We start from the raw sequence: 64,559 nt of genomic DNA on the forward strand, positions 1-64,559 counted from the left end.
CAAAAGCTACAACCGATGTACGGCTGGGGCTGTAACCAGCAACACCCAAGCTAAAACCAGCGAGCAAAAATGATGCAAATGCGACGATTGTCGGGCGCGAATGCTACGAACGCAGATAGTGGATGTTGTGACAGCGAGCGCTTATGTTGCGACTGGCCGCGAGCCGTGCTGGAACTGACGGTCGCGTTTACTAGAACCCTCTACCACAGGTGATGAGACCGACGAGACGTTTTGCTTAATCGGCGAGAGCAACCCATGTTGGGACTGATTGTGAGCCATGCTGGAACTAGCGGTCGCGTTTGCTGGAACCGACTATCACGGGTGTTGGGACCGGTGTCAGGACCCCGATTCCAAATCACATCGATCTAGCCGGTAACACCTCATATCACTTTACGGCCTCACGCACGGTATTCCCTCGGGTGTCGCCTTACCATGGCTCGGGACCGTTTGCGCCTTTTGTCTCACGTATATGATAGTGTCGCTAGCATCCATATGACAGAGAACCCGGGCCGACATGGCTAGTCGTGAACCCAAAGTGGCACTAACCCATGGGGACAGGCATACATGAATCAACTTCGAGCATGTCGGTCAGCAGTGTGCGAATCCGGGCTATAGCACTGGGCTAACAGGACTCCGGTAACCCGGGCTGTAGCAAGCTAGGCAGGACTCCGGATGTCACCGCGTGACATTTCCCCAAAGGGACAGACACAAGAACGAAGTGAAACACATGCCGGCCAGTCAAGTGTCCTGAGCAGTAGTGCTGGGCTAACAGGACTCCGGTGAACCGGGCTGTAGCGGACTACTATGGCTCATGGAAGCACTAGACTACATTTCCCCATAAGAGACGCTGCCAAGGATAAACAACTAGATTGTCGGATCCCACACATACCAAGCATTTCAATCATACACACAATAGGCTCGATATGTGTAAATACAACATGGCATCACAACATAACTCTACAACTCAAGTATTTATTGATTAGGCTCCGAGGAGCGAGATATTACAAACATGGGACTCATGACCCAACAATCATAGCATACAAATCAAAGCACATGCGGAAGCTTAACATGTCTGAGTACAGACATCTACAAATGAAAAAGGCTAAGAAGCCTGACTATCTACCAGATCCTGCCGAGGGCACAAAATCGTAGCTGAGGTACCAAGCTAAACGTCGAAGTCCACACGGAACTACTAGCGAGACTAACGTCTCTCTGCAAAACATAAAATAGGCAAACGTGAGTACAAATGTACCCAGCAAGACTTACATCAGAACTATCTACATATGCATTGGTATCAATAAAGGGGGTGGTGGAGTTTAACTGCAGCAAGCCAGCTTTGACTCAGTGGCTAACCTGAACTACGACTGCAAGCAAATCTTTGAGGTGGTGCACACGAGTCCACATATTCACCATTCAATACACCACTATGGATCCGCTCCCGTCTCCCTACGATAAGGCCATCCATAGCACTCACGCTTATCTTGCGAGTTTTATAGTATCCACTTCAAGTTATCTATGAACTATTATAGGCAACCCAGAAGTCCTTTACCGCGGACACGGCTATTCAAATAGATCATTTATAACCCTGCAGGGGTGTACTTCTTCACACACGCTCTCGCCACTTACCACCATGTACACGTCGTGTATCTCGGCAACCTTCAAGCTGAAGCCTGGCGAGGGAGTCGGCCACGACCTGACTTACCACACAAGTCTCTAGTCCAGGTTTATCGCCTATTCGGGTTCCATCCACGAGGAGATCCGGCCGGAGTTTCGCTCACAGCCCCAAACGATGTGTGCAGGGTTCCCGAGACACCAAACGGGTGCCCGGTACACCGTGCCACGGTGTATCTACCGCATCATAGCCCACCCCTAGGGTCAGCGCTATGCACGGCCGCCAACACATATCCTACAAACACTAGAAACTAGTTGCAACTCCTGGACAGAGGACAAGGGCAGTTAATAAGTCGAGAGGGTCCATTGGTTTCGGGCCCAATGCATGGTAGTAGCTGTTCATGGATCACAAACACAGAACCCAGTTCCTAAGAACGGGTTCAATGAGACAACCCACCATGTACTCCTACATGGCCTCTCATCGCTACCTTTACCAAATCATGTTCACACACTTAGCTCACACACAGTAGGACATGTTCAACACTGTTCCAATTCATCCCCGATGAATCAGACCTGGCTCAACTCTAAGCAGTAGCAGGCATGACAAACAAGCATGAATGAGTAGGCACATCAGGGCTCAAAAAACTCCTACTCATGCTAGTGGGTTTCATCTATTTACTGTGGCAATGACAGGTCATGTAGAGGATAAGGGTTCAACTACCGCAGCAAGTAACAGTTGAATCGTTGTTGTCCTAATGCAGTAAAAGAGAGCAGGAGCGAGAGAGTGGGATTGTATCGGAATGAACAAGGGGGTTTTTCTTGCCTGGCACTTCTGAAGATATCATTGGGTCTTCATCAGTGTCAACGATCACAGCGTCGGTACAAAGTCTATCGAGAGGGGACAACCACCGGCAACAGAGAAGGAACATAATCAATGCAATGCACAGCATGATGTATGATAATGACATGGCAATATGTTGTTGATTGAGCTAATGCAACTAGCAACACAATTAAATGAAGTTGGTTTGAACCCAAAGTTCAAATTCATACTCCACATGTGGTTATTTAAATACCATTCATTGATTTGTCCTAAAATGAAGGAAATATGCCCTAGAGGCAATAATAAAGTTATTATTTATTTCCTTATATCATTATAAATGTTTATTATTCATGCTAGAATTGTATTAACCGGAAACATAATACATGTGTGAATACATAGACAAACAGAGTGTCACTAGTATGCCTCTACTTGACTAGCTCATTGATCAAAGATGGTTATGTTTCCTAACCATAGACATGAGTTGTCATTTGATTAACGGGATCACATCATTAGGAGAATGATGTGATTGACTTGACCCATTCCGTTAGCATAGCACTTGATCGTTTAGTTTGTTGCTATTGCTTTCTTCATGACTTATACATGTTCCTATGACTATGAGATTATGCAACTCCCGTTTACCGGAGGAACACTTTGTGTGCCACCAAACGTCACAACGTAACTGGGTGGTTATAAAGGTGCTCTACAGGTGTCTCCGAAGGTACTTGTTGGGTTGGCGTATTTCGAGATTAGGATTTGTCACTCCGATTGTCGAAGAGGTATCTCTGGGCCCTCTCGGTAATGCACATCACTTAAGCCTTGCAAGCATTGCAACTAATGAGTTAGTTGTAGGATGATGTATTACGGAACGAGTAAAGAGACTTGCCGGTAACGAGATTGAACTAGGTATTGAGATACCGACGATCGAATCTCGAGCAAGTAACATACCGATGACAAAGGGAACAACGTATGTTGTTATGCGGTCTAACCGATAAAGATCTTCGTAGAATATGTGGGAGCCAATATGAGCATCCAGGTTCCGCTATTGGTTATTGACCGGAGACGTGTCTCGGTCATGTCTACATTGTTCTCGAACCCGTAGGGTCCGCACGCTTAAGGTTTCGATGACAGTTTCATTATGAGTTTATATATTTTGATGTACCGAAGGTTGTTCGGAGTCCCGGATGTGATCACGGACTTGACGAGGAGTCTCGAAATGGTCGAGACATAAATATCGATATATTGGACGACTATATTTGGACACCGGAAAGGTTCCGGGTGAGATTGGGACAATACCGGATCACCGGGAGGTTATCGGAACCCCCCGGGAGGTATATGGGCCTTATTGAAGGAAATATGCCCTAGAGGCAATAATAAAGTTATTATTTATTTCCTTATATCATGATAAATGTTTATTATTCATGCTAGAATTGTATTAACCGGAAACATAATACATGTGTGAATACATGGACAAACAAAGTGTCACTAGTATGCCTGTACTTGACTAGCTCGTTAATCAAAGATGGTTATGTTTCCTAACCATAGACAAAGGAGTTGTTATTTGATTAACGAGATCACATCATTTGTTGAATGATCTGATTGACATGACCCATTCCATTAGCTTAGCACCCGATCGTTTAGTATGTTGCTATTGCTTTCTTCATGACTTATACATGTTCCTATGACTATGAGATTATGCAACTCCCGTTTGCCGGAGGAACACTTTGGGTGCTACCAAACGTCACAACGTAACTGGGTGATTATAAAGGAGCATTACAGGTGTCTCCAAAGGTACATGTTGGGTTGGCGTATTTCGAGATTAGGATTTGTCACTCCGATTATCGGAGAGGTATCTCTGGGCCCTCTCGGTAATGCACATCACATAAGCCTTGCAAGCATTACAACTAATATGTTAGTTGTGAGATGATGTATTACGGAACGAGTAAAGAGACTTGCCGGTAACGAGATTGAACTAGGTATTGGATACCGACGATCGAATCTCGGGCAAGTAACATACCGATGACAAAGGGAACAACGTATGTTGTTATGCGGTCTGACCAATAAAGATCTTCGTAGAATATGTAGGATCCAATATGGGCATCCAGGTCCTGCTATTGGTTATTGACCGGAGACGTGTCTCGGTCATGTCTACATTGTTCTCGAACCGTAGGGTCCGCACGCTTAAAGTTACGATGACAGTTATTATGAGTTTATGCATTTTGATGTACCGAAGTTAGTTCGGAGTCCTGGATGTGATCACGGACATGACGAGGAGTCTCGAAATGGTCGAGACATAAAGATTGATATATTGGACGACTATATTCGGACACCGGAAGCGTTCCGGGGAAGTTTCGGATAAAACCGGAGCACCGGGGGGGGGTTACCGGAACCCCCCGGGGGTTTAATGGGCCTCATGGGCCTAAAGTGGAGAAGAGGAAGGGGCTGCCTGGGCAGGCCGCGCGCCCCCTCTCCCCCTAGTCCGAATTGGACAAGGAGGGAGGGGCAGCGCCCCCCCTTTTCCTTCTCTTCTTCCCTCTCTCCTACTTGGACAAGGAAAGGGAGGGGAGTCCTACTCCTGGTAGGAGTAGGACTCCTCCTGCGCGCCTCCTCTAGGCCGGCCGCACCCCCCCCCTTGGATCCTTTATATACGAAGGCAAGGGGGCACCCTAGGAGACATAAGTTGATCTTCGTGATCGTTCCTTAACCGTGTGCGGTGCCCCCTTCCACCATATTCCACCTCGGTCATATCGTTGTAGTGCTTAGGCGAAGCCCTACGTCGGTAGAACATCATCATCATCACCACGCCGTTGTGCTGACGGAACTCATCCCCGAAGCTTTGCTGGATCGGAGCCCGGGGAGCGTCATCGAGCTGTACGTGTGCTAAGAACTCGGAGGCGCCGGAGTAACGGTGCTTGGATCTGTCGGATCGGGAAGACGTACGACTACTTCCTCTACGTTGTGTCAACGCTTCCGTTGTTGATCTACAAGGGTACGTAGATCATACTCTCCCCTCTCGTTGCTATGCATCACCATGATCTTGCGTGTGCGTAGGAAAATTTTGAAATTACTACGTTCCCCAACAGTGGCATCCGAGCCTAGGTTTTATGGTTTGATGTTATTTGCACGAGTAGAACACAAGTGAGTTGTGGGCGATATAAGTCATACTGCTTACCAGCATGTCATACTTTGGTTCGGCGGTATTGTTGGACGAAGCGGCCCGGACCAACATTACGCGTACGCTTACTCGAGACCGGTTCTCCCGACGTGCTTTGCACAGAGGTGGCTTGCGGGTGACAGTTTCTCCAACTTTAGTTGAACCAAGTGTGGCTACGCCCGGTCCTTGCGAAGGTTAAAACAGCACCAACTTGACAAACTATCATTGTGGTTTTGATGCGTAGGTAAGATTGGTTCTTGCTTAAGCCCGTAGCAGCCACGTAAAACTTGCAACAACAAAGTAGAGGACGTCTAACTTGTTTTTGCAGGGCATGTTGTGATGTGATATGGTCAAGACATGATGCTAAATTTTATTGTATGAGATGATCATGTTTTGTAACCGAGTTATCGGCAACTGGCAGGAGCCATATGGTTGTCGCTTTATTGTATGCAATGCAATCGCTATGTAATGCTTTACTTTATCACTAAGCGGTAGCGATAGTCATGGAAGCATAAGATTGGCGAGACGACAACGATGCTACGATGGAGATCAAGGTGTCACGCCGGTGACGATGGTGATCACGATGGTGCTTCGAAGATGGAGATCACAAGCACAAGATGATGATGGCCATATCATATCACTTATATTGATTGCATGTGATGTTTATCTTTTATGCATATTATCTTGCTTTGATTGACGGTAGCATTATAAGATGATCTCTCACTAATTATCAAGAAGTGTTCTCCCTGAGTATGCACCGTTGCGAAAGTTCTTCGTGCTGAGACACCACGTGATGATCGGGTGTGATAGGCTCTACGTTCAAATACAACGGGTGCAAAACAGTTGCACACGCGGAATACTCAGGTTATACTTGACGAGCCAAGCATATACAGATATGGCCTCGGAACACGGAGACCGAAAGGTCGAGCGTGAATCATATAGTAGATATGATCAACATAGTGATGTTCACCGATGAAACTACTCCATCTCACGTGATGATCGGACATGGTTTAGTTGATTTGGATCACTTAATCACTTAGAGGATTAGAGGGATGTCTATCTAAGTGGGAGTTCTTTAAGTAAATTAATTGAACCTAAATTTATCATGAAACTTAGTACCTGATAGTATCTTGCTTGTTTATGTTTGATTGTAGATAGATGGCTCGTGCTGTTGTTCCGTTGAATTTTAATACGTTCCTTGAGAAAGCAAAGTTGAAAGATGATGGTAGCAATTACACGGACTGGGTCCGTAACTTGAGGATTATCCTCATTGCTGCACAGAAGAATTACGTCCTGGAAGCACCGCTGGGTGCCAGGCCTGCTGCTGGAGCAACACCAGATGTTATGAACGTCTGACAGAGCAAAGTTGATGACTACTCGATAGTTCAGTGTGCCATGCTTTACGGCTTAGAATCGGGACTTCAACGACGTTTTGAACGTCATGGAGCATATGAGATGTTCCAGGAGTTGAAGTTAATATTTCAAGCAAATGCCCGGATTGAGAGATATGAAGTCTCCAATAAGTTCTATAGCTGCAAGATGGAGGAGAACAGTTCTGTCAGTGAGCATATACTGTAAATGTCTGGGTATAATAATCACTTGATTCAATTGGGAGTTAATCTTCCAGATGATTGCGTCATTGACAGAATTCTCCAATCACTGCCACCAAGCTACAAGAGCTTCGTGATGAACTATAATATGCAAGGGATGAATAAGACTATTCCCGAGCTCTTCGCAATGCTGAAAGCTGCGGAGGTAGAAATCAAGAAGGAGCATCAAGTGTTGATGGTCAACAAGACCACTAGTTTCAAGAAAAAGGGCAAAGGGAAGAAGAAGGGAAACTTCAAGAAGACCAGCAAGCAAGTTGCTGCTCAAGAGAAAAAACCCAAGTCTGGACCTAAGCCTGAAACTGAGTGCTTCTACTGCAAGCAGAGTAGTCACTGGAAGCGGAACTGCCCCAAGTATTTGGCGGATAAGAAGGATGGCAAGGTGAACAAAGGTATATGCGATATACATGTTATTGATGTGTACCTTACTAATGCTCGCAGTAGCACCTGGGTATTTGATACTGGTTCTGTTGCTAATATTTGCAACTCGAAATAGGGACTACGGATTAAGCGAAGATTGGCTAAGGACGAGGTGACGATGCGCGTGGGAAACAGTTCCAAAGTCGATGTGATCGCGGTCGGCACACTACCTCTACATCTACCTTCGGGATTAGTATTAGACCTAAATAATTGTTATTTGGTGCCAGCGTTGAGCATGAACATTATATCTGGATCTTGTTTAATGCAGACGGTTATTCATTTAAATCAGAGAATAATGGTTGTTCTATTTATATGAGTAATATCTTTTATGGTCATGCACCCTTGAAGAGTGGTCTATTCTTATTGAATCTCGATAGTAGTGATACACATATTCATAATGTTGAAGCCAAAAGATGCAGAGTTGATAATGATGGTGTAACTTATTTGTGGCACTGCCGTTTAGGTCATATCGGTGAAAAGCGCATGAAGAAACTCCATACTGATGGACTTTTGGAACCACTTGATTATGAATCACTTGGTACTTGCGAACCGTGCCTCATGGGCAAGATGACTAAAACACCGTTCTCCGGTACTATGGAGAGAGCAACAGATTTATTGGAAATCATACATACAGATGTATGTGGTCCGATGAATATTGAGGCTCGTGGCGGATATCGTTATTTTCTCACCTTCATAGATGACTTAAGCAGATATGGGTATATCTACTTAATGAAACATAAGTCTGAAACATTTGAAAAGTTCAAAGAATTTCAGAGTGAAGTTGAAAATCATCGTAACAAGAAAATAAAGTTTCTACGATCTGATCGTGGAGGAGAATATTTGAGTTACGAGTTTGGTTTACATTTGAAGCAATGCGGAATAGTTTCGCAACTCACGCCACCTGGAACACCACAGCGTAATGGTGTGTCCGAACGTCGTAATCGTACTTTACTGGATATGGTGCGATCTATGATGTCTCTTACTGATTTACCGCTATCATTTTGGGGATACGCTCTAGAGACGGCCGCATTCACGTTAAATAGGGCACCATCAAAATCCGTTGAGACGACGCCTTATGAACTGTGGTTTGGCAAGAAACCAAAGTTGTCGTTTCTGAAAGATTGGGGCTGCAATGCTTATGTGAAAAAGCTTCAACCTGATAAGCTCGAACCCAAATCGGAGAAATGTGTCTTCATAGGATATCCAAAGGAAACTATTGGATACACCTTCTATCACAGATCCGAAGGAAAGACTTTTGTTGCTAAATTCGGAAACTTTCTAGAGAAGGAGTTTCTCTCGAAAGAAGTGACTGGGAGGAAAGTAGAACTTGACGAGGTAACTGTACCTGCTCCCTTATTGGAAAGTAGTGCATCACAGAAAACTGTTTCAGTGACACCTACACCAGTCAGTGAGGAAGCTAATGATGTTGATCATGAAACTTCAGAACAAGATACTACTGAACCTCGTAGATCAACCAGAGTGAGATCCGCGCCAGAGTGGTACGGTAATCCTATTCTGGAAGTCATGCTACTAGATCATGATGAACCTACAAACTATGAAGAAGCGATGGTGAGCCCAGATTCCGCAAAATGGCTTGAAGCCATGAAATCTGAGATGGGATCCATGTATGAGAACAAAGTATGAACTTTGGTTGACTTGCCCGGTGATAGGCAAGCAATTGAGAATAAATGGATCTTCAAGAAGAAGACTGACGCTGACGGTAATATTACTGTCTACAAAGCTCGACTTGTCACAAAAGGTTTTCGGCAAGTTCAAGGGATTGACTACGATGAGACCTTCTCACTCGTAGCGATGCTTAAGTTTGTCCGAATCATGTTAGCAATTGCCGCATTTTATGATTATGAAATTTGGCAGATGGATGTCAAAACTGCATTCCTGAATGGATTTCTGGAAGAAGAGTTGTATATGATGCAACCAGAAGGTTTTGTCAATCCAAAGGGAGCTAACAAAGTGTGCAAGCTCTAGCGATCCATTTATGGACTGGTGCAAGCCTCTCGGAGTTGGAATAAACGCTTTGATAGTGTGATCAAAGCATTTGGTTTTATACAGACTTTTGGAGAAGCCTGTATTTACAAGAAAGTGAGTGGGAGCTCTGTAGCATTTCTGATATTATATGTGGATGACATATTACTAATTGGAAATGATATAGAATTTCTGGATAGCATAAAGGGATACTTGAATAAGAGTTTTTCAATGAAAGAGCTCGGTGAAGCTGCTTACATATTAGGCATTAAGATCTATAGAGATAGAGCAAGACGCTTAATTGGACTTTCACAAAGCACATACCTTGACAAAGTTTTGAAAAAGTTCAAAATGGATCAAGCAAAGAAAGGGTTCTTGCCTGTGTTACAAGGTGTGAAATTGAGTAAGACTCAAAGCCCGATCACTGCAGAAGATAGAGAGAAAATGAAATATGTTCCCTATGCTTCAGCCATAGGCTCTATCATGTATGCAATGCTGTGTACCAGACCTGATGTGTGCCTTGCTATAAGTCTAGCAGGGAGGTACCAAAGTAATCCAGGAGTGGATCACTGGACAGTGGTCAAGAACATCCTGAAATACCTGAAAAGGACTAAGGATATGTTTCTCATATATGGCGGTGACAAAGAGCTCATCGTAAAAGGTTACGTTGATGCAAGCTCTGACACTGATCCGGACGATTCTAAATTGCAAACCGGATACGTGTTTACATTAAACGGTGGAGCTGTCAGTTGGTGCAGTTCTAAACAAAGCGTCGTAGCGGGATCTACATGTGAAGCGGAGTACATAGCTGCTTCGGAAGCAGCAAATGAAGGAGTCTGGATGAAGGAGTTCATATCCGATCTAGGTGTCTTACCTAGTGCATCGGGTCCAATGAAAATCTTTTGTGACAATACTGGTGCAATTGCCTTGGCAAAGGAATCCAGATTTCACAAGAGAACCAAGCACATCAAGAGATGCTTCAATTCCATCCGGGATCTAGTCCAGGTGGGAGACATAGAGATTTGCAAGATACATACGGATCTGAATGTAGCAGACCCGTTGACTAAGCCTCTTCCACGAGCAAAACATGATCAGCACCAAGACTCCATGGGTGTTAGAATCATTACTGTGTAATCTAGATTATTGACTCTAGTGCAAGTGGGAGACTAAAGGAAATATGCCCTAGAGGCAATAATAAAGTTATTATTTATTTCCTTATATCATGATAAATGTTTATTATTCATGCTAGAATTGTATTAACCGGAAACATAATACATGTGTGAATACATAGACAAACAGAGTGTCACTAGTATGCCTCTACTTGACTAGCTCGTTAATCAAAGATGGTTATGTTTCCTAACCATGAACAAAGAGTTGTTATTTGATTAATGAGATCACATCATTAGTTGAATGATTTGATTGACATGACCCATTCCATTAGCTTAGCACCCGGTCGTTTAGTATGTTGCTATTGCTTTCTTCATGACTTATACATGTTCCTATGACTATGAGATTATGCAACTCCCGTTTGCTGGAGGAACACTTTGTGTGCTACCAAACGTCACAACGTAACTGGGTGATTATAAAGGAGCTCTACAGGTGTCTCCAAAGGTACATGTTGGGTTGGCGTATTTCGAGATTAGGATTTGTCACTCCGATTGTCGGAGAGGTATCTCTGGGCCCTCTCGGTAATGCACATTACATAAGCCTTGCAAGCATTACAACTAATGTGTTAGTTGTGAGATGATGTATTACGGAACGAGTAAAGAGACTTGCTGGTAACGAGATTGAACTAGGTATTGGATACCGACGATCAAATCTCGGGCAAGTAACATACCGATGACAAAGGGAACAACGTATGTTGTTATGCGGTCTGACCGATAAAGATCTTCGTAGAATATGTAGGAGCCAATATGGGCATCCAGGTCCCGCTATTGGTTATTGACCGGAGACGTGTCTCGGTCATGTCTACATTGTTCTCGAACCGTAGGGTCCGCACGCTTAAAGTTACGATGACAGTTATTATGAGTTTATGCATTTTGATGTACCGAAGTTAGTTCGGAGTCCCGGATGTGATCACGGACATGACGAGGAGTCTCGAAGTGGTCGAGACATAAAGATTGATATATTGGACGACTATATTCGGACACCGGAAGTGTTCCAGGGAAGTTTCGGATAAAACCGGAGCACCGGGGGGTTACCGGAACCCCCCGGGGGTTTAATGGGCCTCATGGGCCTAAAGTGGAGAAGAGGAAGGGGCTGCCTGGGCAGGCCGCGCGCCCCCTCTCCCCCTAGTCCGAATTGGACAAGGAGGGAGGGGCGGTGCCCCCCTTTTCCTTCTCTTCTTCCCTCTCTCCTACTTGGACAAGGAAAGGGAGGGGAGTCCTACTCCCGGTAGGAGTAGGACTCCTCCTGCGCGCCTCCTCTAGGCCGGCCGCACCCCCCCCCTTGGATCCTTTATATACGGAGGCAAGGGGGCACCCTAGGAGACATAAGTTGATCTTCGTGATCGTTCCTTAGCCGTGTGCGGTGCCCCCTTCCACCATATTCCACCTCGGTCATATCGTTGCGTCAGCATTGCGTCATTGTGACGTCAGCTGGTCAACTGGGCGCCTCTAGGTGAAACCTGACCTGTGGGTCCCGCGTGTCAGTGTCATCACTAACTTAACAGAGTTAGTTAGTGTTAGATTAAGCACTAATCTAAGTTAATTAGCACTAAACTAAACCTAACTAAAAATTAACAGGGCGGGCCCATGCTTCAGTGACCCTGGGGGGTCAAACATGGGTCAAACACGGGTCAACTCGCCGGAGTTGACCCGCGGCTCGTCGCCGGCGGAGCCAGAGACGGCGGAGGGCGTCGAGTTTTCTCCTCTGGCGACCAAACGAGTGGCGGAGGGGCTCTGCGTGGAGCTGGTGCTCATCCGTATCCAACGGAGCAAGCAGCAATGGCTGGGGTGGTCTACAACGCTAACGGCGTCGAGCTTTGCGGTGTCCGAAGCTCGGGCAACGGAGGAGATGGCGCTACAGGCGGCAGTGGGTCAAGCCAAGGGCACCAGTGGGTTGCCCTCGCTCGCCCGCATCCAGAGGAGCAGATGGGTGGTTGTGGGGGCACCGGAGCTCGTCCGAACAGAGCTCACGGCGGTGGCCGGAGTTCGCTGAAGATGGACAGAGCGCTACGGTGCACGGGAGAAGGAGTGGTTAGGTGCTCTGGGTTCCTGGGAACGCGCTGAGGACGACAGCGTGCTCGGACGCGACGTGTGTGAGCTCTAGCCACGGCGACCTCATGGACGGCGGCGATGAGCTCTCGAGCTCAACAGAGCCCGCGGTTAGAGGAAGAAATCGGCATCGGGGAGAGGGAGGTTCAGTGCGGAGGCTCACAGCGAGTCCAACGAGCGTGAGGGCGAGGTCGGGGACGCCTAGTAGCTCCTGAAACGACGATGCTGGCAACGTTGTGGTGCGTCCTTTGTTCCAAGGCTCGGTGGAGAGGATGAGGAAGACGACTCGGAGCTCTTGGACACACTAGATGGGCGAGGGAGGGTCGGTGGCCGCGGCGAACGGTGTCGGTGGCGACGAGCAGCTCCGCTCGATGGTGCTCGGGGGAGAGGGGCAGACGAGGGAGAGACGCGGGAGGGAGTGAGAGGGCGCCAAGGGGTCGCGTGGCATCCTTAGGGCGATGGGGAGACAGGCAGGGAGGCAGGAGGTGGCCGGCGCGTGCCGGCGCGCGGCGAGCACACGCCCTCCTGCCTACTAGCAGGAGGTTGAAGACCGTGGCCAGCGCTGGCTGGGCTGGGCCAGCCAACTGGGCCGCCAGGTGGCCTGGCCAGGTGGGCTGCTGCTACAAGTAAGAAGCCCAGGTGAGGTTTCTGTCTTTTCATAAATTCTGTTCTATTTTCTATTCTTGTTATTTTTTTTTGATTTAGTTTATAACCCAAATCATTTTATTAAATCCTGAAAATAATTGTGGGCATTAAGTTAATTGTTATAGAGGCCCTTAACTATTTTCAGAATTGTTGGAGCATTTAAAAATATTACTAGTATTTAACTGCCCCAATTCAAATACAATATGGGTTATTCAAAAATCCAGAATGGCCTAAAAAATATTGGCATCATTTTTGGCAGAGGTTTTCACCTTTATCAAAAATCATGAACATTTTCAAAGGCATTTTTGGTTCATTGAAAATATTGTTTATTTGAACCTAGTTGAATTCATTTAGTGCTAGGGTTTCAACATCCCCATTTCAACTTTAGTTGAAAAGTTAACATGATGCATGGATGCTTTAAGGCAACTAATGGCAAGCAAATTCTAGGGCTGTGACAACTCACCCCTACTAAACAAGAATCTCGTCCCGAGATTCAAGACGTGAGGTAAGAAGACAGAGGGGACACAAAGCTAACACAATCTTCACGATCTAGGTTGCACTTCGTAAGAACGTTGATTTGTCACCATCTTTGTCCCGACGTCTTGCTTCGGAAACTTCAACCAACATGACAACGAGAGAGAAAAAAGGAAAACTCTAGAAGAATTGATCTTCTCGAGGATCGAACAATTCAGGATCAACTCGGAATGAGATGTAGAAACATCTCTTGAGCTGAGAGACAAAACACACATCATGGGTGATGGAAAGAAGCGGATGACAAGGGTTCAAATTGGTAGACAATAATTCCACACCTAAGAGGGTGGTGAACGGTTGTCAACGTAGTGAGGATTTGAATTGCCATGATTCTATGACGGGGCATCTTAGGGAAGGTGACTCGTAGAGCTATTCCCTTAAGTGGCAAAAAGAATTACTTTTGATACAAAGATCATTGAAACTCTTTATACCAGCCTAAGGCAATCACAATCGATCTTTTGAAGAAGTTCGAGAGAATGACATACTCGGACTAGAATGGATGATGTGGACTACCTTGTTGAAGACAACACAATGGATGATTTTTGCTTATCATCTGGAATGGATGCGACCCATGGTAGGACCACTTCTGAAGATGATCCTGAACAACAATTGCTGAGAAGGGCAGTCCATGGGAGATTGACACAATGGCGGTGCAAGCTGGGAACAAAATGCAACTGTTGGGAATGTGCCAACCATCATATCTGCCTGAGATTCATATCTGATTGGTGATAGGATACTTCAGACTCAGCATGTCTGAAAAGAAAGTTTGCAACACAATCGATGAGATGATGTTGCGAGATTCTCGGGAAATGAACTACGATAGTAAGCTCCAAAACATGAGCTGGTTCTGCTACACACATGTGAACATGCTGTCCAAGACAAGCATGACCACGTAGTAGTCTGATAATAAAACACTACCGAGTTCTAGTAGGGAACCATCATTGAGGATATCGAAGTCCTTCTATAAGCCTGGGTTAGCTCTTAGTAAGGAGCTTCTTCTCCTTGAACAATTCAATCAGTGGATTGGTGTGCTAGGGAATACATATGGGATGAAGATGATCAGTCTATCAGACCATAGAATACTTCGCACATGCATGACTGACTTGGGATGATTCTAGAGGAAGCAAAAACAAGCTTTCTCGAATTCACGGCGACAACTTGCATCGATTGCACGTGAACTTAGAGTAAGTCACTACTTCCATCCAAACATATACTTCATGAACGGGGCATGAAGAAAATGCTTACACAAGTTTCCCACACTAGCTGGATGTTTAACACAAATCATGGAGGAGACAAAATGCTGCTGATGGGCTCAACATCGACTCATCGGAATTTCCATATCACTGGACTTCCACCATTATGTGAGCACGGCGATAGCATTGGTCAGACCAAAAGATGTAATGGTGTATGTGTCGGATTCGTGGGTTCCGGCAGACCCTTAAGGTTCGAACACTGGGGTGCGCGCAGAGATCACACCTTCCACCTCACCGCCTCGCAAGGATCTAAAACTACTAAAAGAACTGCACAAGAGACACAAGATTTATACTGGTTCGGGCCACCGTTGTGGTGTAATACCCTACTCCAGTGTGTGGTTGGTGGATTGCCTCTAGGGGCTGATGAGGATGAACAGTACAAGGACGAACAGCCTCGCGAGGGTCTGTTCTTGGCTGGGATGATGAACTGCTAGGAGGAGTTCAGTCACCTTTCTCTCTCTCTCGCTCGCTCTGCTTCCTACCAGTCTAGAACTGATCGAACCCCTTGCTATGTGGGTGGCTAGTCCTATTTATAGAGGCCCTGGTCCTCTTCCCAAATATTGAGCGGGAAGGGAGCCAACAATGGCGGGCTAATTTGAAGGGGGACAGCGAGTACACTTATCCTGACAAAAGCAGTCTTCGCCTGCCAAAGGCTCTGGTGATGACGCCGTGCTGGGCTCCATGGTGACCTCCATCTCGTAGTCCTCCTGGTCTTGGTCTCGTTGCACCAAAATGGCAACCTTTGCCTGATGCCTCGGTACTCCGCGGCTGCGCTTGCCCCCTTTGCACCAAAGAGGAAAGAAGGACGCTGCGCGCGCTGGCGCCCGCCTGACGCCCTGAGCCGTCATGGCTTACGTCATGAGCACCCCGCGAGGTACCCCGCCTTGATATCTCCGCCTCCTCGCGAGCCAGCCTGATGAGGCTGCGCCTGAGGATGCGCCGTGTCGTCCACCTTGCGAGGCCTGGCCCCTCGTGAGGGTCTTGAGTCTTGTGTTGATGAAGGTGGGCCGCGCTGAGCCCCCATTTGAGCCACGCCGCAGGCCACAGGCAGGCAAGTCTGGGGACCCCCATTCCCAGAACGCCGACAGTATGCTCGAGGGATCAACCGCGAGTAAGACAACATTATGAACATCGTTGGTTCTGATTTGACTTGACAATAGCCCATACTCAAGTCAAGGTTTTGACAAGTCAATAGATCCAACAACTGATCACGAGGACCAATCGATGGAGATGTCATCTTTCTTCAACACACACACTCACAAGGATATCCCTTAGTGATGAACTAAGTCGGACAAGCTTTTATCTTCCAACTCTCCAAGTTGCTGTCTAGCTCAACCAACTAGCTCAGGGATATCCAACACAGATTCTTGGAGAAGGGGTGATTTATAAGAAAACCAACTTGATCATGAGCCCAACATAGCGGCCAGGGGACGACCTGGTGATACTTCCATGAAGATATATGGGAAATCACGAACCACCGATATGTCACTAAGCTCGAGAACCATCTTGCTTTTCAGGCAAGACGATATGATCAAATAAGCAAGGATTGACACTATCCTAACTCATTGATCAAAAATTGCATCAGAAATAAGGACTAGGTAGCACGATCAACCTTAGGGTGATGATTCAATAATCAGCACACTAAGAATGATATTAATGTCCATTAACTACCAAGCAAAGGGTTGCTAGGAGTATTGATTTCACACATCACAATTCACTTGTCGGTATTCCGGTTGCGACAACACGACACCGAGGAATGAATAATGATGGCGAGAAGTATCACTACGTCAAGAATTCATAAGGTAAGGTGCAATTCTCATGACATTCCTGACATAAAGTGGATAATACTACAGGGTAGAACAGACCAATAGCTTGATTGCATTTGATCTGCGAAATACAACTGCTTTGACCCAATCCTAGAAATGGATGAGGTACTGGAGTTTGTTTCTCCTAGTCATTCTGAACTATAATGGTTTGACGGACCACAAGAATGATAGGCACCGATGAACGAATGCTCACATACTCTTGACTATCAATTGATAGATGAAGGTCGGAATATAACTGAAGGGGGACAACTCAAAGGAACATATAACTTTCTGAGTTGTGGATGCATAGATTAGTATGTCGAACGAGCTCAACATATTTCTTCCGAATAACCCATGCAGAAAGGTAGAACTGGCGGAATCACAATTATGAATGGAGAACTCCTCATGAGTACTCTAATGGTGATCTTTTGGTTCAAAGAACTTCTGCCTTAATGGTTCATGGTATTTGGAAGAAGGAAATACCACGGACCTCGAGGACTATCGCAAGGTTACTAATATCTTAAGGGTACTAGCAAATACTAACAACATGAAGTAGGGTGAATCTCGGGTTCAAAACCCAGTAGTAGAATACCTACTAACTAAATAACATCACGGGATGCTTTCAAGAAGGTGGCCAGAATTTTCACAATGGGATATAAAGCATTGCTAGATTAGTGGGTGGTTCGCTAGAATGCCTAGGGTCATAATAATAGGTCCAACATATACATCGAGGCAATGGAGTACCTCAACACATCGATTAGTGTGCCTAATCTGGCCCAAAGGATCAACGGAATGGGAAGAAGGGATTTGCAAATGCATCAGACTAATTAGAAACCTGGGATGACTCGGACAGCATAACGGCTCTAATGTTGGGGAACGCAGTAATTTCAAAAAAAATCCTACGCACACGCAAGATCATGGTGATGCACAGCAACGAGAGGGGAGAGTGTTATCTACGTACCCTCGTAGACCGGAAGCGGAAGCGTTATAACAACGCGGTTGATGTAGTCGTACGTCTTCACGGCCCGACCGATCAAGCACCGAAACTACGGCACCTCCGAGTTTTCGCACACGTTCAGCTCGATGACGATCCCCGGACTCCGATCCAGCAAAGTGTCGGGGATGAGTTCCGTCAGCACGACGGTGTGGTGACGATCTTGATGTTCTACCATCGCAGGGCTTCGTCTAAGCGCCGCTACAATATTATCGAGGATTATGGTGGAGGGGGGCACCGCACACGGCTAAGAGATCAATGATCAATTGTTGTGTCTCTGGGGTGCCCCCTGCCCCCGTATATAAAGGAGTGGAGGAGGGGGCCGGCCAAGGAGGGTGGCGCGCCCAAGGGGGGAGTCCAACTCCCACTGGGAGTAGGACTCCCCTTTTTCCTATTAGGAGTAGGAGAAGCAAGGAAGAGGAAGGAGGGAGGAAGGAAAGGGGGGCCGGACCGCCTCCCAATTCAGATTGGGCTTGGGGGGGGCCTCCCTTGCTCCTTTCCCCTCCTTTCCACTAAGGCCCAATAAGGCCCATATACCTCCCGGGGGGTTCCGATAACCTCCCGGTGATCCGGTATTGTCCCAATCTCACCCGGAACCTTTCCGGTGTCCAAATATAGTCGTCCAATATATCAATATTTATGTCTCGACCATTTCGAGACTCCTCGTCAAGTCCGTGATCACATCCGGGACTCCGAACAACCTTCGGTACATCAAAATATATAAACTCATAATGAAACTGTCATCGAAACCTTAAGCGTGCGGACCCTACGGGTTCGAGAACAATGTAGACATGACCGAGACACGTCTCCGGTCAATAACCAATAGCGGAACCTGGATGCTCATATTGGCTCCCACATATGCTACGAAGATCTTTATCGGTCAGACTGCATAACAACATACGTTGTTCCCTTTGTCATCGGTATGTTACTTGCCCGAGATTCGATCGTCGGTATCTCAATACCTAGTTCAACTTGTTACCGGCAAGTCTCTTTACTCGTTCCGTAATACATCATCCTGCAACTAACTCATTAGTTGCAATGCTTGCAAGTCTTAAGTGATGTGCATTGCCGAGAGGGCCCAGAGATACCTCTCCGACAATCGGAGTGACAAATCCTAATCTCGAAATACGGCAACCCAACAAGTACCTTCGGAGACACCTGTAGAGCACCTTTATAATCACCCAGTTACGTTGTGACGTTTGGTGGCACACAAAGTGTTCCTGCGGTAAACGGGAGTTGCATAATCTCATAGTCATAGGAACATGTATAAGTCATGAAGAAAGCAATAGCAACAAACTAAACGATCAAGTGCTATGCTAACGGAATGGGTCAAGTCAATCACATCATTCTCCTAATGATGTGATCCCGTTAATCAAATGACAACTCATGTCTATGGTTAGGAAACATAACCATCTTTGATCAACGAGCTAGTCAAGTAGAGGCATACTAGTGACACTCTGTTTGTCTATGTATTCACACATGTATTATGTTTCCGGTTAATACAATTCTAGCATGAATAATAAACATTTATCATGATATAAGGAAATAAATAATAACTTTATTATTGCCTCTAGGGCATATTTCCTTCAGTCTCCCACTTGCACTAGATTCAATAATCTAGTTCACATTGCCATGTGATTTAACATCAATGGTTCACATCACCATGTGATTAACACCCATAGTTCACATCGACATGTGACCAACAGCCAAAGGGTTTACTAGAGTCAATAATCTAGTTCACATCGCTATGTGATTAACACCCAAAGAGTACTGAGGTGTGATCATGTTTTGCTTGTGAGAGAAGTTTAGTCAACGGGTCTGCCACATTCAGATCCGTAAGTATTTTGCTAATTTCTATGTCAACAATGCTCTGCATGGAGCTACTCTAGCTAATTGCTCCCACTTTCAATATGTATCCAGATTGAGACTTAGAGTCATCTGGATCAGTGTCAAAACTTGCATCGACGTAACCCTTTACGACGAACCTTTTGTCACCTCCATAATCGAGAAACATATCCTTATTCCACTAAGGATAATTTTGACCAATGTCCAGTGATCTACTCCTAGATCACTATTGTACTCCCTTGCCAAACTCAGGGCAGGGTATACAATAGGTCTGGTACACAGCATGGCATACTTTATAGAACCTATGGCTGAGGCATAGGGAATGACTTCCATTCTCTCTCTCTATCTTCTGTTGTGGTCGGGTTTTGAGTCTTACTCAACTTCACACCTTTGTAACACAGGCAAGAACTCCTTCTTTGACTATTCCATTTTGAACTACTTCAAAATCTTGTCAAGGTATGTACTCATTGAAAAACTTATCAAGCGTCTTGATCTATCTCTATAGATCTTGATGCTCAATATGTAAGTAGCTTCACCGAGGTCTTTCTTTGAAAAACCTCCTTTCAAACATTCCTTTATGCTTTGTAGAATAATTCTACAATATCTCCGATCAACAATATGTTTTTCGCATATACTTATCAGAAATGCTGTAGTGCTCCCACTCACTTTCTTGTAAATACAGGCTTCACCGCAAGTCTGTATAAAACTATATGCTTTGATCAACTTATCAAAGCGTATATTCCAATTCCGAGATGCTTGCACCGGTCCATAGATGGATCGCTGGAGCTTGCATATTTTGTTAGTACCTTTAGGATTGACAAAACCTTCTGGTTGCATCATATACAACTCTTCTTTAATAAATCCATTAAGGAATGCAGTTTTGTTTATCCATTTGCCAGATTTCATAAAATGTGGCAATTGCTAACATGATTCGGACAGACTTAAGCATAGATACGAGTGAGAAACTCTCATCGTAGTCAACACCTTGAACTTGTCGAAAACCTTTTTGCGACAATTCTAGCTTTGTAGATAGTAACACTACTATCAGCGTCCGTCTTCCTCTTGAAGATCCATTTAATCTCAATGGCTCGCCGATCATTGGGCAAGTCAATCAAAGTCCATACTTTGTTCTCATACATGGATCTCATCTCAGATTTCATGGCCTCAAGCCATTTCGCGGAATCTGGGCTCATCATCGCTTCCTCATAGTTCATAGGCTCGTCATGGTCAAGTAACATGACCTCCAGAACAGGATTATCGTACCACTCTAGTGCGGATCTCACTCTGGTTTACCTACGAGGTTCGGTAGTAACTTGATCTGAAGTTACATGATCATCATCATTAGATTCCTCACTAATCGGTGTAGTAGTCACAGGAACAGATTTCTGTGATGAACTACTTTCCAATAAGGGAGCAGGTACAGTTACCTCATCAAGTTCTACTTTCCTCCCACTAACTTCTTTCGAGAGAAACTCCTTTTCTAGAAAGGATCAATTCAAAGCAACAAATATATTGCCTTCGGATCTGTGATAGAAGGTGTACCCAACATTTTATTTTGGGTATCCTATGAAGACGCACTTCTCTGATTTGGGTTAGAGCTTATCAGGTTGAAACTTTTTCACATAAGCATTGCAACCTCAAACTTTAAGAAACGACAGCTTAGGTTTCTCGCCAAACCACAGTTCATACGGTGTCGTCTCAACGGATTTAGATGGTGCCCTTTTTAACGTGAATGTGGCTGTCTCTAATGCATAACCCCAAAACGATGGTGGTAGATCGGTAAGAGACATCATAGATCGCACTATATCTAATAAAGTACGGTTATGACGTTCGGACACACCATTACACTGTGGTGTTCCCGGTGGCGTGAGTAGTGAAACTATTTCACATTGTTTTAACTGAAGGCCAAACTCGTAACTCAAATATTTTACTTCTGCGATCATATCGTAGAAACTTTTATTTTTGTTACGATGATTCTCCACTTCACTCTGAAATTCTTTGAACTTTTCAAATATTTCAGACTTGTGTTTCATCAAGTAGATATACTCATATCTGCTCAAATCATCTGTGAAGATCATAAAATAATGATACCTGCCGCGAGCTTCAATATTCATCGGACCATATACATCAGTATGCATGATTTCCAACAAATCTGTTGCTTGCTGCATTGTTTCGGAGAACGGAGTCTTAGTCATCTTGCCCATGAGGCACGGTTCGCAAGCATCAACTGATTCATAATCAAGTGATTCCAAAATCCCATCAGCATGGATTTTCTTCATGCGCTTTACACCAATATGACCTAAACGGCAGTACCACAAATAAGTTGCACTATCATTATTAACTTTGCATCTTTTGGTTTCAATATTATGAATATGTATATCACTACGATCGAGATCCAACGAACCATTTTCATTGGGTGTGTAAGGTTTTATTCATGTAAACAGAACAACAATTTATTCTCTTACTTAAATGAATAACCGTATTGCAATAAACATGATCAAATCATATTCATGCTCAACGCAAACACCAAATAACACTTATTTAGGTCCAACACTAATCCTGAAAGTATAGGGAGTGTGCGATGATGATCATATCAATCTTGGAACCACTTCCAACACACATCGTCACTTCACCCTTAACTAGTCTCTGTTCATTCTGCAACTCCCGTTTCGAGTTACTACTCTTAGCAACTGAACCAGTATCAAATACCGAGGGGTTGCTACGAACACTAGTAAAATACACATCAATAATCTGTATATCAAATATACCTTTGTTCACTTTGCCATCCTTCTTATCTGCCAAATACTTGGGGCAGTTCTGCTTCCAGTGACCAGTCCCTTTGTAGTAGAAGCACTTAGTCTCAGGCTTAGGGCCAGACTTGGGCTTCTTCACTTGAGCAGCAACTTGCTTGCCGTTCTTCTTGAAGTTCCCCTTCTTCCCTTTGCCCATTTCTTGAAACTAGTGGTCTTGTCTACCATCAACACTTGATGCTTTTCTTGATTTCTACCTTCATCGATTTCAGCATCACGAAGAGCTTGGGAATTGTTTCCGTTATCCCTTGCATATTATAGTTCATCACGAAGTTCTACTAACTTGGTGATGGTGACTAGAGAATTCTGTCAATCACTATTTTATCTCGAAGATTAACTCCCACTTGATTCAAGCGATTGTAGTACCCAGACAATCTGAGCACATGCTCACTGCTTGAGCTATTCTCCTCCATCTTTTAGCTATAGAACTTGTTGGAGACTTCATATCTCTCAACTCGGGTATTTACTTGAAATATTAACTTCAACTCTTGGAACATCTCATATGGTCCATGACATTCAAAACGTCTTTGAAGTCCCGATTCTAAGCCGTTAAGCATGGTGCACTAAACTATTAAGTAGTCATAAAATTGAGCTAGCCAAACGTTCATAACGTCTGCATCTACTCCTGCAATAGGTCTGTCACCTAGCGGTGCATCAAAGACATAATTCTTCTGTGCAGCAATGAGGATAATCCTCGTATCACGGATCCAATCCTCATCATTGCTACTAACATTTTTCAACATAATTTTTCTCTAGGAACATAATAAACTGGGAACAACATCGCAAGCTATTGATCTACAACATGGATATGCTAATACTACCAGGACTAAATTCATGATAAATTAAAGTTCAATTAATCATATTACTTAAGAACTCCCACTTAGACAGACATCCCTCTAATCTTCTAAGTGATCACGTGATCCATATCAACTAAACCATAACCGATCATCACGTGAAATGGAGTAGCTTTCAATGGTGAACATCAATATGTTGATCATATCTACTATATGATTCACGCTCGACCTTTCGGTCTCAGTGTTCCGAGGCCATATCTGCATATGCTAGGCTCGTCAAGTTTAACCTGAGTATTCTGCGTGTGCAAAACTGGCTTGCACCCGTTGTAGATGGACGTAGAGCTTATCACACCCGATCATCACGTGGTGTTTAGGCACGACGGACTTTGGCAATGGTGCATACTCAGGGAGAACACTTTTATCTTGAAATTTAGTGAGAGATCATCTTATAATGCTACCGTCAATCAAAGCAAGATAAGATGCATAAAAGATAAACATCACATGCAATCAATATAAGTGATATGATATGGCCATCATCATCTTGTGCTTGTGATCTCCATCTCCGAAGCACCGTCATGATCACCATCGTCACCAGCGCGACACCTTGATCACCATCGTAGCATCGTTGTCGTCTCGCCGATCTTATGCTTCCACGACTATCGCTACCGCTTAGTGATAAAGTAAAGCATTACAGCGCAATTGCATTGCATACAATAAAGCGACAACCATATGGCTCCTGCCAGTTGCCGATAACTCGGTTACAAAACATGATCATCTCATACAATAAAATTTAGCATCATGTCTTGACCATATCACATCACAACATGCCCTGCAAAAACAAGTTAGACGTCCTCTACTTTGTTGTTGCAAGTTTTACGTGGCTGCTATAGGCTTAGCAAGAACCGTTCTTACCTACACATCAAAACCACAACGATAGTTTGTCAAGTTGGTGTTGTTTTAACCTTCGCAAGGACCGGGCGTAGCCACACTCGGTTCAACTATAGTTGGAGAAACTGACACCCGCCAGCCACCTGTGTGCAAAGCACGTCGGTAGAACCAGTCTCGTGTAAGCGTACGCGTAATGTCGGTCCGGGCCGCTTCATCCAACAATACCGCCGAACCAAAGTATGACATGCTGGTAAGCGGTATGACTTATATCGCCCACAACTCACTTGTGTTCTACTCGTGCATATAACATCAACACATAAAACCTAGGCTCGGATGCCACTGTTGGGGAACGCAGTAATTTCAAAAAATTCCTACGCACACGCAAGATCATGGTGATGCACAGCAACAAGAGGGGAGAGTGTTGTCTATGTACCCTCGTAGACCGGAAGCGGAAGCGTTATAACAACGCGGTTGATGTAGTCGTACGTCTTCACGGCCCGACCGATCAAGCACCGAAACTAAGGCACCTCCGAGTTTTTGCACACGTTCAGCTCGATGACGATCCCCGGACTCTGATCCAGCAAAGTGTCGGGGATGAGTTCCGTCAGCACGACGGCGTGGTGATGATCTTGATGTTCTACTGTCGCAGGGCTTCGCCTAAGCACCGCTACAATATTATCGAGGATTATGGTGGAGGGGGGCACCGCACACGGCTAAGAGATCAATGATCAATTGTTGTGTCTCTGGGGTGCCCCCCTGCCCCCGTATATAAAGGAGTAGAGGAGGGGCCGGCCAAGGAGGGTGGCGCGCCCAAGGGGGGAGTCCAACTCCCACCGGGAGTAGGACTCCCCTTTTTCCTATCAGGAGTAGGAGAGGGAAGGAAGAGGAAGGAGGGAGGAAGCAAAAGGGGGGTCGGCCCCCCTCCCAATTCGGATTGGACTTGGGGGCGCCCCCTCCCTTGCTCCTTTCCCCTCCTTTCCACTAAGGCCCAATAAGGCCCATATACCTCCTGGGGGGTTCCGATAACCTCCCGGTGATCCGGTATTGTCCCAATCTCACCCGGAACCTTTCCGGTGTCCAAATATAGTCGTCCAATATATCGATCTTTATGTCTCGACCATTTCGAGACTCCTCATCAAGTCCGTGATCACATCCGGGACTCCGAACAACCTTCGGTACATCAAAATATATAAACTCATAATGAAACTGTCATCGAAACCTTAAGCGTGCGGACCCTACGGGTTCGAGAACAATGTAGACATGACCGAGACACGTCTCCGGTCAATAACCAATAGCGGAACCTGGATGCTCATATTGGCTCCCACATATGCTACGAAGATCTTTATCGGTCAGACTGCATAACAACATACGTTGTTCCCTTTGTCATCGGTATGTTACTTGCCCGAGATTCGATCGTCGGTATCTCAATACCTAGTTCAATCTCGTTACCAACAAGTCTCTTTACTCGTTCCGTAATACATCATCCTGCAACTAACTCATTAGTTGCAATGCTTGCAAGGCTTAAGTGATGTGCATTACGAGAGGGCCCAGAGATACCTCTCCGACAATCGGAGTGACAAATCCTAATCTCGAAATACGCCAACCCAACAAGTACCTTCGGAGACACCTGTAGAGCACCTTTATAATCACCCAGTTACGTTGTGACGTTTGGTGGCACACAAAGTGTTCCTCTGGTAAACGGGAGTTGCATAATCTCATAGTCATAGGAACATGTATAAGTCATGAAGAAAGCAATAGCAACAGACTAAACGATCAAGTGCTATGCTAACGGAATGGGTCAAGTCAATCACATCATTCTCGTAATTATGTGATCCCGTTAATCAAATGACAATTCATGTCTATGGTTAGGAAACATAACCATATTTGATCAACGAGCTAGTCAAGTAGAGGCATACTAGTGACACTCTGTTTGTCTATGTATTCACACATGTATTATGTTTCCGGTTAATACAATTCTAGCATGAATAATAAACATTTATCATGATATAAGGAAATAAATAATAACTTTATTATTGCCTCTAGGGCATATTTCCTTCATGTAAATGCTCAGAAAAGGATTTGAGACATTCACAAGGATTTGCATAGTCACTTAACAACATCATAACAAGGTTCTGGTTCAGCTGACAACATACTAAAATTAGTAGAAACTGAATTGAGGCCTGGAACCAACAATCCTATAAGTCTATGGATTAGTAACACGTCATCCTAATAGATAGATGAGAAGGCCTAGTTCTTAATCCCCGTAGAAAAGAAGAGGTTGACTCAGATCAATCTAGTTTTGATGACCCACAAGTATAGGGGATCTATCTTAGACTTTTCGACAAGTAAGAGTGTCGAACCCAACAAAGAGCAGAAGGAAGTGATAAGCAGTTTTCAGTAAGGTATTCTCTGCAAGCACTGAAATTATCGGTAATAGATAGTTTTGTGATAAGGTAATTTGTAACGAGTAACAAGTAATAAAAGTAAATAAGGTGCAGCAAGATGGCCCAATCATTTTTGTAGCAAAGGACAAGCCTGGAAAAACTCTTATATGAAGGAAAGCGCTCCCGAGGAAAACATGGGAATTATCGTCAAGCTAGTTTTCATCACGATCATATGATTCGCGTTTGGTACTTTGATAATTTGATATGTGGGTGGACCGGTGCTTGGGTGCTGTCCTTACTTGGACAAGCATCCCACTTATGATTAACCCCTATTGCAAGCATCCGCAACTACAACAGAAGTATTAAGGTAAACCTAACCATAGCATGAAACATATGGATCCAAATCAGCCCCTTACGAAGCAACGCATAAACTAGGGTTTAAGCTTCTGTCACTCTAGCAACCCATCAAATACTTATTACTTCCCAATGCCCTCCTCTAGGCCCAAACAATGGTGAAGTGTCATGTAGTCGACGTTCACATGACACCACTAGAGGAAAGACAACATACATCTCATCAAATTATCGAACGAATACCAAATTCACATGACTACTTATAGCAAGACTTCTCCCATGTCCTCACGAACAAACGTAACTACTCACAAAGCATATTCATGTTCATAATCAGAGGGGTATTAATATGCATAATGGATCTGAACATATGATCTTCCACCAAATAAACCAACTAGCATCAACTACAAGGAGTAATCAACATTGGTACCAATCTGAGGTTTGGATACAAAAATTGGATACAAAAGATGAACTAGGGTTTGAGATGAGATGGTTCTGGTGAAGATGTTGATGGAGATTGACCCCCTCCTGATGAGAGGATCGTTGGTGATGACGATGGTGATGTTTTCCCCCTCCCGGAGGGAAGTTTCCCCGGCAGAACAGCTCCGCCGGAGCCCTAGATTGGTTCTGCCAAGGTTCTGCCTCGTGTCGGCGGAGTTTCGTCTCGTGAGCTTGCTTATGATTTTTTTCTCCGACGAAAGACCTCATATAGCAGAAGATGGGCATCAGGGGGCGACCAGGGGGCCCACGAGGCAGGGGGGCGCGCCCAGGGGGGTAGGGCGTGCCCCCCACCCTCGTGGCCAGGGTGTGGGCTCCCTCTGGTATTTTCTTCGCTTAGTATTTTTTATATATTCTGGAAATAACTCCCGTGGAGTTTCAGGACTTTTGGAGATGTGCAGAATAGGTCTCTAATATTTGCTCCTTTTTCCGGCCCAGAATTCCAGCTGTCAGCATTCCCCATCTTCATGTAAAACTTGTAAAATAAGAGAGAATAGGCGTAAGTATTGTGACATAATGTGTAATAACATCCCATAATACAATAAATATCGATATAAAAGCATGATGGAAAATGGACGTATCACTCCTCCGATGATGCGTGAGTAGTTTACCACAGACCTACGGGTCCGTAGGCAGTAGCTAGATGGCTTCTCTCTTTTTGATTCTCAATACAATGTTATCCTCGATGTTCTTGGAGATCTATTTAGTGTAATGACTTTTTGCGGTGTGTTTGTTGGGATCCAATGAATTGTGAGTTTATGATCAAATCTATCTATGAATATTATTTGAGTCTTCTTTGAACTCTTATATGCATGATCTTTATAGCCTTGTATTTCTTCTCCAAAACTTTGGTTTGGTTTGGCCAACTAGATTGATTTTCTTGCAATGGGAAGAGGTGATTTGTGATGAGTTCGATCTTGCGGTGCTTATTCTCAGTGACAGAAGGAGACATGACATGCATGTATCATTGCCATTAAGGATAAAAAGATGAGGTATATTCCTACATGAATAGATCTTGTCTACATCATGTCATCGTTCTTATTGCATTACTACGTTTCTCCATGAACTTAATACACTAGATGCATGCTGGATAGCGGTTGATGTGTGGAGTAATAGTAGTAGATGCAGGCAGGAGTTGGTCTATTAATCTTGGACGTGATGCCTATATACATGATCATTGCCTTGGATATCGTCATAATTATTTGCTATTCTATCAATTGGCAACAGTAATTTGTTTACCCACTGTATGTTATTTTCTCGAGAGAAGCCACTAGTAGACTCTAGGCCCCTGGGTCTATTTCCTATCATATTGTTTTTAGATCTATTATTCCAAAACCCCAAAAATACCTTGCTACACTTTTTCTTTATTTATTTTATTTCATGTTTTTGCTAGATCTATTTATCCAATCTCATACAATTTAATCTATCTCAATACCGAGGAGGGATTGACAACCCCTCTTACGCGTCGGGTTGCAAGTATTTATTATTTGTGCGCAGGTACTGTTTACATAGTGTTGCTTGGTTCTACTACTGGATTGATAACCTTGGTTTCATAACTGAGGGAAATAGCCTTTGTTGTGTTGCATCATCCTCTCCTCTTCGGGGAAATACCAACACAGATACAAGCAATCAAGCTCCACTGGAGAAATATGTTGGGTCAATTAATTTGGCTTCGACAAACTTCATGATTTCACAAAATCCCAACATGCGTGAGTCGTTGGTCTTCGTTGTATCAAACGGTTGAGAGTGTTTCCTGTTGAATGGAGAGGAAGAGAACCTTAGCCACTCAACCCGTGTAAAGTGGAGGTTTCCACTGTGACAATGAGAGAGAGCACACAACAAAGAACACACAACCCATGAGAAAGAGGAAGAAGGGGAGAGGTTCAATCCAGATTTGTTGCATCTCACTAGACAGTGTTCAAGCCGGTGACTGGAGGCTCATGCTTGGATTGCCATCAAACTTGGTGAACTCATTCCTTAGCTTAAGTACTTCGATATGGTTAGTTCCGTTGATGATTGGGTCGGTGGAGCATCTGATGTGAGAGTGGTTTTGCAGTCAGACTGTTTCAGTTTCAGCGCATGTTAGTTTTGAAAAACGAACAGATTGGGTAGTCAAATAGTGTCGGATTATGCTGAAATTTTAAGGGGATCTTAGGAACTCGTGTGTCTATTTGTCTTCCAAATTTGATGTTGTTCAGTTCAACGGTTTAAAAATAGTTTGCAAAATACAGAAGGAGGCAAGAGTTGCATTAACTCTGCTTTGCAGAAATCTTGCCTCTTTGTTGTTGTTGTTGTTCTTGCCGGTTGACAACGCGGAGAGTGTATTAGAAACATCTCTACATGTTCGAGAGAAGACTTTGTATTCACCATCCTCAAGCAAAGTTATGTGGACCGGTCGATTCATAGCGGTGGTTTTTTACTTCTCAAGTTGAGAAGGTTTTTCCACATTAAATCTATGTCGCATGTGCATGTTGTTTGAGATTATTCCGCCGCTTCCTTGTTGGTTGAAGCTATCCTCAAAATTCACTACAAGTGAAAGGGTTGTTTAGTATGCATATTTGTCGTGTTGGTGAATTTGTGCATCATATCTTTTGTTATCCAGACCCTACAAAAATGGCTCTCGTCCGAAGTACATGTGATTTTCATTCACTAGTGGTAAATGTTCCTAACCGAATGGAAATGGAGTCGATCGCACATGGGCCCCACACCTCAGCCTTATCCCTTCGCACATTGCTCTTTTCCCCTTCTTCTTCCCTCCTCCTCACCATCACCACTGCCTTCAACAGGGCACACGCCACTGCTTTTTTTGCAACATGCGCCATATGTACTTCTGTCCTCCCCCTGCCGCCTGAATCGGGTCATGTGTCGGCAGCCGGTAGCCAGGCGCCACCCGCATCGCCATTGACATCATGCGCAACTACAACATGGAGACGGCAGAGCCGCGATCGGCGGATGGCGGAGCTGTGACCCGGGGGTGATGATGATGCTGCGACCCTCGGGGGGCACACAAAAGCTGCAACCGATGTACGGCTGGGGCTGTAACCAGCAACACCCAAGCTACAACCAGCAAGCAAAAATGATGCAAATGCGACGATTGTCGGGTGCGAATGCTACGACCGCAGACAGTGGATACTGTGACAGCGAGCGCTTATGTTGCGACCGGCCGCGAGCCGTGCTGGAACTGACGGTCGCGTTTACTAGAACCCTCTACCACAGGTGATGAGACCGACGAGACATTTTGCTTAATCGGCGAGAGCAACCCATTTTGGGACTGATTGTGAGCCATGCTGGAACTAGCGGCTGCGTTTGCTGGAACCGACTATCACGGGTGTTGGGACCGGCAAGACGTTTTGCTGCAAACGGCGTCTACAAGTGCCGGGGGGGTGGTTCACCATGTGCTGGAACCGACGTCGACGAATGTTGCGTAATCAGCTCACGTTGGAACCGGCGCCAGTGCAGCGCCTAAACATAAACACGGAAACCCACATTGAACCACACTGAATTAACCGAAATGGCTTGTCAATTTGGTTTTCTGCCATCGTTTCGATGGCAAAAGTGTGTTCAGAGTACGCCTTCTTCAGTTTATGTTTCCCTTGTTCGGCGTCTACAAGTGCCGGGGGGGGTGGTTCACCATGTGCTGGAACCGACGTCGACGAATGTTGCGTAATCAGCTCACGTTGGAACCGGCGCCAGTGCAGCGCCTAAACATAAACATGGAAACCCACATTGAACCACACTGAATTAACCGAAATGGCTTGTCAATTTGGTTTTCTGCCATCGTTTCGATGGCAAAAGTGTGTTCAGAGTACGCCTTCTTCAGTTTATGTTTCCCTTGTTCGGCGTCTACAAGTGCCGGGGGGGGGGGTGGTTCACCATGTGTTGGAACCGACATCGACGAATGTTGCGTAATCAGCTCACGTTCTAAACATAAACACGGAAACCCACATTGAACCATACTGAATTAACCGAAATGGCTTGTCAATTTGGTTTTCTGCCATCGTTTCGATGGCAAAAGTGTGTTCAGAGTACGCCTTCTTCAGTTTATGTTTCCCTTGTTCGGCGTCTACAAGTGCCGGGGGGGGGGGGGGTTCACCATGTGCTGGAACCGACATCGACGAATGTTGCGTAATCAGCTCACGTTGGAACCGGCGCCAGTGCAACGCCTAAACATAAACACAGAAACCCACATTGAACCACACTGAATTAACCGAAATTGCTTGTCAATTTGGTTTTCTGCCATCGTTTCGATGGCAAAAGTGTGTTCAGAGTACGCCTTCTTCAGTTTATGTTTCCCTTGTTCGGCAGCGCCCAACAGAGCAGAGGTGCTGACAATTTAGTACCCCTTTTTTTTTACTATGTAGTACCCTATATTTGCTACAGCCAAATGATAATTTGGAGGTCATGTCCGTGTATAAGAATATGCTTGTAAATACCTTGGACCATATATTTGCTATAGTTAAGCTCATAAAATTATAATCTGGAAGTCATCACCATGCATGTAGAAGTTTTGATTGTATCTAGGTGGTCCGGATATAATAATGTAGCCAAAGCAGAAACGTGCGATTGGTCGACTGACGACATCAACTACTATGATGTCATTGCATGTATCATTACGGACACGGACTTCTTATGATCGACCTTGTCGCCATCCTGATGATATCACATACATAACACGTATACAATTTTTACGTTCAGATAACCTACCATGTAATTGACGATACAGATTATTTGGAGTATGTGGACAAACATGGGGGCTTATTTGCCTCTTTTATACTGTAATAGATAGATGTACTCTTCACCTTCCTCCAGGCCGTACGCGTCGTCCACGGTGTAAGATGTCACTTGTTGTACCCTAGCTGAGGCATCTTAGAATGCTATACTCGTAGTAATTTTTTTGACTTCTGGACGAGATGAAACCAATGGAATAGCAGATCGAGTACTTGTTGGGAACTAAGTTAGGTGTGGCCGCGTGAGACGATGTTGTAGCCTGCAAAAAACATTATAGTACTACTTTGTGGTTCTTAACTTAGTAACACCATATTGGATTACATGCAGTAGCCGCGCCATGAAGACTGTGCTGTAAAATTAGAAAAACCTGCACATGCAGTCATTAATATAAATTGGTCCTTCTGGCTCAACTCAACCCATGGGCACAAGAACAACTTCACTACGTACTACAACAGACAGCCTGTATGTGCTATTGTTAATTTGTATTCTTATTACGCAGATCAAGAAGTTAAGTAGGAGTATACAATAATGGTAGTGGTAGGTACTGGTTGTCGTAACTCCTAAGGACCAAGAACGAATGACCAATGAGTAGTCGTGTCCTTTTTTTTGTCTGTACTCCTCGGCTCCTCCTAGTACTACTGGAGTATGTACGTATACAAAGGTCATAATAATTGTTGCTCTCTGCTTGGTGGTTGGTGCATTTGTCCTTTCTTTCTTTCTTTCTTGCGGACAACAAAAGGATTTGAAAAGGTCCGAGCAGCTGGCTAGATCCACTGTGTAGGCATAAAAGGCCTGCGGATTGAGCCGAGCGTTTTCTCATAAGCTGCTAAGAGCTTGAGGACTTCTGCAAGAGCTTGAGATCTGGTTGTCGCCTCATCAACAGGTACACATATACGGATATGAAGCTTTTGGCTTGCTTAGTTTCTGTTGACATCCAATTTGTGTCGTTGTTTCTTGAGTCTCTTTCTTTTTCAAACACTGGGATCCAAGCGCCGTTTTTGGTAGGAGTCCTCCGCACCTAGCAGTGAACTGCAATATTCCGCATCCTCGCCGTTTCTTTTCTGTTCAGTTGTAGTTTCTGCCCCGAATCACACTCGGTAGATCGAGTCCTTCCCTAGCGCTCTTGTTTGGTCTGCAAGAAGTACTCAGATGCCTCCTCTTGAGTTGGCATCTTGGCAGCTTTCTCCTTCCTTGCCTTCTCCTTCTTTGCAAATGCTTGGGCAGATGACGGTTCATTTTCAGTCATGACAACTTCATTGTTCTCAAAATCTGGACGGATGGGCAGGTGTTCCTTGTCCAATAAATATATGTCCGTGCCCATCTTGAAGTTGATGAGCTCCTGGATCTGAGGGGCATATCCGCAACTCCTCTTCTGATTTGCTGCAGTCCTCTTGATTGTTTCCACTATTAGGCTCATCACCTTGAACTTCTGAGGTACATCAAATACATGAAGCAGGTTGATAGCATGGCCTCTGATCATCTTGTGATCTCCAGACTTGGGCAATAAGGTGTGCCTCAATATCCAATTGATTGTTGGCAGTCCTGACAGAAGGTGGTGCACTGAGCCAAATTTGAACGTGTCAAGTGCCTCATTGGGAATTTCCTTGTACATATTGGACATGGAGTTATGGTCCATCTTCTTCTTGGCATATATATCCAAGTCATCATCATGCTCCTCTGGGGCATTAATGATCTGTGCCCACTCAGCAACTGTGGATTGGTACCTTATTCACAATTTTTTAATGTTCACAACTTTAAAAAAATGTTCCCGGATCAAAAATATTTTTCAAATTTATCGTTCTCGACCTTTTTTTAATGCCGTGAATAAATAGTTTTCAAATTAATCATTCACAAACATTTTTAAATTTATCATTCAAAAACATTTTCAAATTTTTCGTTCCTGGACACTTTTTTAAAGTCACTAATCACAAATATTTTTAATAAACATTTTTAATTTATTGTTCGCGAACATTTTTTAAAGTCACGGATCACGAATATATTTTTTGAAACGTTCGCGAACATTTTTTTAAAGTCGTGAACAAATAGTTTTCAAATTTATCGTTCACGAACATTTTTTTAAAGTCACAAATCACATATAGTTTTAAAGTCGTGAACAAATTTATCGCGCTTGACCGTTGGAGGGGAAAAACCGGGCAGCTGGCCGGTTCAGGTGACCTGTGTGACCTATCTGCACCCGTAATGCAAGTTCTATGACGGGTTTTTCCGGTTTGCAAGTACCGTGACTTAAGTGCACCCGCAGAGCAAGTTCTCGGACCGCCGGTGCCATTTACTCTTGCAACCTTCTACACATCTAAGCCACTCGGATCCTCTTGAAAACTAGGACAAACTCTATCCAGTTATCTACTTCCATCTACTCTTTCCGTTCCTAAATATTTGTCTTTCTACAGATTTCAACAGGTGACTACATACGGGGCAAAATGAGTGAATCTACACTCTAAAATATGTCTATATACATCCGTATGTAGTAGTCCATTTGAAATCTCTAAAAAGACAAATATTTAGGAATGGAGGGAGTAATTATCATGAGACTTCCAACCTTGTCCTTCTAACTTCCTTTCAGTTTAAGTTTTTTTTTTCTTTTTTTGCTGGCAAACTTTGTTTCAGTTGCATAGCAATATATGTACATATGTTTCACTTGATGTGATTGTTTTCTCTTATGACTTCGTACATGTGGTTCTAATTATCTCCATCTTTCTTATTATTTTATAAGTGCATATCCTGTAGTGTGCTTAAATCATTTAATTATTTCAGTGTGCCATCTTTGTTATGCTGCTCTCTAGTGCTATTCAGATGTTTGTCTCTCTTCATTATTCAAAATAGTGCCTTTTCTCAAGAACAAGCATGAATGACCAGCTTTTTATATAGAAAGCTTAAAATAGTTCTAGGCCTGGGGTAAACCAGCCCATTACAGTGAAAGCACCAAAAGAAAAACCCAACGCCATACGAGTAGCGAAAGATACAGCACCACAGATCAGCAAAGAAACAAGGTGTATAATGCTTAAAGCATCACGCTGCCAGCCAAATCCTCAGCCAGCACCCTGCCTAGCATCACCCAGCTCCCTCCCAGCAGAAAACACCAAAGTCCTGGATCTTAGCAATCATGGACCGCAGAGCCTCTTTTCTTCTTGGCAGGTGCTTCAACTGAAGAATGAGCGAGACAGACTTGCGGAGCACCTACTCAGGAGAAGAAGACACTCGAATTAGGTCGTTGGGCATTGTCCATATTCCATATCGCCCAAGCAAAATTTATGATTAACAGTACTTTTGACATTTGGACTAATGTATTTGTGACATTGTGGCAACTTGGACCGTGTATTTTAATTTGTGACATTTTGGGCCACATTTCCAACTTGATATTCTACATTGAAACCCACACTTGAAATTCTGAATCAAGTTGTACCTGAGTTGAACCCCTCTGGCCTCTACTCACTTCATTTGCCACGTATACCCTCCAAATCAGCTCTTTGAAGTTGACCGGTCTTGTCAGGTGGCTCAGAATTTCAAATGTGGTACAATATGGAATATCAAGTTGGAGATGTGTGGTTAAAACGGTCACAATTCTAAATTTTAAATGCATGGTCCAAGTTGTCGCAAATACATGGTGCAAAATGGAATTTACTCTCTTTTCTCCATTTTAGAGAAAAGTCATTTTTTTCCATACTGGCTGTCAATGATAGCAAAATTTTACCGTGGCACTTTCTGAATACAATCATCTACTTTGATAGTTACTAGGTTAGGTATCATTTACCTACTAGATGTCGATGGACAAAACAAAATACACCAAAGCCCTAAAATACATGCACTACGTACTGGGCCCAACAGTGGAAGTAGTTTTAAACATCTTGCAAGATGAAGCTAAGACATGGACAGATGCTGGCAGGCGCCATGTGCTAGCCCGGGTAGAAAGACCGATAGAGCCTGATTGAGGGCGAGAAACACTCCCTCCATTCTCACTTCCTATCCCCTCTTTCTGTTTTATTACTGGTTACTTAATCTGTAACCTTTACTCCTCCTAATGGCAATGAAAGCAGCCCAACTGCATTTCGTCAAATAAACAGTGGAAGTAGTTTTTGCTCAGGAATTTTATGTCAGAAATCGCCAATCCACTGTGCTTTTTTCCGCTAATTATAATGTGTGTGTTTTTTATGGGAATCGCCAACCCAGATGTGGATGGTGATACTGCTCCTCGCAGGAAGGCTGGCGGCAGCAATTGCCGAGCAAGAACCGCCCATCACAATTCATCCAGACTGCCCCAGCCAGTGCGGGGACATGAGCATTCCGTACCCCTTTGGCATGAAACCTGGCTGCTTCCTCCCGGGCTTCGAGGTCACCTGCAACGACACATTCATTCCTCATCGCGCCTTCATCGCGTACGGAGCATTCCAGCAGAGTATGACGGGGTTCTACACTCCTCCAGACCAAGGCAACGAGACTTTCGTACTGAATGATGGGCCGGTTAATACACCGATGGAGCTCATGGACATCTCGCTCTCTTCAGCTTACGTGCGGGTATATGCCATGGTGAGCTCCGACTGCAAAATAAACTCAACCCACCACTCCTTCGTCCGTCGTCGAACATATGCCCCCGCTCCTTCTTTTCTCATCTCAGCAAGCCACAATGTTCTCATCGGCGTCGGATTGAACGTCGAGGCTGAGCTCTCCGACTCGATGCGTGGCACCTTTGGAACCGAAATAAGCAGGTGCACTTCCCTTCCTACCAGAGTAATCGCCAAAGATGGCCCGTGCAGAGGTCAAGGCTGCTGTGAGGCTGCCCTACCCAATGACGTGCCATTCATAGCGCCGGTGGCTGACAAGAAGAGGACAGAGTGGTGGAGGGCCGGCACCAACTGCTCCACAGCAATGCTGGTGCACAAGGGATGGTACAACTACTCCTCGGCGGATGTCTACGGCGGCGAGGCCTACTTCTCCAACAAATTCCCCAAGGGCGTCCCCCAAGTTTTCGACTTTGCCATCGGGAATGGTTCTTGCCCTGCGCAAGGCCAGCCCTCACCCCAGGGCTATGCGTGTCTCAGCGGCAACAGCTCGTGCCTCGACGCTACCAACAGGACCGGTTATGTCTGCAAATGTTGGGAGCACTACGATGGCAACCCTTATGTTCCTGGTGGATGCCAAGGTTCGTGACAGTGACATGCATGCTACTACTTTAATTGATCACCTGATTAATAGTTAGCTAATTTAACGGATGGCAGTGCAGACATCGATGAGTGTGTTCTACGGGAGCGGCATCCTCAGCTCCATGCTCTGTACCCATGCTCAAGTGGCGGGATCTGCAAGGACAGGTTAGGAGGCTACGACTGTCCTTGCAAGCCCGGGATGAAAGGCGACGGTAAGACAGGAACCTGCACCGAGAAATTCCCGCTACCAGCTAAGGTGGCTGTAGGTAAGCTACGTACCATGCATTCTAACCATCTGGTTTCTGTGTTAACGTTGAATTTATATGTAAGCACACGCCCATTTGAGCAACAGCGTTATGCTAGGTGTGAGGTCTATTTTCACGAGAGGGAAAAGAACCGAGGGCTTGAAACCCTTTTCGTTAACTCTTTATGAACAGAACATGATATGTTAAGTAAATATTGTGTCATGGAACTAATTAAAGCAGTGTTAATTAAAGCAATAAATTAGAAACAGGATTTCCATCAACCATTATAGTGTAATCAGGAATGGAATATACGCCTATGATTTAATTTATAACTTCAAAATATACTTAAGCTTGTCACAGCAGGAGTACATGAAGTGCATATCTCTAGACTATAAATTAAACCTGCAGATTAGTGCTCATGAGTGAAAGGTTAGGACAAAATCACATAATCATACACTACCATGTTTAACATCGCTAATTTTATCATTGAAGTCAACATGATAACGAATTAGATATCTAAATTATGCATGAGGACCCGTTCAGATTTGTTTTCTTCTCGATATAGGAGTACACACTAATGAAAATTATCTTTGCACGTGTGCAGGCGTTGTAGGTGGTATTTCTATGGCTTTTGTCCTTGTGCTGTTTGTTCTTTTCATGAGTGAGAGGAAAAAGATGAGAGAATCTTTCATAAGAAATGGTGGTCCTTTACTGGAGAAAATAAACAATATCAAGATCTTCAGAGAGGCGGAGCTAAAGAGAATCACAAAAAACTATAGCCATGTCCTTGGAAGTGGTGCCTTTGGTGTGGTATACAAGGGGTTTCTTGATGATAGACATATAGCAGTGAAGAAGTCCAAAAATATCACTAAAGCACAGAAGGACCAGTTTGCAAATGAGGTCATTGTCCAATCACGAGTTATCCACAAGAACATCGTGAGACTCATAGGTTGCTGTTTAGAGGTTGATGTTCCTATTTTGGTATATGAGTTTATCTCCAATGGTAGCCTTGAAGACATCCTCTATGATAAAAGCAGAATTCCTCTCACAATTGATCAACGTTTAGTCATTGCTGCGGAATCTGCAGAAGGTCTCGCTTATATGCATTCGAAGACATCTGCCAACATCCAACATGGTGATGTTAAACCAGCAAACATACTTTTGGATGATACTTATACACCAAAAATATCAGATTTTGGAATATCAAGGTTAATTGCCAGAGGTGATGCACAGCACAGCGAAGAGGTCATTGGTGACAACAATTACATGGACCCAGTCTATCGAGAAACTGGCCTGTTGACCGACAAAAGTGACGTTTATAGCTTTGGTCTTGTGCTCTTTGAGCTCATCACTGGAAAGAAAGCAAATTGTGGTGATAGTTGCAGCTTTGTTCTCAATCACCTTGGCACATACACAAGAGAGAACAGAGCAAATGTCATGTATGACATGAAAATCAAAGAAGAGAAGGACTTTGAGCTTCTGCAAATTCTTGCTGAGATTGCCAGAAAGTGCTTACACCATAATGTCGAGGAAAGGCCAGAGATGACAGATATAGCTGAAAGTCTCCAGAATATCAGAAAAGCACGCAATAAATAGAGAAAGTACCATGCATGCAGGCATCTCTCCAATTGATGGATATAGCAGCAGAGCTGCTCGTTGATTCTCGTTCCTTCTCCCTCAACAGGAAGCTCATGCTCTCCACATTTATCTTTCTATTTCGTTTATTCTTCTGTCAGTTCATTGAAGAACAATATCTAGGTTGACTCCATGTTGACCATGTGAACCTTGTCATTGTTGTTTTGTATTGTAAGCATGACATCATATATGTGCTGGCGTGTTTCCATGATTTTTTTTTACTTGTATCATGTTCGATATTGAAGGTGTGCCTCCTGCTTCAGCCTCTCATCGTTTTCTTCAATCGAATTTCCATTCCTCCAAGGGATGCAGATGCAGGACGGCCCACGCAACTGTTCTCACTTTTCCTTGTTTGCATAATTTCTATAGATTGACATAATCACATAAATAGGATCTTAATCTCACCATTACAACACCTTTTAGTATTGATGATTAGAGACTAACCATGATTGAAAGAGGCCATTAAGGGGATCCATGCAGCTAGCCTGCCATGAACCTCAGCAGTACAGGCTTCCCCTAAGAGGAGGCAGCAGCAGCCGACGTAGCAGGCATGAGGGATGCTGCCGGCACGGCGGCACTAGCCTTATGGTGACAGGCGGTGGTAGACAATCTTCGGATGCCTTCAACGCCTCTTTAGGATCGGTGGTCACAATTAGGGGTGTAAGCCGTGTGTTGTTATATATGACCTCTCATGCTTAGGAACCAGGACTGGAACCATTAGCAGTATTGTTCCGCGGGAGAACATTTGGGAATCAATCATGAAAATCTGGTTGTTGGAAGTTCCACTAAGAGCTCTGACGGTAGCTTGATTACGCCGTTGCAGGTACTTTCATAGTCGACTCCTCTCTCCGGATAGGCCGGGTCCTCTTCTGACCTTTGGGCACTGGGTGGGGGATACGCCGGCCCGGGCAGCCCTGGATACGTGGTCATGCTCCGGAGGTGTCGGGCATCGGTTCTTAATTTGCGCACATTGTAAATGAATTAGTGTGCAGACAAGATGTATATAAACTCTTTCAAATTTCAACATCAACAAAGTAAGTTCGTTCAAGACATAGCCTGAAGCTAAATAGGTTCATCGTTGCTCTCGTATAGGATCAGCACAATAAGCTGTAACGGCACTGGCAGAATATGCTATCTGGTCTTGCAAATTGTCTAGTACTTGCTGTTTCCAAGCTGTCCTAAAATTTACCTGATGGAATAGCACTCCCTGCCGCCGCACACAAATTATCTTCACTGGTGAAGCAGGTGTACTTCACATGACCAGATACCACACCACCTGAGCTTGCATTGTGCATGTTAAACCTGCAAGAAATCATTGAAAGAAACCCAACTCTGTAAATGTGGCTATTATAGATAACACAACACAGTTAGCATGTTAATTGCACTGCAAGCAGCAGTGGTTAGGCAGACATTGAGTCGGTACTCGGTACTGTGATGGCTATCCTAAAATTGATTGCAGTAACGACCAAATGTACAGAGAACTAACCTCTGTCGCCTCTTCGCCTTTAGATAATCCACATCAACCAACCCAAACAAGATTCAGAATCACTTTGAAGAGAGCCGAGATCCCAAATGCGTCCATCAAATCCCTGTACATACAACATGCAAAAACACTGAATCACACAGCTACCAATCGAAAATAAACAGAGCACACAGGCAAAATCACAAATTCCATGGATACTGCATCAGACATTGTTCAGTGCCGACACTGCAGCAGATCATACATAAGACGGAAAAACAATTGCAAAATCACGGAGCAATCAGGCAGCAAACAGTGGCATTGGAGGCAGAATTAACATCAGATGATAACTGAACTTTCCATTGACATTTCACTCCAACATCAGGCTACATAGGACCATATGACCACCTCATATCAACACTACCTACAGAAGAATCAGATCACAAGACACGGGCCGCTACTACCCAGTTTCACCGGCGGCGGACGAAAACCTAAGCGCGCTCCCCTCGGATGCGGCGGGCGAGCTGGATGTCCTTGGGCATGATGGTGACGCGCTTGGCGTGGATGGCGCACAGGTTGGTGTCCTCGAAGAGCCCCACCAGGTACGCCTCGGCGGCCTCCTGCAGGGCGGAGACGGCGGAGCTCTGGAACCTGAGGTCGGTCTTGAAGTCCTGCGCGATCTCCCGGACGAGGCGCTGGAAGGGGAGCTTGCGGATGAGCAGCTCCGTGCTCTTCTGGTACTTGCGGACCCGTACAATGGGGATCCATATGCAAAGGAATTCGGTGTAACTTTTGAGAACAAACTCACAATAATTAAGGGTCGTGTGCTACCTCCTCCTATGGTAAGTGTGCTTCGGTCAATATCTACCGACTGCATATGTTTCTCTATATTTCACAAGCTTTCTGTTGTATTAGCTGAAATTTGGTGACCAAGGCAAGGAGAAGGTATTCTGGCCGAAAGTTGGCAAGTGGAATATGCGGTCTAAGGTATGGAAGTCATTTCACCAATTAACATAGTTGTTATTCTTCTTGATCCCTCCATAAATTTTTGTAATTCAATGGCATTTTTATTTTCCGGAAATTTGTATCTTCAAAATTATGGTACAGTGCAATGGGTAATGTTTTTGTTGTAGAAAATGGTCGATGGAGGAGCAGTTAACACCTGGACATGCATTAACTTCGCTTCAGACATCATGCGTGCTACTGCTGTGGCTTTTTGTGATGAACTGGCTGTGATGTGCCTAGTCTCTGGAATGGTAGGTTTCTTTGTGATCCAAATAGTGTTGTCAGATTACTCCTTTTGAAAGTGCCTTTTTTGTTGCACGGCACTCATACACTTTTTTGCGTCTGTTTTTAGAACTTTAGGGGTGACCCTGTGCTCCCTGTAGTGAATGCTAGACCTAAGTACGTAGAATCAGCTCTCAAGAAACATCATAAACGTGTCATGAAGATACTCAGACCACAGGGAAAAGAACTTGATCTGCTGATTGTAATACTGCCCGGCAACAATGGCCCTCTTTATGGTACTCTTTTTGTTCCTTCAGAACATGCTTGAACATTGACTGATTTAATTAATATATTGTTGATCATTCCTCACTCCTCAGGTGATATCAAAAGAATATGTGAGACGGATATTGTGCTGGTCTCTCAATGTTGTCTTGCAAAGCATGTTTTACCGATGAAACCACGGTATCTTGCAAATATTGCCCTTAAAATTAATGCTAAGGTATGTTGTGTTCTATTAGCATTTTTCAGGCTGGTTGTGCAGTACTTCACATTGCTTTGATTTATAGGTAGGGGGGAAGAAATACTGTACTTGTTGATGCTGTGGAAAGGAATCTCCCACGTGTTGGTAACACACCAACTATTATATTTGGTGCCGATGTTAGCCATCCTCATCCTCGAGAAGGACCTCATAGTCCTTCCATTGCAGCCATAAGGGCATATAACATCATTCAAGTTGCCAGACTATGTAAGTAATATCTTCAACAATTTCATGTTTTGTGAAGGTTGTAGCTTCTCAAGACTGGCCGGAGGTCACCAAGTATGCTGGATCAGTCCGGCCACAAGAACAGTGTCTCTTTAACAAAAATGACTGTTAAAAGTGGATGCATGCCTGGCAGAATGATCAAGTATGATCTTACCCTTCTTAAATAAATGAATATTACATTATTACATGATACGTCTATGTGCATGCATGAAACAACTATATAAACTATGCAGAGAACATCTCATTTCTTTCATGAGGGCGACCGGACATATACCTGGGAGGATCATATTTTACAGGTGTTGGTCTTGATTTTTGGCTATGTTTTCTTTGCTCTTTTGATTGTGTTTTTTATATTTCTGTAATTTTTATAGGGATGTTGTAAGCAAAGAAAGCTCAATCAGGTTCTTGAGCATGAACTTTCTGCCATTAAAAAGGTGAATCATTAGTTTGTGCAATTAAATTACATTTTTTTTGCTGAGTTTGACATTTTTGTACAATAAATTTAGGCATGTGCTTCGGTGGATCCAATTTACAATCCACAAGTTACCATTATTATGGTTCAGAGACGTCATCACACACGTTTGTTTTCTGGTAACTATGGCACTGGGAGCACAGTTTTCCGAAGTGGAAATGTATTGCCTGGTATGTTCTTGCTTACCAAATTAACCCTAATCATAAATACAGAATTTTGAAATCAGTGTTAACTGTTCATCTCATCTCAGGTACTGTGGTTGATAGAGAAATATGCCATCCCACCGACTTTGATTTTTACCTGTGTAGCCATGCTGGCACTAAGGTTGGTTATTCTCATTATATACAAATAAAATTCACACTGAATTTTTGTACCTATGATGTATTGGTTGATATTTCTTCAAATATCCCAGGGAGTTAGCCGGCCTGTACGTTATCATGTTCTGTGGGACGAGAATAGCTTTACGGCTAATGCTATCCAATCTCTCACAAACCATCTATGCTACACGTAATACATCCTATCAATATCATATATGTGCATATCAAGTTTCAAGCATTGAACTCACTGCCGTACCTGATGTTGCAGGTACGCGAGGTGCACCTCCTCAGTTTCTGTAGTGCCTCCGGTCTACTACGCCCATCTTTTGGCATCCCGCGCTTGGTAAACTTGTTAGGCCTAGACAATCTTTTAAATTTGAAAACTGGTGGCTTGTGGAAAAAGATTTTCACTCTTTTGCTAAAAATAATTGGATTTCTAGTTCCCTGACCTCTTTTGCTGCAAAGTCATCTTCTTTGGCAGGATCTTTAAAAGTCTGGTGCAAGAAGAAAAAACCTCTTCAACAAGAACTTGCTGAGCTAGAATCCAGAATCAAGGATTTGCAACAGCTGCCTCTCCACCAACAGGACCATGTTTTGGAAAGTACTCTTACTAATAGGTATGAACTTACGCTTTCCAAACTCAATCAGTTTTACAGGCAAAGAAGTAAAAAGTCTTGGGCTGTAAAAGGTGATCGCAACACAAAATTCTTCCATCAGGCTGTGCTCAAACATAGAAAAAGAAATACTATTTGTTCTATCAAAGATGAGCATGACAATATTCATTTCAAACCGGAGGCCATGATGCAAACGTTTGTTAATTATTTCAGACACATATTTTCCTCTCCTAACACTTATGCTGGCAGGCCTTTTTCTTCCCCTATTTGGACTAATGACAACAATGATCCTACTTATTCTATTCCAGACAAGACTGGACTTTTGCGGATTCTTAAAGACATGAAGCTTAATGCTTCTCCTGGTCCTGATGGGTTCAATGTAGAATTTTATTTAGCTACTTGGGATTGGATTGGGGATGAGGTAACTCAACTTGTCACTCACTTCTATAATACTGCTACACTTCCCCCTCACATCAATGATACCAATATTGCTCTTATCCCTAAGAAGTTGGTTCCTCTTGTGCCCATGGACTACCGTCCTATTAGTCTTTGTAATGTGCTTTATAAAATCATTGCTAAGTCTCTTGCGAATAGACTTAAGCATCATCTTCCTGATTACATTGACCAAGCTCAACAAGCATTTATTGAGGGTAGACGTATTAGTGACAACATTATCATTGCTCAGGAAATTGCTCACTCGTTTTCTCTTAAATCCTGGAAATATGATGCCTTTATGCTTAAGATTGACCTTGCCAAAGTTTTTGATCGTTTAGAATGGAATTTCATTGTTTCTGCTCTGGCTCGTAAAGGGCTGCATGGTCATTTTGTTAATTTGGTTCATGCATGCATCTCATCTCCCTCATTCTCTGTTCTCATTAATGGCCAGCCCTCTCCTAAATTTAAGAGCTTCAGAGGAATACGACAAGGCTGTCCCATGTCTCCTTACTTGTTTGTTCTTGCAATTAATGAACTTTCCATCTTGCTTAATGAAGCTTTGCAGGCTAACCAATTGCAGGGAATTTCTCTTGGACCAAACTGCCCCTCTGTCCATTCTCTTCTATTTGCAGATGATCTTCTGGTGTGTGGGCACACTACTTATCAGGAGGCTCAGACGATGGCTAGTCTTATTCAACACTTTTGTGCTCTTTCTGGTCAAACTCCTAACTGGAATAAATCTGCCATTCTCTTTAGCAATCATGTTTCTCAGAATATTATTAATGATATTAAGCAAGTCTTTCCTGTTGCTAATCTTGATGCTAATTTCACTCATCTTGGTCATCCTCTAATTTTGCCTGCTAAGAATAGGGGTGCTGCTTATAACTTTGTTTTGGATAAATTTTTAAATAAGCTCCCCTCTTATAAAGCTAACATGCTATCTCATGCTGCCCGTCTTGAACTTATTCGCTCTGTCTTTTCTGCTATCCCTGTTTACTATATGGCAAACATTCTGTTTTCAAAAAAAATTATTGCCAAGCTCACTTCTATCATTAGGAATTTTTGGTGGACAGGGATTAGAGAAACAGATTCTAAGAGGAGTCTTTGTCTCAGAACATGGAAGGATATTACCAACTCCAAGTCTGAAGGTGGTCTTGGAATCAGAAATCTAAAATCCGTCAATGAGAGTCTTATTCTTGCTGCGGCTTGGAGGTTAGCTAAAAACCCCTCCTCCCAATTATATTGTGTTCTTCAAGCCAAATATTTTTCTACCACTTCTATTTGGAAAGCTACTAATAATCCACCTAAATCTGCCTTTTGGTCTTCCATTTTAAAAATGCTTCCTAAACTTAAAGAGCATGCCTTCTATCAACTCACCCAAGGTAATGTTTCTATTTGGAGCATGCCTTGGTGCAATCTTTGGGACTCTATTCATGATTTTCTCATTCCTCAACCATCAGGCTTTATTTATCCCTCCTTAGTTAGGGATCTTTGGCAGCCTGGGCAAAGGCAATGGAACCGTCAGCTCATTTTCTCTCTTTTTCAGCAACCTTTGGCTACTCAGATTATCAACATTGATATTCTCGATGATGATAATGCTGATATTCTTTGTTGGCCTTTGACTCCCAATGGTATTTGCTCTTCCAAAGCTGCTTATAAACTTTGCTTACAAGACATTCATACTAATCCTAGAACTACTCCTCTGGATGTTCCTTTGGATTTGAAAGCTTTTCTTAAAACTATTTGGAAGCAGAAAGATTTATTACCCAAGGTTAAAACTTTTGCTTGGAGGATGCTTAGCAAAGCTTTGCCCACAGGAATGAGAGCAGGCCGTTTTTCTATTCACATTTCGCAGAATTGTTGTAGATGTGCTCAGCAAGAAGATGAGTTTCACCTTTTCTTTCTTTGTGACTTTGCTAGAGTGGCTTGGTTCTCTGCTCCTTGGTTTCTTAGATCTGACATCCTTGTGCAAGGTCACTCTTCAATGCATTCCCTTCTGATTCACTTTGCTTCTATGGGCCATCCTTATGCATCTTTGCAAAATATTTTCAATTTTATGTGGTGCATTTGGAAGGCTAGAAATGATTTCCTCTTTGAGAGGAAATTTTCTTTTCCCTACCAAATTAAAATTGCTGCTACTAGTTTGAATAATATTCTCCAAGAGGAGATTCTGCCTTCTACTAATATTCAGTCTTTGCAGGCTTCTCAACCTGATAATTCTCCTCTTCCTAAGCAAGGCAATACTCTCAAATCAGACCTTCTCATTAATGGTGCTAAAGTGTTTTCTGATGCTGCTTTCAGAACTTCTAGAGTTCCAGGATTTCAGCAAGGTCAATTGCGCACAGGTGTGGGAGTTTACTTTTGCCTTCCTTCTTCTAATAGGGAAATAAATATTCAGGTTCAAGCTTCAGGCCCTTCGACGGACACTCCTCTTCAAGCTGAAGCAATTGCTCTTGCTTGTGCAGCTCAATTGGCGGCTTGCCTTAACATTCAAACTCCTACTTTTTTAACTGATTCTCTTTCTCTTGCCACTGTTGCTGCTGCCAGGAATATTGCTCACTCTTCCACTCCTTGGAATATTAGAAAATAAGTGGCTTCTTTTGTAAACTCTACTTCTAATCTTAATCCCCAAGTTTTTCATATTTCTAGGAATTTGAATGGGGTGGCTCACAATTTAGCTCATCAAGTTTTTCAAATGGCTGGAGGACCTACACTCAATTGCTCTTCTCACTCTCATGTCACTGAATCATGTCCTGTAGCTGCCTCTCTTGTTGATTTTAATTTTGTAGGAATTCAGCTTCATAAGGTGTATTGCTTTTAGGAGAAAGTTGATAGCTCTGGGAAGTTCCTCATCTCAACATGATATGATGGTCTATGCTCGGTTGTTGGAAAGAAGGAGATTGCTGTCAAAGCTGGAATTTCCTTTTCCCCTTCTCTTCCTTTGTTTCTTAGGACATGCTGTTCTTCAGCAAGGATCTTGTTCCTTGCTCTCTCATATGTCTTTATTCAACTCTTCTTTCTTTACATCTGCAGTTCTCCTTTCTCTTTATTCTAGCAGATGGTGTAATCTCGACTGTAAAATGTTCTGTGAGCTGAATATATTGGTACCTTCGGGTGCCTTTCTCTGTTCAAAAAAAAATCCTATCCAGTTGACTGTTCACTGGAGAACGAGGGATTTTCTGTCCAGTGTCAGGCTTTGTGATAGCTACCGAGTCGCAACCTCAGAGCATGTGCACAATGCAGGTGCTTAAGACAAATGCTCATGTACAATGATTGATAAGGCTGCCTTAATCTTAGTCTAGATAAGACAATAAAACGTGACGTACAATGGATTATTTTTAGTCTTGTCTCCAATAACTAGATATCCATAAATATGTGGTGACATAATTGTTGATAAGAGATCATCTCTTAATTAAGAGAAGGCAAACCTTTTTTTATGTTTTCTCTCTCTTTCACCTCACCAATTATCCTATGTGGCACTGCTAAGATAGCACCATTGTACATGCCATAAAACATCTATTTTTTTTCTTTCATTTTTGACATGTTGTATTCATCGGGTGTTTGGAGAGAGAGAGTTTTTTAGAGAAGAGAGAGAGAGAGAGAAAGAGTGTTTATTTGTTGCTTCCCATCGATCAAAGTACTCCTATTCTAAACCGGCGTCACCCCCAGGTGCTTAGAGCATCTCCAACGGCAAACCAATAAATTGAAGAACGAGGTCTTTAGAAAATTTTCCGATTTCACAGCAGACCAAAACCTGGAGAGTAGAAATTAGACTTCTTTCTTCTCCACTCCATGACTGATATCCAAACAAACCATGACATGATAATTTAGTGATCTAAACAATATTACATTCAACAAGTTTTGCCCGGCTCCGGTGAGGGAGGGGCGATGACAGCGGCGCATCTTCGGCTCGTTTCAGTGCTTGTAGTCGTCGCTAGATGGTCTACGGATTTGGATGTAATTTTTTATTATTTTTAGTGTTTATTGTACCACAATGATTGAAGATGTATAGATTGGATGTTTTCCCGTAAAAAAAGAAAAGAAAATCAATGAGAAAACTGAAAAACAAAATTTGCTTTCCTTCCGATCATTTCAGCGAACACATTGGAGACGCCGACGGTTGTGGCGACGGGTGAAGCTGGCTCATGCTCGTGCGGCGGCCGGTGGGAGGTGAGTTGACGAGACAACAAGCGGTGTTCGAAGAGCCGATGGTGTGATGGGAGGGATAGCCGGCAGCGGGGTCGTCGGCACAATAGTTGCCTTCTTCGTGCGGGGTGCAGCCCCGACCGATGGGTCATGTGGTGGCCTCTTCACATGCAAGGGAGCCTTGGCGGCGTCAGCGGGTCCTGTGACACTTCCCTTGCGAAAGGTGGCGTCCCAAGCCCTATGTGGTGGACGACCTTTGACTTCTTAGAGCATGGTTAATAGTATAGCCAACTGCTGGCTATATAATGTTGCCATGTTATATAAAGCCATCACTTATAGCCACTCATATAATAAGGTTAGCTATAAGCCTTGCTATAAGAGTATTACCTTTTCTCATCTTCTCTCTATCTCTTTCTTCATATTTATTGTATCAGCCTAGGAATCTGCATATAGCTAGACTCTTGCGTGAAAGCCCATTCCCCTCACTTTTTCATAGCTCTCTCCTCCACATAGGCAAAATTGCCATGTAGGCAAGCTATAAGCCTGATATTGTACTTGTTCTTACCCCCGATGGTAGGAGGCACGGCCGCGCGGCTAGCGGTTGCTGCGGGAGGCGATTCGGCGTCGGGAAATTTAAGATCGGACCATTGGGGTTCCCGCGACTAAGGTTTTTGTTTTTGGCCTTGTACTAGTGTAGAACAAATCTATACCTAGGGAGGTGATATTCTTGATCCGTCATGCTATTTCACAAAAAAATACTGATGTTTCTGGCGGTCAAACTGCAGCTCAATTTTAAGTCAGTTTTTGCTTTTACATAAACCCCCTTGACATTTCTAGTAATCAACCCGCAAGTCGGTTTTAAGCCAGATTTTTTATTTTTGTAGGAAACCCCCTGATATTTAGTTTAATCAACCCGCAATAATATCTAATGTTATATGTGGAATTTGAGTAGAAAAATAAGTAAAATCTGAATATGATGTTATTTTTAAATACTATTTAGGGTGGAAGCTTAATCAAGAGTACGGTATCCGTCTTTCTTTCATACCGGTGCCGATTCATATTGGAAATGAACACCTAAGCAAAACCAGGATTGGAGACAAAAGAAATCATCTATAACAACGCATGCATGTCTCATCTTATACCGGGAGAGAGACGTCTTAGGATTGACAACGTTCAAACGTGTTTGGATTGTGTGAGCACTGTGAGGCCACTGCCGGCGAAGGTGGGAAGAAGGATAAGTGGCAACATAGATGAGATGTCATGTGTTATGAAGGATGTTGCTTGTTGGGATCTTGAGTCATAGTTATTGGGTTAGTGGAGTGTGGTATTTTTTCTTCCGTTGCACGGGCTCTTTTGCTAGTATGCCACACATATAGTAATTATTTGGTCCGGAACAAAAAAGTATTTGGTGGCCATGCAGGTTTTGGTCTATTGTTAGAGAAATCTTTTGCCAAAAAATTAGTCTTTTTGTCTTGATTGCATTTTTTATCTGTTGTTGGAGATACTCTTAGAAAATTAGTTTCACCGAGCGTAACTCAGATGCTTAGGATTCTTGTAGTGGAATCAGTCCACCCAAGTTCAAGTTCTATACTTTGGCACGGGTGCTCGCATATTTTACTCTTCATTGCGAACTATCGGATGGGGTCATGAGCCAACATTTATTTATGGGCTGTTAATAGCCGGCCAGCGGTGGATACACACCAAACACGCTACAGCCAGGCTAGCCTAGCTAGCCAATTTCTCTCAAATTCTCTGAGCATGCATGTACAATAATGGACTATAAACCTGGCACTTTTACCTATATGGATAAGATAGACAAGGAAAAAGTGAAGGACTATCCACGGTGGGAGTAACATAGATGGTAACATCACACTTATCTATGTGAAATAGATGATGTGGCATGTAATTAATGAAGAAAAAGAGGTATGTGGTAACATAGCTAGTTACTGTAAGGCCTTTCCCAATGCTCCAAGGTGTACATGTGCTAAGGACGCCACATAAGCAAAATAATGATGTGGCAAAGTAATTAAAGATGAGAGAGAGCATTATGGTGACCCTAGGAAGAAACGGTGCTAAGCACGTGAACCTATGTAAAGTGACTACCAACCAATACATGAAGGAGATTAATTATTAAACAATTCTATGAGGGAAGCTTAGCTACAAAAGCTAAGCACCTATGCATTGGGGGGACTAGTTGCTAAGATTTTTAATGCACTTAGCACCTCATCTAAGCACCCATGCATTGAAAGAGGCCTAACATCACACATATCAAGAAAAGACGAGTTTACAACCTAATAAATGAAGTGATGCATGACACAACACATATGTTACCCACTGTGTAGAAAGTAACATAGACTAGTAACATATGCATGTTACTACTCTAAGGTGGTGTTTGTTTCTCTAGTCCTAGAACTTTTTCTAGTCCCAACTAAAAAGTTCCTAGTCCCTAAAAAGTCCCTCCCTGTTTGTTTCCAGAGACTAAAAAGTCCCTAGTCCCTTCCTAGAGGTTATTAAATGACCATATTACCCCTAGTATATAGAAAAATAACAATCAAACAACACCATGGGGTGGCGGGCCAATGGGTGCATGGAGGGGCATTGTTGGAAAAGTCCCAAAAAGACTCTTCTTGAGAGTCTTCTTCATTTAGTCCCAAATGCCTAGTTTAGTCCCTAAAAAGTCCCTCCCGTTTGGTAAAAAAGTCTCTAAGAAGGACTTTTTCTAGTCCCTACACAAAAAAGTCCCTGGAAACAAACACCCCCTAAATTATAAACAACCTTATAGAGTATGCAAGAACCAACCTCTACACGTGCTTCTATGTAAAGCATTTAATGAAAAGAAAAAGATAGAGAGAAAGTAAAAAAAATGCACTTATAACCAACCTTATAGTCAACTCTATTATATGAATAATTAATATTGTTAACTCGTAATGACATGGCATGTTTATATTAAACAGCTGATTATATTATGAACCATGCTCTCACGTAGACGCCAGGCTCTAGTTTTACCTAGGCATGGAGCTTAGGTATCCAATTAAACTAGCCTGCAGTTTTCCACAACCGGACCAGGTGCACAATTATGGTTTCGACGCGGGCGTGCAACTATAGTTGCATACGCGGGGTGTAATTGTAGTTGCACGAGTTTAACGGACATGCAGTAGCGTACAACGAAGGGGAGTGGGGGCTACAAGCGCAATTGCTCACGGTGGAATACACATGCAAGTGTGGATACACACGACGTGAACAAGAAAAAAAGGTAAATCAATCAAACAAACAAACAAAAAATAAAAAAAAAAGTTATGCACATGAATCACCGGGTAAAATTAAGTGATATAGTAATTAAATGAGACTTTGTTAATTTCTCATCTAAAGGAGGATTTGCAAATCTGAAAAGGAAGATTGTTCAAGCAAAGCATTTAATTACCTAAACAGGAAGGAACAGTTAACCGGGTCCTCGCGTACATCAGGTAGAGGGGAGGAGTGAGATAATGGCCGAGTGGGAAGAATTCTCCCCGGTGTGCTTCGGTGGAAGGGTGCCCGGCATCACGGACGGAGGCGAGACGAAGAGGGTTTGCTGGGTGATGGTGCGAGCCAGACTTGGACACGAACAGCGATCGTGATGCCGCGGGGAGACGACTGCCCGCCTGCCGGCGACGTGCCGGGAGTACGTACGAGGATGAGGATGCCCCAGCTATTGCCGGATTCGACATGGCAAACGCGGGATATATCGATGATCAGTGACGCGCGCCACCTGAAGCAGAGTGTGGTGGCCTGGAGAAGTATATAGAGCGAAAGAACTGCTGGATCGATCATGGCAATACTAATACCTCGTATTATAAAGCATCTAGTGTTTCCGTTTTAAAATGCAAGTATGATTATGACAAAAGCGACACGAGTAAAATTAGGGCCGACGTCTCTTTCAATGTTAGTTGGAGTGGGTACTCGGAACTATATAATGACTACTACTAGCTAAAATGACTGGCTAATTGGGTCGGCTAAGTCATGCATATATTCGGGATCGCTAGTTTCTAGATCCTTTGCAAGCTAAATTTTGTCCTGTACTTGGGATTCGTGAACGCCATTTCTTATCCGGGAACCAGCCTTTGTTTAGGACGCGAATATCTCCTCCCCATCCGGCGCGGCGCCCACGACAAAACGCTGCGGACGAAAAACGTTCTCCCGCGGGATTCATCTTGACGCATTCGCGGACATGGATAGATACGAGAGACGCTTATTCGACCATGTCCATCAAACTTTCGGCCCTGTTTTCATTTTTTTCAAAGTCTGCACCTCTCCAAAATAACTATAGATAAGCATAATTCTTCGTATAATAAAAATATTCAAACGCAACACTAGTTTAAATTCAAATATTACAATTCAAACATAAGTTTTTAAATAAAAAATAGTCAAACTTATATTCTAACTAGTAGAATGCCCGTGCGTTGCCACGGGCTTTTAAAATATTTTTGTTGTGTTGTATAGACATAATGTGTAAACTTTCACATGTAGAGATAAGATAGCACGGGAATGTCGGTGCCTTGCCATGTGCTACGATTTTTTTGCTAGAATTATGTAAATATAACGCATGTCAAATTTCACATGTAGAGACAAATAGCACGGGCACAATCGGGGTATTTATTGAAGTCCAATTCACTTGCAATGTAAATTGATAAAAGGGATAAATTAACACTATATAAATATAGAGCGGTGATCCAACTAAAATTCTATTAAAAATTAATATCTACTGTTCCTTGTGTTGCCCTTAAGAAATTCTCACACAATATTAGAAATGTTGTCTTTAGCTTCATTTGCACGATATTTGAGCAAGTATAATAAAACTTTTTCCTCAGCTTACATTGGTCAGATTTTTTTTGAAAAGGAGGATGTACCCACGGCCTCTGCATCTGAATGATGCATGCAGCCATTTTATGAATTATTCTCAAAGACCTTACAAAGTAATACATCAATGCGCCTGAAGCCACCATCCAAGGAACACCTATTGCTCCTATCCCCTTGATGAAGGGGGCCAATTGTCCGAGCCTAATACCAAATAGACATCGTAGCGAAGCCTAACATCTAACGCCAGATGCCCCAGCCTAGCCACATACAGGGACTGGGTTACACACCGGTCTGACGCACTCACAAGGTAGCAGATGTTGGCCTAGAAGTTCTCCACGGCGATGCATCCAAGAAGGGAACGGCGCCGAAGAGCGCCGCCATTGCCGGCCTTGGCATCTAGCCGAGAGCAGGTTTTCACCCAGATCTATTCGAAGAACTCCATCCAGCTTTTTGTGCACGGATCGCCAAAAGGAAACAGTCGTCGCCGCCTAACCGGCCACGGCACCACCACGGTGCCAGAGCAGCCGATTACGTTAGGTCCACCACGCAAGCCTGCCGCCGCACACCAGATCCGTCGACCCGCCTAAGCCCAACTGAGCCCGGTGAGATCCGAGATTCCGACCACCACCGCCGGAGGCTGCGCCGCCGCCGTCGCCACATCCTCCGCCGAGATCCCGCCGCACCACGCCGCCGAATCACTGGAGTGGCCACGTTGCCACCGCCAGAGGAAGATGCCACCGCGCGCGAGGGAGAAGACCCCGCCACTACCGTCACGGCCCACAGCCCGGGCTTCGCCGGCGTGAACTCGGGTGGCGGCGGGAGGAAGAGATCGGGGAGAGGAGGCCTAGGGCGCGGCGGCGCGATCTCCCCCGTGTCGCCAAGTGTTGGCGACGCGGGGGCCGTGAGTCTCAGTGAATCCTAACTGCAGGCGATACATTTTAATCTTACTTTTTATCAGAAATGTGCTGTTGTAATCATATAGTAGTGCTTCTAACATTGTTGAAAGTACTCACTGAAGTGATCATAATCAATAACACTGTCTATTACTCATGTGTTACTCATGTTGCGAATCCCAACACCCACCCTGCGCTCACTCTCAATCCTCACTCTTATCACAAATTCCACTGACTCCCATTCTAAGTGAGCTACCCGAACATGCACTCAGTAAAAAGATAATGCTAGTCATCTTATATATATCGTCATCAAAATTTTGCCTGCACCAAATTTGTACAAAAACAAAAGACAAAAACAGCTTAATATGAGATACGGTTTTCTACTCCGGCGGCAGCACCACTCCCTTGATAAATCATGAGCTTGTGCTATAGATTCACATGCTTGATCATTCTCTAACCCGTCAACCTCCGCCTCCGCTCCCCAGCCTTATTGACCTCCTCCCCCTGACCTCCTTGGGCGGCACCTCTCCCACCTCCTCATTTGGCAAATTATATCATAGTAACTAGATCATGATTGCGCGCGTTGCTGCGCCCGTATATTTTTAAAAAATATAGAATATATTCTGTAAACATTTGAAAAAATATATATCAAGAAAACAAAGTTACATAAAGGATAATTTAATTATTCACATAATGAGAGACTTTCTGTCCCGTTATACTGTTTCTTAATTTATATATGTGAGATAGGCATCCCAACCTCACCAACTGAGAGACACAAAAACAAAGAAATTGACTATGTCAACGCCACCACCAAAGAAGCATACATACAGGATTAACGAATCATCCACCGTTGATTTGCAGATAATCTATATAAGGATACTTCTTACCATGCCTGACTTAACCTCAAAAGGCTAGGAATGTCCGCATGTGCAGCACACATTAACCCCAAAATTTTCCATAGTGCTCAAGAATCTGACAATTTAGCCCAACGGGTGGATATATAAGTAGTGATCAAGAATCTCACAATTTAGCTCAACGGGTGGGTGTAGAAGTTTTTCCCGGGACAAATAAGTACTCCCTCCATTCCAAAATAGATAACTCAACTTTGTACTAATTTAGTACAAAGTTGGGTCATCTATTTTGGAACGGATGGAGTAATAGGCTTGTATCCAAAAAAAAGTTTAGAGACTACGCGACACCTTTTGGGCTAGAATCATGTTTCAAACTTCATCGGCTTTTTTTTCGAGCAGATCAAACTTCATCGGCTGGGTTAAACGCACGCAACCGCCGGCCCAGTAAGCACACGTGGCCCGAACAATCACAGCTGGCCTAGATAGCTCCACCGAGCAGCGGCCCAAGAGAAACATCAGGACATCCAAGATCGACCTGATCGGACGGTTAGCGATGGCAAGCGCCGTGGAGGCTCGTAGCTCGTTCCGTTATACTGTTTCTCAATTAGGAAACAATGGCATCAGCACAATTATCCATGCCATTATAGGATCTGACAATTTAAAATAAGTGAAAATAGTGGGTGTTATCCTAGTTTGCGAAATTGATGAGCTGCTAGAGAACTACATCGCAAGCAGCATAGAGGACGAAGTTTCCTTGACTTCCTTTTGATACTCATTTGCTCAGCTCCATGCTTATCAATGGTGGCCGCAGAAACTGGAATCAGGGAGCAAGCAATGCTTTTGTGTCTTTTTCTTGACCCTCCTAAAATATCATTAAACAGTTCGGCATTGGTGGCTTACAACTTGTTTGTCCTAACAGCCGAAACCTGAAGCATTTTGCTTCTTAGAACAAAAGCCGAGCGAAACCACGCAAGACAAGACTTATTTCAGGACCGAAGAAGCACACTTAGAAGTTGTTCCTACTTTGCAAAATTCTTACTCCCTAGCTATATTAGCTTTGTTTATAAGGCAAGTAAAATATAAATCATTGTTTTCATTAGTACCATTTTCTAAATGGGGTAGGAACAAGTCGCATCCAAAAATGATACATGTGTTCTGAACCTGCTTGTTCTGCTCGAATTTAAATAGGGAGCTTTGGAACACATACATAATTTGCAGCAGCCATGACGTCTGTAGTTTCAAACACTCATTAGACGATTTTTCATCCAACTCTAACAAAGTATCAATAACACCTAGAGGAGGGAGACTGCAATGAGAGGGGGAAATACTGGAGATGGCAAACGAAAGGTGCAAGGTGCATGCATACCTACTGTTGACATGGAGTAGCAGGTAGCACAGACAATAGATATCATTCTCATAATGATTTCGGCTATGTGATTAAAATGCTGCTTCTTGCAACCATGATTGTTTTTGCATTCCAACATATGGGCAGGACTCTGCATAAAAAAATACCTCCATAGGCATCCTAGAACATGGACACACACTCAATCAATTAAAGATGAACTGAATCGAATTAACAACAACAAGTTCGTCCTGCGCCAGGCAACAAGTGAACAAAATGTGCATCATATACAAATAGGTGCATAACATATTACAAAAATGCAGACACCTGTAAAACAAGTCTCTCAGCAAATAATAGTGCTAATACAGGTGGGCCTCAACTTTTATTGTCCAAACAGCATACCCATTACAGAACCATTCATTCCTGGGATCAAATGCTACAGATCACACCCATCCCAAGTGACAACTAATGCCCTACATACCTATAGGAATGTGATCAGCAAATTTATGTGTGTCATAGACCAGTATAATTCCAAGCTAGCCTTGATGAATTCAATGTATGTGTGTTAAACTGCGGATTTGGTCTATTATTTGAAAAGAAAAAAATTATCCCTTGTGTAATAAAAATGTTGGAGCTTAATTTAGGAAAGGTGCTTAAGCCTAGAAAGAAATTAGACAGGCCACATAAAGCAGACAGAAAAAATAAACTATGAATCCATGTACATTGGCATCCTACATAATTGGTCAACTGGAGTGTATATAAAAATTACCTTGAAAATAACTGATCACTTGCATGAAGCCTTATCTTTCATTGTCGTGAACAGAGAAGGTAGTACAAATCTAGAATTCTTTCCGTGTTCCACTTCTTAAATCTGCGAAAGGTAAATAAATAAAAGTTAATACTTAAGAACCAATATACCTTTAATTCAGCATCAAGACGAATTTGGATGTCACTCATGATAGGTTCATTAGGAACATGAACATGAAAGAGAACAAAAGAAAAGCCTCTCTTTATTACATGTTTATTCAGTCTAATGGAGTTATGCATGGGCGAATTGTGTTTCCATGTACGCCCATGCATGCGAGAATGACTAATGGAGTTATATTCGTTCATCTAATCACGTAAAACTATGTCCAAAGCATAATCCATTACTTTTTATGCAACAGAGTAATAAGTGAAAGAAAATTCTCAGCAATTTGATAGAAAAAGCACACATATTTGATCAGATGAATCCAAATAATATCAACGTTGGCACACTAAGCACGTAATATATATGTAGAGTAACATCAACAATGAGATTTCAAGCTAGTTGGTGCTTCAGATCTGTTTGCTACATAGAACCATTCAGAGCTAGGTTGGTTCGGTAACCTTCATCTAAGTGACATGTCTGGATGGCATGTTGTAGTTGCACTCACCGTCCTCGACTACCATCCCCGACTCCTCCTGGACCCCTCTGCTCCTCTCTTCACGAGGCGGAGGTGGTGCTGCTCCCGCCCATGGACGCTGCTGGGGCGTAGGCTTCGTCGTCATCATCGGAGGACTGCCATCCCCAACTCCCCGACTCCTCCTGGACCCCTTTGCTCCTCTCTCCACGAGGTGGAGGTGGTGTTGCTCCCGCCCATGGAGGCTGCTGAGGCGTAGGCTTTGTCTTCATCATTGGACTCGGGCCGGCGGCGTAGTCCGGGGCAGATCGGCTGGGTAGAGGTTGAGGGCGGCGAACTGCACCATCGCTCGCAAACAGAGGTAGGAGGCGTTCGACAGGAATCCGTGGAGTCTAGAGGTGCTATGGCGGCGTGAATCGACAGAGGATGATGCTTGCTGGTGGCCTGAGTGAGAGAGGACGAGCGAGCGAGAGTTTGATTTGTGGGCCTTCCAGGAGGATCGGTTTGATTGATGGTTGGTATGTATATGCATTGTAAGGAAAGAAATAACGCGGAGATTTTGGAATGATGGTTGATTGCTTTCGTTTTGCAAGTAAGGAAGTGGATCTGGCGCGGGCCCACGTGTGCCCATCGTAACAAAAAGGAATCGCTGGAAAAAAACAACGGGAATTAGTGATCGATCGAAGCGAACGAACGAAACAACATGCACCATTAGGAGTAGAGAAAAAAGTAACACTTTCACAATAAGATTTGTTTATCATGGTTTACTTGTTAATTTTTTTTAATCCTTTATTTGTTTCCCGAAAATCTATTATTTGTTTCCTAAAGCAAATTGCATTAATGAGAGAGATCGGTTGATTTGGATAAGTTAGGAAAGTTAGATCCGTGATCTTTTGTATGTTTGGAAAGTGCTGATTTTTAAAAGAAAATAATGGACTAAAAAATAAACCAATGGATAAGAAAACCAGTGGGGAGAGGTGGTGGGAGGTGGGAGCAAATAAAACCGGACGAAAATAAAACCAGAGTACCAGGTTACCAACTGCTCCATTAAAAGTAGAGATTGTCTCATTTCGTCGTCTGCAGATGCTTAATCAGAACATACTTAAACTGCTCACGGCTTCTTTGATGTCAAATATGTTGATATATTTAGACACGCCCCCCAAATATGGACGGATTTTGAGTTGGGAGTCGTATAAGATCACCCATGTTCTCAAATTCCATACCTCTGGCAGCTCCTTCACAAACATGTTATGCATGATCATACAAGTTGTCATCACCTCCCACAAGTTCTCTGGATTACATATTTTTGCAGGTCATCAAACAACTGCAAAACGGGCTTGGAGCACTCCAAATGCTCTCTCCACATCCTTTCTATCTTATTGTCTTTGGGCAAAGCGGACTCATTTCTGACCAACTAGCTCAGAGATGGTCTTGACGAAGGCCGCACGCGAAGGATAGATACAATCGACCAGATAGTAGCACATGTTGTAGTCATGACCATTGATGGTCTAGTTGCATAGAAGAGCTTGTCCTCAAGTCAACATAGCAAACAATGGAGACCACTACATCAAGTTGATGTCATTGTGAGACCCAGGTATGCCAAAGAAAACATGTCAAAATTCAGGGGTATTGTGATGCAACTACTTCAAAAATGTTGGTGGGCTTCTTAACATGGCCATGATATTGCCCTTCTAAAGCATATGGGCAGTTTTTCCATCTCCGGTACATGCAATCAAGGGATCCGAGCATACCTGGCCACCCTCTAGCTTCAGAGAGTGCCATGAACCTTTCTTTGTCTATGGTAGTTGGTTCTCTCAAGTACTGCAGTCCAAACACCTTGATCACCCCAGTAGAAAACCTCACCAATGCAACTTTGCATATGTTTTCAGACATCCGAAGGTACTCGTCCCACAAATCTGTGGTCATGCCATAGTCGAGCATCCTCAATGCAACCGTGCACTTATTTTATCTAGAGAATCCAATTTTTTAACGACATCCTTCTTCAAGATGAAATAGTCATCACCGTCCCAGACGCCATTGTAGAGGCGATCAAAGAAAAATCCCCGCATACGAAAGCGTTGGTGAAAATTGTCAGCGAATATGGTATCGGGGGCAAGGGCAAAGTAGTCATCCATCAACGTTTAAGGCCCACGTGCCCTCTTTCGATTCAACACTCGATGTCACTTGTAATTCACGACATGCTTCTCTATATACTCCGTGTTTGGTATGCCACCTGCATCATCATTGTTTCATCATCATATTCATCCTCCTCATCTGACGAGGACGACTCCATGAAGTTGTTGTAGAAAAATCACACGAGCATATTGTAGAACCACCATCTAAGAGCATATACAAACGGACTAAGCAAATCCATCCCTCTATACGTCTACGGACACGTTTGGATGCTATCCCGACATGTCCGCTCCAAGCCCACATTTGTCTGTGCATGCAACTATACACACAACTTTCTTCCTATATGTCCGGTTACATGCACATGATGGACGGAATGAAAAGAGATAAAGAAAAAGAATAAACGAAAAGAGAAAGTGGCCTGGCGAGGTCCAAATCCAGCGTGACGGCTGTTCGCTTGGACGCGTCGGGGCAAAATGAGGAGCCTGGTTGGAGATGCTTAAATGATCATATAGGCTAGAGTGGCAAACCTGGAGGGCGTCCAAGGCAAAAAATTATGAACCGCTTCCTATAGGTACTAGCACGTATACATTTCAAAGTATTTTTCAACAAATCGGATAAAATTTTGCAAACACGCCTGGATTTTATACAAACATGACGGATTTCATACAAACGCGACGGATTTAACTACATTTCGAACAGTTAGAAGAAAAAAAAAGACCCATCCTTAAACCTATCCTACAACAACGACGCACGGCGTCCAAGACCGTGTCTTCCTCCTTCCGCCTTCTCCATTGTTAGAAATATTGTAACAGGCTAGGCGTAGTAGCCTTGTGCTTCACGCATAGGATAGGAGAGTTGTCCTTTAGAGCAACTCCAACTGGGCGACTCATTTCATCCGCTGTCGTCTGTTTGGATCAGCGCGGACAGAAAAGTCGGCTCAACGCGCCGATTCAAACGGATGTGCGTCCGCTTGGCATCCGCCTGTCGATCCATTCCCGGCCCATTTTTCAGCAGGATTTGCGTCGGCGCGGACACGAGACGGACACGCGCACCTTCTCCTCCCCCGGGCCTGCTGGTCGGTGGCAGCCTCCACCATTTCCCTCCATTTCCCCTCAAAACCCTCCCGCCCGCGCGCGCTCCCGCCCCGCCCCCACCATGGACGACGACGTACCCGACCTCGACGCCGCTGCCGGCCTCGCCTCCCTCGCCTCGTCCGGCATGAAGACCGCCCCCTCCGGCAAAGGCAAGCCTCGCGCTCCCCGCAAGACCGCTGCCACGCCCAAGCCGAAGAAGACGCTGACACCCGGACAATGGGGAAGGGAGTCAGCCAAGAGGAAGGGCCGGAGACACGCCACGGACGCAAGGGATGAAGCCATCGCGGCGGCCGCCGCCGCGCAGCAGGAGGTCACCAACGCCCACGTCGCGGCGGCAACGAGGGAGACTGTCGGTGTCAAAACCGGCGGATCTCGGGTAGGGGGGTCCCGAACTGTGCGTCTAGGCCGGATGGTAACAGGAGACAAGGGACACAAAGTTTTACCCAGGTTCGGGCCCTCTCGATGGAGGTAAAACCCTACGTCCTGCTTGATTAATATATATGATATGGGTAGTACAAGAGTAGATCTACCACGAGATCGAGGAGGCTAAACCCTAGAAGCTAGCGTATGGTATGATTGTTGATGTGTATGTTGTCCTACGGACTAAAACCCTCCGGTTTATATAGACACCGGGTAGGGTTAGGGTTACAGAGAGTCGGTTACAATGGTAGGAGATCTGCATATGCGTATCGCCAAGCTTGCCTTCCACGCCAAGGAAAGTCCCTCCCGGACACGGGACGAAGTCTTCAATCTTGTATCTTCATAGTCCAGGAGTCCGGCTGAAAGTATAGTCCGGCCATCCGAACACCCCCTAATCCAGGACTCCCTCAGTAGCCCCTGAACCAGGCTTCAATGACGACGAGTCCGGCGCGCAGATTGTCTTCGGCATTGCAAGGCGGGTTCCTCCTCCAAGTACTTCATAGAAGATTTTGAACACAAAGATAGTGTCCGGCTCTGCAAAATAAGTTTCCACATATTGCCATAGAGAGAATAATATTTACACAAATCTAATCTGCCGACGTATTCCGTAGTGTGACATCACACCACGGCCAAGCTTTTATTCGAACCGTTTTACTGTCCCATCTCAGCGCGTCATGCGAGGCAGTTTCCTTGGCACGTCTTGTTAAAGCAGAGATCGTGTCCCCTTATTCCGGGATTCTCATCAATACGGGCGTGGGTAACCCAACCGCGTCATCGATTACGGCGCTTGGAGATAAGCGAGTTTTATCGGGCTGGTGGGGACATGTAGCTGCGTCCATCCATATAAGGGGATAAAGATCCACCTTTTCACATACGCCTTCTTCCTCCTTCGCCTATCCATTCTTGCACACTCGAGCTCCAGCGCCCAAGTCCGCACTCCCAACCTCAACCTTCTCCAGCCATGTCCGGAGCGGGAGGCAAGTGGATGGTCTCCTCCGTCACGGAGGGACATATCAAAAGGCTGAGGAAGGCCGGATACCTGTCTAACGACATCGCGTACCGGTTCCCCGAAAAGGGGCAGCTCATCCCCACCGCTAGGCCTCATGAGAGGGTGGTGTTCCTCCCCCATTTCCTCCGCGGACTGGGCTTCCCTCTCCACCCATTTGTCCGGGGGCTCATGTTCTACTACGGCCTGGATTTCCACGATCTGGCCCCGAACTTCGTCCTCAACATCTCGGCGTTTATCGTCGTGTGCGAGGCATTCCTCCGCATCCGCCCCCATTTCGGGCTCTGGCTCAAGACTTTCAACGTCAAGCCGAAGGTGGTGCGCGGCAGCCAGGCGGAGTGCGGAGGCGCCATGGTGGGCAAGATGGCCAACGTCCTGAGGGCTCCTTTGTGGAGACCCTGAAAGGGTGGCAATCTGGATTGTTTTACATCACCGAGCCGCGCGACGCCGAATGGGTCGCGCCCCCCGAGTTCCGGTCCGGACCCCCAACACGGCTCACGTCCTGGAAAGAGACGGGCCTGTCGTGGGGTAAAAAAGGAGAGCTAACCGGACTCCAAACATGCGTCAAAACCCTGGTGGACAAGAAGCTCAAACTTGTCAACGTAGTCCAGGTTATGCTCATCCGCTTGATCCTCCCGTGCCAACAACGGGCTTTCAACCTGTGGGAGTTCGACCCGGCGCGGCACCAAACTCTGAGCAGGCTCTTCGACACGACGTACGAAGATGCCTGGAAGGTGCTTTTCAAGGGCGCCGAGGCTCCCGCATCCGCTACTGAGGATCGCGGATTCAGTGCGCAGCATCACGCTCTTGCGGTAAGCTGTTTTTCCCTTTTACAGGGTATCAGTTTTTCATAGTTTGACTCCATGCGGGATCTAAACTCCCTTTACCTTTGAGAGGATTGGCAGGTGACCTCCGGACAGATCAACTGTCCGGCTCCTTTGCCCGAAGGCCCAGCGGATGCTCGCTTGGCGAAGCTGCTGGTTCCGGCACCCTATGTGGTGCCGGAGAAGAAGGTCAAGAAGAAGGCCACAGGGACTCGAAAGAGTGCCCAACGCCCGGAGGTGTCGGATTCATCATCCGACGAATCCAAGATGCACTCCTCCCGCGAAGACGAGGAGGAGGAACAAGAGACCCCTCCCCCTCCAGCGGGGGAAGGGAAGAAAACGAAGGCCGCCCCAACTGGGGAGGCGAAGGATCCAAGAAGGGGAAAACCCTTCCTCCGGACTGCTCCACCGACGCCGACGGCGGCAGAGAGGAGTGGGCGCCCAGGGCCAAGCCCCTGGACAAATCGTAAGTATCCGGATACCGGAGTAATTCATAGTATTCGTTTATTGCAGAGCTTTCCCTTACACCGAATATGTTTATGCAGCCCGCCCAAAGACCGGCTCGACGCATCGTCGAGCGGCTCACTAGATTCGTCGGATGTGAACTCGCTTCCGACGACTTCCTCCCCCCGCCCTACAGACAACACCGAAGTGTTGTCCCAACAGGTCCCAAGCCGGGAGGAGGTGGTCCTGGAGGCGCCGCAAGGCGACCTCCCGGACTCCAGGAGAAAAGGGGATGAAACCCCCCAGGGCTCCAAGTCCGGCTCAGGGCCGGACACCGCTCCGGAACCTTCAAAGGTTCCAGAGTCCGGCGGGCGACCTCCTTCCAAGAGGAGCAAGCCCACCATGCCGGTGACCTCCGTCCAACCGGGGGCGCCGGACAATCTGTTGGAGGTGCTCGAAGGCGCCTCCATCGACAAGGGGCACCGCACTATTATGAGTGCGGTGGTCCAGAAGGTTCAGTCCACCAAGAGCGGAC

The 64,559-nt window shown here is 44.4% G+C and overlaps 3 protein-coding genes across 3 annotated transcripts; 2 read left to right on the top strand and 1 right to left on the bottom strand.

Moving 5' to 3' along the window:
• The first annotated feature begins 36,515 nt into the window (after positions 1-36,515).
• Positions 36,516-39,327, top strand: LOC125527219 (wall-associated receptor kinase 1-like). Its single transcript, XM_048691764.1, has 3 exons — positions 36,516-37,485; positions 37,567-37,752; positions 38,336-39,327. The coding sequence occupies exons 1-3, from the start codon at positions 36,516-36,518 to the stop codon at positions 39,325-39,327; spliced, it is 2,148 nt and encodes a 715-aa protein (XP_048547721.1).
• A 1,963-nt stretch (positions 39,328-41,290) lies between these two features.
• Positions 41,291-41,577, bottom strand: LOC125527220 (histone H3.3-like; the record flags this gene model as incomplete). Its single annotated transcript, XM_048691765.1, has 1 exon — positions 41,291-41,577. A coding segment is annotated over one exon (261 nt), but the record flags the coding sequence as incomplete, so codon positions are not given.
• A 3-nt stretch (positions 41,578-41,580) lies between these two features.
• LOC125527221 (protein argonaute 1A-like) lies at positions 41,581-43,951 on the top strand (the record flags this gene model as incomplete). Its single annotated transcript, XM_048691766.1, has 14 exons — positions 41,581-41,667; positions 41,741-41,812; positions 41,959-42,081; positions 42,183-42,348; positions 42,430-42,560; positions 42,623-42,766; positions 42,835-42,899; positions 42,931-42,957; positions 43,049-43,111; positions 43,204-43,249; positions 43,322-43,457; positions 43,538-43,611; positions 43,700-43,794; positions 43,873-43,951. Coding segments are annotated over 14 exons (1,308 nt in total), but the record flags the coding sequence as incomplete, so codon positions are not given.
• Positions 43,952-64,559: the final 20,608 nt, after the last annotated feature.

Source organism: Triticum urartu, unplaced genomic scaffold (genome assembly GCF_003073215.2).
Source record: "Triticum urartu cultivar G1812 unplaced genomic scaffold, Tu2.1 TuUngrouped_contig_330, whole genome shotgun sequence".
NCBI lineage: Eukaryota > Viridiplantae > Streptophyta > Magnoliopsida > Poales > Poaceae > Triticum > Triticum urartu.

Bases quoted from the DNA above. Each gene is read 5' to 3' on its own strand.
- LOC125527219 (XM_048691764.1), top strand. From the start codon at position 36,516: ATGTGGATGGTGATACTGCTCCTCGCAGGAAGGCTGGCGGCAGCAATT. The intron at 37,486-37,566 runs GTTCGTGACAGT...ATGGCAGTGCAG, and splicing joins TGTTCCTGGTGGATGCCAAG to ACATCGATGAGTGTGTTCTA. The intron at 37,753-38,335 runs GTAAGCTACGTA...GCACGTGTGCAG, and splicing joins ACCAGCTAAGGTGGCTGTAG to GCGTTGTAGGTGGTATTTCT.